The sequence below is a fragment of the Oryza sativa genome, chromosome 11, assembly GCF_034140825.1.
Source record: "Oryza sativa Japonica Group chromosome 11, ASM3414082v1".
NCBI lineage: Eukaryota > Viridiplantae > Streptophyta > Magnoliopsida > Poales > Poaceae > Oryza > Oryza sativa.
Genome location: NC_089045.1, coordinates 27,340,318 through 27,411,349, shown reverse-complemented (window position 1 = coordinate 27,411,349; position 71,032 = coordinate 27,340,318). Strand labels below are relative to the sequence as shown.

Below are 71,032 nucleotides of genomic sequence, written 5' to 3'. Positions count from 1 at the left end.
GATTGGTTAATTAATTAATGTGCCAACTAAAACCTGATAATGGTGGGTTGTGAGCACATGGTTTTGATGGTCGTGCTCATGACAATTAAGGACCGGTTCACGAGTTTCGGTTGTGAAACATTTATCGTGCCAACCACAAGCCAGCATGGGCAACGGCTTTATCTTTTGTATAGCGTGGTTCATTGCGGGGCACCAGACTGAGAAGTGGCGGAGATAAGCCCACGGGGGTCGCTGGGGAGTCCATGCCTTGTTTATAAGGGGGTGATTATGATCCAGGAAGGTGCGCTGCAATGGATTGTGTTATGCGAGGGGTATTGTCACAACTCCTTTCCGAGATATCGTGGTGGTATTGAGGCACATGGTGACATGATGTGGGGTTGTGTCTTGTGGGTACAGTGGTACACCTCTGATCAGAGTAAAACTATTCGAATAGCCGTGCCCGCGGTTATGGGCGGGTCGAACAATGTCTTTCGTGATTAGTTTCACACTTCTCACCATAGTAAATGATGCTATAATTGGTAATAATTTGATTAGCTCCTGGTTTGGAATGGAATGGTACATTCCTGGTTTGGAGATAGAACTGTGCAGCCGGGATGGTTGTTCAGAATGGTTGGGCCTATACAACAGGGTATGTTGTATAGTGTTGGTTTAATATTGTTTAATTATTACTTAACTGTTTTATTAAATTCTGAAATGTTTGCTAAATGCTGCTTTTGCAAATGGAACCCTATTATGCCATCCTTTGTTATCCTGTGCACTTGCATATTTGCTGCGTGGCTTGCTGAGTATGTCATATACTCACCTTGCAATCATTCATCAGAGGAAGAGTTCTTCAATGAGGCTGATGGTGTGGAGGAGTAGGTGTAGCCTTGGTCAAGCTGCCTGTGGAGTGGAGTCGTCTGCGCCGTTTATTTTATTTTCCGCTGCTTAGATCTTTTTTGATTGAGAGGAACTATCTACCTCTGTAATGACATTTTATTCGCTTATTAATTAGAGTAATAATTGTACTCTATTACCAATTTGTTGTTGTGTGCCTCGGCTGATTCCTGGACGAGGGTTCACACACATGTAAGCGTTTGGAATTTTGGATAGAAATTCCGGGCGTGACAAGTTGGTATCAGAGCCCCTTGACCCTAGGTTATGCCAAATGGTTACCCATAGAAGCCCTCTAAAAATATTGGAAAAGTAGAACTGTTCTCCTCCCTTTCTCTTTTAATTAAACCAAACTAATGGCACATGCACTTCATAATCCCTTTTAATGGCTCTCACTCAAAATTTATTCCAGTGTTATTAGTACTGTACATCTATTACTGTACTAATGGCTCATTTATCAGCAAAAGTTTTCAATATTGTTTTATTTAGTCTTGCTGCAATATAATAAATTTAGCATGATGATTTTATAACTTGATTTTATTTCTTTTGAAACCTGTTATTCAAAAGTACAAAACTTGTGACCTCGTTTTCAACTATTTCAACTCATCTTGCAAGCTTGGTTTATTTTATTTACTTACCTTTTACTTGGATTTTCTAAACTTTATTCAAATTAATCCAAAAACTTGTGCTATTAATTGGATAAATGTCTTAACTCCCTCCTTTCACTTGTCTTTAGATGCCGCGCTACAAGCCTGAGTATCTGTTTGGTGTTGAGGGTTTTGTCCAGGAGTTGCGTACGATGTCCTTTGTCATTGGATTTGGGACTGCCCCTTTTTATGCCCAGATTCGTCATGATCGTCATGAAGAGAAGTGCCGAGTCAAAGTCACCTTGAACAGTAATAGTGAAGATATTCCCTCAGTGATGTTCGAAGCTGGAGGAAGAAACTACATCCATGCATGTCAGGAGGTGGCAAGGATCGCCATAGGAGAGCTCCGTGATCGCTACAGTGATCAGTTGGCAGACACTGAGTATCGCTACCATCCTCGCCAACCCCAGGGAAGTGACCGTGGCAGCTATCTTGAGACTGAAGGAATTGAGAATGATGCTACCACAAGGCATTTGGTTGAGATGCTGTGGGCTATGGATGAAAGTCGTGCGGAGACTGTGTTAGCAGCTCAAGATCGTGAAGATCGGAATCGTGGTAAGATTTGCAAGCTAGAAGACAAGGTGGATCGTTTGGAGAAGGAACTAGCCGCATTAAAGGGAGAAGCACCACCGCAGAAGGCCAGGATTCGTCTTACCGCAAGGAAGAGAGCTCTATTTGTCCCTCGCTATCAATTGGCGCCAAAGGTTCGTGTGGTGGAGAAAGAAGTTGCCCCAGCAGATCCTCCAGTCATCATCATAAGTAGTGATGAAGAAGAAGAATCCGAGCGCAACCATTCCAAGATTGAGTGGGTAGCAACCCAAGATGATGAAGACGAGCCGAATGAGCCTTCAATCGACCTCCGATGCTTGGAAGAACTAGAGTGACTTGTTAAGTCGTTGTCTTAGATCGTTGTGTTAGTTTGCTTGCTTTAAGTTTGGTTGTGTGTGTGGGTCTTGCATGTGATTTACATCAGTGGTGGGATGTAAGTGCATGCGTTTGCTTGCTTTTGAGTGTTAGGAAGTTGGTGAGTTTAGTGGTGTGAGAGTCTTCAGTTTGTTATAATAAAACTCAGTTAAGATCAATAAAAGTTAAAGTAATTCTCTGTCCTAAGTAGTTTCCCCCGGTTTCTCTTCTTATCCTGTCCATGCCAGATGGTGAACACTCGCAGCAACGGGAATGGTCCCAACAACCCCAATAACAATAACAATGGAGAGAATCCCACTCTTGCTCAAGTTCTTGCTCAACAGACACAGCTAATGAACATGATGATGCAGCAACTTCAGAACCAGCAGAACCAAGGAAATAACCATGTACCTCCTCAGAATAAGTTAGCAGAATTTCTTCATGTAAGGCCGCCTGTTTTCTCTAGTACCACTAATCCTGTTGAAGCTGGTGATTGGTTGCATGCCATAGAGAAGAAGTTGGATTTGCTTCAGTGCACTGATCAGGAGAAGGTCTCATTTGCATCGCATCAGTTGCATGGCCCTGCCTCTGAATGGTGGGATCATTTCCGCCTTAATAGGACTACTGCTGAACCTATCACTTGGCTTGAGTTCACCGCTGCTTTCCGGAAGACGCATATACCATCGGGAGTGGTGTCTCTCAAGAAGAAGGAGTTCAGGTCGCTTACGCAGGGATCTCGCTCTGTTACGGAGTATCTGCACGAGTTCAATCGTCTTGCTCGTTATGCTCCGGAAGATGTGCGCAATGATGAAGAGCGTCAAGAGAAGTTCTTGGAAGGACTTAATGATGAGCTTTCTTACCCACTCATGACTGGAGATTATTCTGATTTCCAGAAGTTAGTGGATAAGGCTATTCGTCAGGAGGACAAGTATAATCGCATGGAACAGAAGAAATGCCGGATTGCTCACTTCAAGGCACAACAGGGGAATAATCAGAAGCCGCGTCTTACTTTAGGATCCCAGTCTATGCCACAGGGAGGTTCTTCGTCTGTTGTTCGTCCGCAGCGTCAGTTCTTCAACAACAATGCTGGCAACAACATCCGCAATCAAGCTCCACGTCCTGTTGCAGCTCCAGCACAGCAACAACCTGTCAAGAGGGAGCAAGGCAGCAAGCCCGTGGTGTGTTTCAACTGTGGAGACCCAGGACATTACGCTGACAAGTGTCCGAAGCCCCGACGCGTGAAGGTTGTCCCTGCCCAGAGCAACTCTACCGCACCAGCATCAAAGGCCCGTGTCAATCATGTTGCTGCTGCAGAAGCTCAAGATGCTCCAGATGTGATTTTGGGTACGTTCCCTGTTAACTTAGTTCCTGCAACAGTACTTTTCGATTCTGGTGCTACACATTCATTCTTATCTATGAGTTTTGCGGGAAATCATGGGATGGAAGTAGAAGATCTTAGACGTCCTTTGATGGTTAGTACCCCAAGTAATCAAGCACTCTCTTTGCAACGTAGCCCCTCTGTCAGAATAGAAATTAAAGGAGTACCATTTCTGGCCAATCTTATCTTGTTAGAATCCAAAGACCTTGATGTCATCCTAGGGATGGACTGGTTAGCCAGACATAAAGGTGTGATAGACTGTGCCAACAGAAAAGTAACTCTCACCAGCAATGATGGTCAAGTTGTAACTGTTCATGCACTGTCATCTGAGTCTTTAAGGTCAAGACTGAACCAGATAACTTTGGAAGAGATTCCTATAGTCCGGGAGTATTCCGATGTGTTCCCAGATGATTTACCTGGTATGCCGCCTAAAAGGGATATAGAGTTCAGAATAGATTTGGTACCTGGAACAACTCCGATCCATAAGAGACCTTATAGAATGGCAGCCAATGAGTTGGCAGAAGTTAAGAGGCAAGTAGACGATTTGCTTCAGAAAGGATACATCAGACCGAGTTCATCACCATGGGGAGCTCCGGTTATTTTTGTGGAAAAGAAAGATCATACCCAGAGGATGTGTGTGGACTATCGTGCATTAAATGATGTGACTATCAAGAATAAGTATCCACTACCCAGAATTGATGATTTGTTTGATCAGCTTAAAGGTGCCACTGTTTTCTCCAAGATAGATCTTCGATCAGGATATCACCAGTTGAGAATCAAAGAGGAAGATATACCTAAGACAGCTTTTACCACTAGGTATGGATTGTTCGAATGTACTGTTATGTCTTTTGGACTTACCAATGCCCCTGCTTTCTTCATGAACTTGATGAATAAGGTGTTTATGGAATACCTAGACAAGTTTGTGGTGGTCTTTATTGATGATATTCTTATCTACTCTCGAACCAAAGAAGAGCATGAAGAACATCTTCGCCTTGCATTGGAGAAGCTACGAGAACATCAACTGTATGCTAAGTTTAGCAAGTGTGAATTTTGGTTGTCTGAAGTGAAGTTCCTTGGTCACGTCATCTCTGCAGGAGGAGTTGCCGTCGATCCTAGTAATGTGGAATCCGTAACCAATTGGAAACAACCGAAGACAGTTTCAGAGATCCGCAGTTTTCTAGGCCTTGCAGGATATTATCGGAGATTTATAGAGAATTTTTCCAAGATTGCTAAGCCCATGACACGACTGCTTCAGAAAGATGTGAAGTACAAGTGGTCAGAAGAATGTGAGCAGAGTTTTCAAGAGTTGAAAAGTCGCTTAGTATCAGCTCCTATTTTGATTTTGCCTAATCCAAAGAAGGGTTTCCAGGTGTATTGCGATGCATCCAAACTTGGGTTAGGTTGTGTTCTGATGCAAGATGGGAAGGTGGTTGCCTATGCATCTCGTCAGTTACGTCCGCATGAGAAGAACTACCCTACTCATGATCTTGAGTTAGCTGCAGTAGTTCATGCGTTGAAAATTTGGCGTCATTATCTTTTCGGTACTCGTACAGAGGTATACACCGATCACAAGAGTTTAAAGTATATCTTTACTCAGCCGGATCTGAATATGAGACAACGGAGATGGTTGGAATTAATTAAGGATTATGACATGGGAATTCATTATCACCCGGGAAAGGCTAATGTTGTAGCAGACGCTCTTAGTAGAAAAGGCTATTGCAATGCTACGGAAGGACGACAGTTGCCACTGGAATTATGCAAGGAATTTGAAAGATTAAATTTAGGAATTGTCAGTAGAGGTTTCGTTGCAGCCTTAGAAGCGAAGCCCACTCTAATTGATCAAGTTAGAGAAGCCCAAATTAATGATCCTGATATTCAAGAAATCAAGAAGAATATGAGAAGAGGAAAAGCTATCGGTTTCTTGGAGGATGAGCAAGGAACTGTATGGCTGGGCGAGAGAATCTGTGTTCCCGACAACAAAGATTTAAAAGATGCAATTCTGAAAGAAGCTCATGATACTTTATACTCCATTCACCCTGGTAGTACTAAGATGTACCAGGATCTCAAGGAAAGATTTTGGTGGGCAAGTATGAAGCGTGAAATCGCAGAATACGTAGCAGTATGTGATGTTTGTCAGCGAGTCAAGGCAGAACATCAGAAACCTGCCGGTTTGTTGCAGCCTTTGAAGATTCCTGAATGGAAGTGGGAAGAAATCGGTATGGATTTTATCACTGGTTTACCCAGAACGTCATCAGGCCATGACTCTATTTGGGTAATAGTCGACAGACTTACCAAAGTGGCTCATTTCATTCCGGTAAAAACAACCTATTCCGGAAGTCGCTTAGCAGAATTGTATATGGCAAGGATTGTGTGTTTGCATGGCGTCCCTAAGAAAATAGTGTCTGATCGAGGCAGTCAGTTTACTTCAAATTTTTGGAAGAAACTTCAGGAAGAGATGGGTTCTAAGTTGAACTTTAGCATTGCTTATCATCCGCAGACAGACGGACAAACCGAAAGGGTGAATCAGATTTTGGAAGACATGTTGAGAGCTTGTGCTTTAGATTTCGGTGGAAGTTGGGATAAGAATCTACCTTATGCAGAATTTTCATACAACAACAGTTATCAAGCTAGTCTTCAGATGGCTCCGTACGAAGCACTGTATGGTCGGAAGTGCCGCACTCCGCTTTTGTGGGATCAAACGGGAGAACGTCAGGTTTTCGGGACGGATATCCTAAGGGAAGCAGAAGAAAAGGTAAAGGTCATTCAAGAAAGATTGCGAGTGGCTCAGTCTCGTCATAAGAGTTATGCCGACAATCGCCGTAGAGATTTGAGTTTTGAAGAAGGAGAGTATGTGTATCTTCGTGTCACGCCTCTTCGAGGGGTTCATCGTTTTCACACCAAAGGAAAATTGGCACCGCGTTTTGTGGGACCTTATAAGATTGTCAGTAGAAGAGGAGAGGTTGCTTATCAGTTGGAGTTACCTCAATCTTTGGCAGGAGTCCATAATGTGTTCCATGTTTCGCAATTGAAAAAGTGTTTAAGGGTACCTACCGAAGAAGCTAATATTGAACAGATAGAAGTCCAAGAGGATCTGACCTATGTGGAGAAACCAATCCGTATCTTGGAAACAAATGAGAGAAGAACCAGGAATCGAGTTATCCGTTTTTGCAAAGTTCAATGGAGTAATCACTCGGAAGAAGAATCAACTTGGGAACGAGAAGATGAATTGAAGTCAGCTCATCCGCTTTTGTTCGCCAGTTCTTCCGAATCTCGAGGACGAGATTCTGTTTAAGGGGGGTAGGTTTGTCACACCCTGAAAATTCAAAATATATAAATTGTTGTTTAAATGGAATTTCTAGAATTTATTTTAAAAGTCTTGAAAAGAAAATCTAAGTTTAATTAATAAATTCCAATATAAAATGGGGCCAGATAAAATTTCATTAAATACTTTGCTTAATTCTATAATTCCTAGATTTTTCTAGGATTTATTTGAGCTAAGAAAGTGTTTTTAATAAATCGAATTGCATTTAAGAAATAATTTAAATTGAAAAAGTTTTAAAAAGTCTTCTTTTGGCTTTGGGCCGAAAGTCGGCCCAAAATCTCTTTTCTCTCTCCTCGGCCCAGCCGGCCCAGTCCGCAGCTGCGCGCGCGCGTCGGTCGCTGACAGGTGGGTCCCACCTGTCAGGTTCTTCGTCCTCCTTCGGCCGCCACCGCCGAAAACCCTAGTTCGCGCCGCCGCCGTTTCCCTTCCAAATCCGGCCGTCCCTTTCCTTCTCCGGCCGAATCAAAAGAGGGGAAACAATCTCCGGGATCTCCTCTACCTTTTCTCCTTTGGAATCATCGGCTAAAACGTTTTGGAAGCTCGTGGAATCGAGTTCGATTCGGATCGGTTTCTTTCTCTCCAAGCCCGAGGTTTCCTTCGCCGTCGCCGGTCGCCGTGGGCCTTCGTCGCCGCCTCCGAGCCCCTTTAAAAGGACCCCCGGAGTCTCCTCTACCCGTCGCCACCTTCGCCTTTGCCTCTCGTCGCCGGAAGAGCTCTAGCGCCGTGTGCCCTAGCTTTGCCGTCGTCGCCGCCGCTCCAGCCGTGCGCCGCCGCCGTTCCAGACGTCGCCGTCGCTCGGGAAGGACGTCATCGTGGTCGCCGTCGCGTCGCCGTCCTCGTTCGCCCCTTCGCCGTCGCCGGAGATCACCGGAGCAGCGTCGCCGTCGACAACCCGAAGGTTTCCGCCGCTTCCTTCTCGTCGCCGTCGTCGTCTGTTGTTCGTCCGCCGCCGTTTTGGTCACCGGTGTGTTCGCCGCGTCGTCCTCTACGTGCTGGTGCCCTCCGTTTGCGTCCTAGTGCCGCCGTTCGCCGGCGAGCGTGCGCCGCCCGAGCCGTCCGCTCCGCCGAGCCGCCGCCGCTGTCGGTGACGTCACCGCTGACGTCATCGGGGTCGTCCGCCGTGAGCCGGTCGTGGACCGTTCGATCTCGGCCGTCCGTTTTGGATTGGATCGATCTCGGCCGTCCGTTCGCGTGAACCGCCGCCCGTGCGCCCGGTCCACCAAAACCCTAGCCCGCTGACGCAATAAATCCCTTTTTCCTTTTCAAAAATAATTCATTATTGCGTCATAATTCAAATTAAACCGATTTAAGTGTTTTAATCCGATTTAATCTTTAAAAATTCATAACTAATTCATCTTAGCTCCGATTTAGTTGGTTCAAGTCTCTAAATTTTTCTAAAATTGAGATCTACATATTAAAAATATCCACATGTACTGTTCATGCTTGTTTATGTGCTGTTTTGGTGATTTTGCTCTTTTCTGCTTAGATTCCGTCGTTTCCGGAGAGTTCGTTTTCGCCGGAGAAGAGTTTGAAGAGTTCCAAGGCCAGCAAGGCAAGTCACACAGATCCCAAACAACCCTTTGAGCATATTGATCCTATTTAAAGCTATTATTTCTATTCAACTATTGCATTTATTTTCGAATGTCATTGGGTGGAATTAACCTATTGTTTGTTATAGCCCTTTTGTTCTTGTTTACCTTATTCCTTGATACCTTGGGTTATTATAATTTGACTAGTTGAGCTTTATATATTGGTTCAACTAGATATTAGGTATAATTGCTTAGCCCTGCTTAGAAACATTAGCTCACTATTGGGATAACTTATGATTCACTATTATTTAATGATGGCTTAATGATAGTTCACGATGGTCAATCGTGATTGGTTAATTAATTAATGTGCCAACTAAAACCTGATAATGGTGGGTTGTGAGCACATGGTTTTGATGGTCGTGCTCATGACAATTAAGGACCGGTTCACGAGTTTCGGTTGTGAAACATTTATCGTGCCAACCACAAGCCAGCATGGGCAACGGCTTTATCTTTTGTATAGCGTGGTTCATTGCGGGGCACCAGACTGAGAAGTGGCGGAGATAAGCCCACGGGGGTCGCTGGGAGTCCATGCCTTGTTTATAAGGGGGTGATTATGATCCAGGAAGGTGCGCTGCAATGGATTGTGTTATGCGAGGGGTATTGTCACAACTCCTTTCCGAGATATCGTGGTGGTATTGAGGCACATGGTGACATGATGTGGGGTTGTGTCTTGTGGGTACAGTGGTACACCTCTGATCAGAGTAAAACTATTCGAATAGCCGTGCCCGCGGTTATGGGCGGGTCGAACAATGTCTTTCGTGATTAGTTTCACACTTCTCACCATAGTAAATGATGCTATAATTGGTAACAATTTGATTAGCTCCTGGTTTGGAATGGAATGGTACATTCCTGGTTTGGAGATAGAACTGTGCAGCCGGGATGGTTGTTCAGAATGGTTGGGCCTATACAACAGGGTATGTTGTATAGTGTTGGTTTAATATTGTTTAATTATTACTTAACTGTTTTATTAAATTCTGAAATGTTTGCTAAATGCTGCTTTTGCAAATGGAACCCTATTATGCCATCCTTTGTTATCCTGTGCACTTGCATATTTGCTGCGTGGCTTGCTGAGTATGTCATATACTCACCTTGCAATCATTCATCAGAGGAAGAGTTCTTCAATGAGGCTGATGGTGTGGAGGAGTAGGTGTAGCCTTGGTCAAGCTGCCTGTGGAGTGGAGTCGTCTGCGCCGTTTATTTTATTTTCCGCTGCTTAGATCTTTTTTGATTGAGAGGAACTATCTACCTCTGTAATGACATTTTATTCGCTTATTAATTAGAGTAATAATTGTACTCTATTATCAATTTGTTGTTGTGTGCCTCGGCTGACTCCTGGACGAGGGTTCACACACATGTAAGCGTTTGGAATTTTGGATAGAAATTCCGGGCGTGACAAGCTCAGACAGCCCGAGAATACAACCGACGACGCGGACGAGGAAACACCAACAGCAGCAGCAGCAGCGGAACCAACGGTCTAACACCCAACACCACAGGCGACGGCTGGGAACCAGGACGAAACCCTAATCTTCACTTTACTTTATCTTCTCTTCAGGGCGGAGGAACTATATATATATATTTATATAGAGCAAGGGTGAGTACTTTCGTACTCAACAAGTCACGGGAACTTAGGTGTTTAATGCAAGCTTGGAAGAGAGGCAAGGTTGTTTTGCAAATCTTTTATTTGAAGACATTTTGAAATCACTAAGTGATTTATTTCTTTCTAAGTTTGGGCCGAAAAGAGACTTGCGTCTCGATTCGACTTTAGGAGATGCTTTTCAACAGCTCATTTAGTAATGTACCGACCTCCCGGGTCAGATCATTACTTCTCGGCTCCCAGAGCCATTCCACTTGATTAATCGGCTCCCAGAGCCTTTTTCATTTTCTCGGACTCCCAGAGTCCAGCTGCCCAGCAGCACAACAATCCGCTTCCACTCGGGAAGCCTAGTCTATGATGCCCGCAGACATCCCGAATCACACAGATTTGTTTCTGACCACTCAGGTCATCCATCTGCCACATAGGCTGATTCTGGTTACGATTCCCACACCACAACAACTTTTCACAAAGCACAGGCAAACAAATCTACGCAACGGGAACCACCTCACATCCGCCCATGACCGTGGGCACGGCTGTTCGAACAGTTAGTTAACCTCTGCAGAGGGGTACACTTTACCCACAAGATACGAACTTATTCCGAACACCCGTCGGTATCGGAGGTTCGCAACAAAGCCTTTCCCCAGCCGACCCAGGGTTACCTCATGCCACATAGAAGGATCAAATCCTCACATAAACATAGGCCATTTTAGGCGTGCACAAATCAAACTCCAACCACCTTGATCGGTAAGTGAGCAAGCTTCTCGTCCTTGCCTTACCAGGAACCCGGTTTGTCCGACCCCGCCCCGGCGTTCCCAACTATTGGCATGCGAGGTTTCCCTGAACCGTCTAGTTACTTAGCCAGGGTGTCCCATTCCACCTTGTGGTTGCACTTTGGTTATGTTCGATGAGTTTCCCACAGGAATCGGTCCTTATATGCGAATACGGGACAGTGCCACATAGGCACAACCCCCGCATCGCGAGTTTTCACAATTCATTTTATTTTCAAACACACCGACACCACATGTCGGGTTTTGAAGGCTTCACAAACCCATTTCCCAAGTTTTCGACAAACAACGGTGTATGTGGGATATTTGGTATACGCGCTCAGAGAGCACGAATACCGAGGTACCACAAGGGTGGAGCGACAAGGAATCAGGGTAGTACGACCTACGGAAATTAGTGCGACTACTGGGTAGGTCCGTCGATTTGGCATGCAAACCGAGGCCAAGCAAGTTAAGTGTGTGATTCTAATAATGCAAGTTGCAAACAAAATAATAATGACTTTTCAATTATAGGAGCAATTGATCAAAGGGTGACTTGCCTTGCTCAAGGTCTTCACGAAGCTTCACGAATCTTCGAGAAAACCCGCGATCGACGAAAATCCGATAACCGCAACTATACGCAAACAATCGAAAACCTAAACAAAAGACCAAAAGAAAGATCCTATTTAGACTAATTAGTAGTGCCATTAAATAGATCTCAATTTTACGGAATTACTGGAAGTGGAACGGAGTCAATCGGATGAGCGGTTGAGAAGATATGAATTTTGGAAGTTTAATTGGAGTTTCTGGAATAGGAGAAATGGTTTATGGAATTTTATAGAAATAATATTCTCAAGAATATTATTGACAGTCACTGACGCGCGGGACCAAAGGAAATGATTTGTGGAATTTTGGAATAAGGAATTGATTTATGGGACAAAGGAAAAAGGATTTATTAAATCCCTGGAAAAAGAAAAGGATGGAGGGATGTCAATCAGACTTGTCTCGGGTGGCATTGGCGCGGCCCGAGGGACTTGCGCAGCTCGGGCGAGCCTAATGGGCCGGCACGGCCGCGAGGAGGGCGGCCCAAGGGGCGCGCGGGGAGAGAAGGTGGCCCGTCGGGGTGGGCGCGGTCCACCGCGCGGGACCCACATGGCAGTGGTTGGGTTCACGGTGGGGAGGGTGCACGCGGAGGTGGGCGCTAGGGTTTCGGATGCACGCGGTTCAGGCGTGGCGCGCCGGGTGGACGGATGGCGGCGGGCCCACGTGCAGCCGCACGGCTTGCCGTGGACAGCGCGCACGGGAGGGAAGACGGAGAGAGGAGGCTGACTGGGCGCGACTTGACCCAGTCAAGCGGGCCCGGGACTGAGGTGGCGTCCACGTGGAAGTCACGTCAGATGGGGAGGCAGAGGAGGCCGGGCAGGCTGATCCGACGGCTCACGGCATGCGGCGGGATCCGGCGAACGGCGGCGAGCCGGAAGGGGCGGCTAGCACTGGCGGCAGGAGGAGGAGAAGGGGAACTCATTCCACGGCTCGGATCAGGAAGAGGACGCGCGACGACGGCCGGCGGCGGCGGCCAATCTCGCCGGCATGCCGACGTGGCCGCGCGCGAGGAGAGCGAAGGGTGCGCGGGCTCGGGTTTAGCCGAACCGGTATGGTGTTGCGTCGCGCACGCGGTGACGCGGGACCCGATGGTCACCGGCGGCGCACGCACGGCGGCGTTATGCGGCGGCGGAAGCGGCGACACGGCGCGGAGACAAAGGAGAAGGCCGACGGCCTTGGGGCAGCCAGGGGGAGGTCAAGGGGATCCCCGGGGGCGTGGCGGCGAGAGGAATCGACGCGAGAGAAGCCGACGATGGCGGATTGCGGCGGCGGCAATCACCGGAGAGCAAAAAGGGGAAAACACGACGAGACGACGAGGGTTCGATTCAAAGGGATGGGAGCATCTCCGGGGTTCAAGGAATCCGTTCCCGGCGTCGGATTGGACGGAGCGGCACCGAGGTTGGCTGGCGACGAGAGACGGCCTCCGGGACAGAGCATGGCGACCGGCGAGCTAGCGTGCGGTGCAAGGGCGACGAGCGGCGGTTTGGCGGCGAGACCTGGGGCAGTGTCCATGCGTGTTCGGGGGGGCTAGCCGAGCTACCACACGAGCTAGGGAGGGAGTGGACGAGCAAGAAGGGAGAACGGAGGGTGGCATTACCAAGCCGAGATGGGCGCAGTGACGAGCGGCCGACGGCTCGGGAGCGAGCTCTCCGGCCTCGGGCCGAGGAAGGGGAGGAAGGAGGGTGCCCAGAGTCCCGCGTCACGCGTCCTCGCACGCACCGGTCTCCCGGTGCTCGGCGGCGGACGGCGACGGCGAGAGCAGAGGAAGGGCGACAATGGCGCGGTGGAGTAGGAGTGTGAAGTGGGAGGGATTGAGATGGGAAGGGGAGCTCGGCTTTGGGTTTTATAGGCGCGGGGTGAGGCGATGTCGGTTTGGGGGGGGGGGGGAGAACCGACCTTGGCGGTCAAGCGCTCGGCTAGCGGCAGCTGCGGTTTCGTGGGCGATGCGAAAGCGGCGACGGCGTGGATGCTTTGGGCGGCGAAGGCGGTGGATCGGACGGCCGATTTCGAACCACGGGAGCGCAGGCTGGCGCGGTCAAGGTGGGGCACAGGCGCGGCAGGACGTTGTCGGCGTCCTCTGCCTCCGCGCGCAAGAAGACAAGGGCGAGAGGAGAGAGGCCGGGTTTAGAAGGGAAAAGTGAGGGAGGACGGTGGAAAGGGAAGCCTTTCCCTTCCGTTTTGGGCGGCGGGCAGGCGAGGCGCGCGCGGGAGGGGCGGCCGGCGAATTCAAACGGCGGCGGCGGGAATCGGCGCCGAGGTGAGGAGTTCGACGAGAGAGAGAGAGGAAAAAGACGAGAGAGCGAGAGAAACAGAGAGAGAGTGAGCGCACACGCGCAATGCACGTGCGAGGGGGAGGAGGAGGAGCGGCTGAGAGGAGATGGGCCGAGGAGAAAACGGCCCACAAAAGTCCGAGGGAGGCAAAATAGACTTTTTCGGAGGAGATTGATCTGGAGAGAAGTGGAGAGATTTAGGGTTTGGATTCGAATTCAAATTTGATATTCAAACTCGAGGGTTTAGGGATGAATCAAGGGAGACTCAAGGAAATGATTCGAGATGGGGATTTGATATTTTCGGAAATGTGGATAGGTATTTGGCGGGGATTCAAGGGATGTGATTGAATTTCGGAGACTTGAGTCGGAATTGGAATCTTGAGGTGGACGATTTTGATGGCGATGGGAGGGAACAACGGGATTTGAATTGAGATCCTTGGCACAACTTAGACTCGCACACAAAGAACGAAAATTTTCGCAATAAGGATTTTGCCGAAATAGTTTTTAACGACTCACGAAAAGCGGAGCGTTACATTTGTTTTTCATATTATCCAAATAGTAATGACTTTTTAGAGGAAGTTTGATAAGATTTATCAATATGTACTACAACATAAACATGCAATTTAAATTCAGTTCAATAATATATTACCATATATAATACACATTTCAGTTTATTATTTTTAATATTTTGTAGAGGCTGGATTTAAACTTTTATTTTTAAGCGTTGTATCACATTGATTTTTCTTGTCAAATGCTTTTAATTTTTTTTGTTATTTAGGAGACGTGTAAAAAAGCGAGGGGCATCCCCTTCAGAATCAAACTAAATTAGTTATTATATAAAATTGTTTTGAACAGAACTACAAAAGGCTTTCAGTATCAGTATGCGTGAATACGTATGTGTCTTGACCGGACAAGTTCGGGGATAAACGGAAAAATTCCTTTTTCCAGCCTATCCTGATAAATGAGCTCGAACACAAAAGCAACTTTGGTGGTTGATATTCCTCTATTAAATTATGTCTTGTCCTGCTACAGGATTTTGGCCAGCTTATATAGCCCACAGCCGTACATGTGATATTACAATTTTGCCCTATGGGTCCTTATGAGTTTACAATTATACCCTTGCCATGTCAGTAACCTTAGGGGTATTTTTTTTTGAGAATTACACAGTACAACACAGACACTCACAACGCACGCGCACTCACCCCTATGAACGCACGTACGCAAACCCTACCCCTATGAGCATCTTTGAAGACTAGGCCGGCAAATCCTGGAGAGATTGACGAAGTCACCACATTTTGGTATATTTTGGAGGTCATTATGGTCTTTTGGTACCAGCTGGGAGGAGTGGTTGAGAGTGGTCCCCATGGAATCTTTTGCCATCTTTCTTGTTCGAGTAGTGTTTTCCCCTTGAGTCATTAGGTTGAGTGTCTTTTCCATCTTGAGTTGTCTTTTTTATCTTGGGTTGTCTTTTCCATATTGAGAGTTTGAATACTCCTTCTCATCTGCCTGGCTCTCGGAACTTACCTATCACTAATCAGAAACCTACTCAAACGAGACGAGTTGCTTCAGTAGCACAAAACCACTCGAATAGAACGTTAATTCCACTCGAATAATGTTTTACCTTTCGAGTAGTATTTTACCATTTAAACACTTAGAAATCTCAAGACCTCCTTCTCTTTAGTGTTTTGACCGAATAGGGAGTATGGTGTTAGCCCCCTGCTACAACAATATGAACAATTTTGAGACCAATATTAGGCATATATAGCCGGGCACTTAGATAATATATTTATTTCCATGGTCATAATATAACTTATAGTCAGGGTTCAAAATTTCGGTTTATCCCTTTTACCGGCGCAGATAGAACCGGAATTTCAAAATTGCAGAATTTCATAATATTCTGGTCCGAAATAATTTGAATTAACAAATTTCGATAAAAATGTGAATAAACCGTGCTAAATTCAAAGCACATGAACAATTCTGGAAATTTTAGACGAAACAGTTTCGTATCGTGGTCCGAAACCCTATTCGTAATATATTTGCCACGCACGAATCTCATAGCATAATTTTGACGGGACAGATATAAGGTGAAAAACAAAAGGAACGGGTGATATCTGGTATGATACCAAACCGACACGTCCACGAAGTCCTGAATAAAGCCACCGATCGTTTACTCGTTCCATCGTCTAATAGCCAGATCGCATCGCATAGCCTCGCCGGCGCGCGCCCACGACGAGATGGCCGCCGGCGGCGAGGACGACCGCCTGTCCGACCTCCCCGACGACCTCCTCCGCCGCATCCTCCACTTCGTCCCCTTCAGGGAGGCCGCGTCGACCAGCCTGCTCTCCCGGCGGTGGGGCTCGCTCTGGCGTTCCTCCGGCGCCGTCAACCTCGTCGAACACGTCGAGGACGAGGAGGAGGAGGACGTCAACCTCGTCGAACACGTCGAGGATGAGGAGGACTTCGACTTAGGCGACGAGGAGGACGACGACGAGGTCACGGCGGAGGAACCTTCGGCCCGCCGCCGCGACGCCTTCCTCCGCGCCGCCGGCGCGGCGCTCACGGCCGCCGACGGCGACATCTCATGCGACCACGTCACGAGGCTGAGCGTCGACGTGGACGGCCCCGACGGCTACTGTATCACGAATTTCCTGGACTGCGACGAGTCGGCGGCGGCGTACGACATCTTCACGGGCATGGACGTGCTCCACACCGTGGTCTCCCACCCGGCGGCGCGCCTCGTCGAAGAGCTCTGCCTCCGCGTCGCCTCCGAGTCCGACAGCTATGGCGTCCACCGCCGCCGCCGCGACAAGGAGGAGGAGCCCAGTACCGACTTAGGTGTCTACGGCCTCAGCCTCGCATTCCTGCCGTTCGAGAAGCTCCGCGTGCTGGACATCGCCGGGTGCAACAACCTCTCCCTGCCGCCACCGCCCGCCGCCGCCGCCGCCGCCGCGGCGTTCCCGCGGCTGCAGACGCTGCGGCTGCGGCGGTGCGCCGCGAAGGTGACGCACCTGCAGCGCCTCATCGACGCCGCGCCGGGGCTCGCCACCGCGCACCTCGAGTCCGTCGTCTTCAACACCGACGACAACAACGACAACCAGAGCTACAACCACCGCGACACCGGCGCGTGCAGCAGCATCAGCCTCCGCTGCCCGGCGGCGACCTCGCTCGCGCTGGAATGGTGCGGCTCTACTGACTACAAGTTCTACTACGCACACAGCAGATACAGCGACGACGACGACAGCTGCGGCGGCAGCATCGCCATCGACGCGCCGAAGCTGCGCTCCTTCAGGTACAAAGGCCTCCCCCGGCCATTCCACCTCAAGTCGCCGGCGCCGGAGACGACGACGACGACGACGGCGGTGAGCCTCCACTTCAACTCCGACTATTATCTCAAGGAAGACACAGCACGTGTCCACTCCTGGCGTTTCATCGGCAACTTCACCAACGCCAAGACGCTCAAGCTGAAAGTGGATAACCTCGATCATCTCGCCGTCGCCGACAAGGCGAGCCGATCGAAGCTCCTCTGCGTGCTGCCGAACCTCGTCTCCGTCGAACTTGAAGCGGCGCAGCTGATGAACACCAAGATGAACACCAAGAAATCGGCGGTGGCGATCGCCAATCTCCTCCGTTGCTGCCCGGTTCTCAGTGAGTTCACCATGAAGCTCAACTCCGCCACAACGTGCACTGATAGATATTGGCCAAACCACCGTGGCAGATTCCAGCCAGATTTCTACGATTCCGTTGATCACTTCATGCGCCGCAAATCGAACACGACGACGGCGATTTCCTCGATCGATAGTAGAAAAGGAGATGGTGATCGCCATGTCGATGAGGTCCCTGATATCCCTGCATTGAGCCGACGATCGTTCACCTGCTTGCAGAGAAGTCTGAAAAAAGTTAGCCTGAAGTTTAAGTGGAGCGGGGACGATTGCTTTGGAGTCCAGCTTGTCAAATTCTTCGCTCAAAATGCAATGGTTCTTGAAGAAATGCGGATCGACAGTGGCGACAGAAAACTGTGCGACCATATGAATCTGAATGTTGAAAGATGGGTTGGGGCTGATTCCACCAAAATTTCTCTGAAACGCAAGAATTTTGCGAATAGTACATGGGAGTTTTCGAGAACTTGTCCAGATTCGACACCGGAGCTTGAGACGAGTACAACAAGCTTTATAGTCTTACCCCTTGAAAGGTGACAGAGGATGGATTATTTGTAATGCTTCTGAAAATAATGCATGATAGCTAAAGGGCTACAAATAATTGTATTTGTGCTTGTAAGATCAGAATTTTTATAAATAAACTATACGTGTTTGGTGATTTTATATGGTTTTTAAAGGAGATACCCCGTGCATTTTAGTGCAAACTTTTTTGATCTCATAGGAGTTACACAAAGTAACATTTAAAATTGTAGTACCTCACAATATATACCTTCTTAAATACCACAAAATTGTTCATGTGTTTGAGTTGGTATATGAAAATTGAAAATTCATTACAAGGTAATTAGTGCATTTCTGTTGTATATATTCAAGTAAGTAAGTCTTAAAAATTCTATAAATATCTAACAACATATATCATAGTACCATAAATATTTCTTCACATTATGGAATAGTAAATTCATAAGTGGCACATATAAGTTTATATAAGCGAGAACAAAAGGCACAAATTTGGTGATGAGCAGTAGCCGAATATATGTAATTACTAGAAAAAATGCCCGTGCGTTGCAACGGGTAAAAATATTTTTTTATCCTACGCACTATACTCCCTTTAATGCCCGTGCGTTTTGGACCAAATGAACGCACATTCCTTCCGTCCTTTTCAGCTCTAGTCCTAGTACAGTCCTCTATCTCCCTCTGCTCGGTCTACCTCTCTTTGGCTCAGTCCACAAATGGAGTTGTAGGCCTAAGTCGAACAGTATCGTGTCCGTACCATTACAAAGCCGATCCTCCCATCAAATCCAGTAATCCACTCGAGCTCCCATAGTCTTATACCATGACGGAGCCGATCCTCCCATCAAATACGGTAATCCGCTCGAGCTCACATAGTTCCGTACCCGTACGATGACTAACGAAGCCGATCCTCTCCATCAAATTTGGTCGAATCTTTCTCCATATCCAAAATTATTGAGGGATTTTTATCCACTTGATCTCCCTTTTCCCTTTTTTTATCAAAATTAAAGCAATCAGCAAAACTCGGGATAAAAAATGACGACGATTAAATGGTTCATCAAAATCAAAGCAATCTGCAAAACTTGGGATAAAAAATAACCATGATTAAAAGGAGATTCAATCTGGTAAATTAAAGCTGAATCGAAAGGGGAATTCATGGGGAAAAATAATGAGAGAGTAGTGGAGAATCGGTTATTGCAGTAAATAGGAGGAGGAAGCATATGAGGAGGAAAATCAACGTGGCGGCGGCACTGGGTTTGTTCCGATGAAAAAACCGCAAAAAAATATAGCGTTAAAAGAAATAAATAGAAAAATTGGTGAAAGAAAAAACGGCGAAAAGAAAATACGCAAAAAGGAGGAAAAGAAAACGGACAAAGAAAACCGGAAAAAAGGTGAAAGAAAAAAAAGAAACAGGAAAAGAAAATAAAACGGAAAAAAACAGAAAAAAAAGAAAACGAACAAAATTAGATGGGAATCGGATACGGTAGTTTTTTTTATTTTCGCCACTTTCTTATGGGGAATCGGACTTTTTTATTTTAGGTTTTTTCTTCTATTTTTTTATTTAGACGGACGATGGAAGCACCTCTTATTTTTTTTAAATAGTATATATATATATATATATATATCTACTACTACTTAAAAAATAAGAGGTGCTTCCATCGTCCGTCAAAAAAACCGGGTGAAAAAAACCGGAACGAATCCGATTCATCAACGCGGTAAAAGAATATGTCCGATTCCACAAAAATAGGAAACAAACTCCCATCTGTTTTCGTTTGAGCTGATTAGGACTTTGTTTTTGTTTGGGCGAATAGGACTTGGTTTGAATTATACCAAGTCCTATTCGGTTAGCATCACAAGGAGAACAAGTGCATATATACATACATAGTATAAAAAATCATAGCACATAACAAAGAATCACATGCAGCCTTATAGCACTTTGCAAAAAAACAAAAAATTAGATCGAAGGGGGTCGCCGCCAGCACACATATATCCAAATAAAAACAAAAAATTAGATCGAAGGGGGTCGCCGCCGCTGCCGCCGTCGCCGTCGCCGTCGTTGCCGAACCGCCGCCGTCGCCGTCGCTGTGGATCCGGTGGAGGGGAGAGCACCGCCGCCGCCGCCTCCCCTCCCGCTAGATCCGCCAGCGGCGGCGGCAGAGGGCACTCTCCGGTGGTTGGGGAGAGCGCCGCCGCCACCGTCGGTGGTGGGGGAGGACTCCACCGCCGCCGCCGCTCGCGGGAGGAGGGGCGCCGTCGCCGCCGCTCGCGGGGCGCCTCCCCACCCGCTAGATCCGCCGCCGGTGGTGGGGGAGGGTGCTGCCGCCGCCGCTCGCGGGAGGAGGGGCGCCGTCGCCGTCGCCGCCGCTCGCGGGGCGCCTCCCCTCCCGCTAGATCCGCCGCCGGTGGTGGGGGAGGATGCCGCCGACGCCGCCGTGGGTGGTGGGGGTGCCGCCGCCGCCGCCATCGGTGGTGGGGGAGGGGCGCCGTCGTCGCCGCCGCCGCTCGGGGGCGCGGAGGAGAGGGCGGCGAAGTGAGATGGGAGGGGGGGAAATGGGCTAGGGTTCCGCGGCTGAGAGGGAGTGGGTTTTGTTTCCCCACTATTGACGCTCGGTCGTCCGATCAAAACCCTAGAGATCGGACGGCCGGTGTCGTCCGGGCCGAAATCGGCCCAAGAGGGATCGAGAGTGAGGCCTCTTTTCCGGCCCAAGCCCAGGTTGCGGCCTGGGGGAGGAAAAGTGCGCCCGCGCATGCGCAAAAGGCCGTGGGCCGACCGGCATAGGTCGGAAATAAGTCTATTGTTGGTCCCTCGAGCCGAAAAAAAGAGAATAAGTACATTTTTAGTGCTCATTTTTTCAGAAGCATTACAATTATAGTTCTATTGAATATGTTTATTTCGAAGCAAACCTATAAGAAAGTATTTTCTTTCTTTTTCCAATTAAATAATTGTTAAATGATGTTTGTATTAATAAAATTAGCAATTAAGCTCTGAAAATTCCAATAAAATTCCAAAGAGCGTAACTAATTATGGAGAATTTAATAAAATTAAATTTAACCATGTCATTTTATTTAACCATGGAGAATGGAGAATTTTACTTGTAAATTTATTTAATTATACACATACCTACTTAAAAATACCAAATATTTCAGCGAATTTGTATTTTAATTAATTGCATATTTTTCTGATCTGTAAACTTCCCGGTGCAACGCACGGGCACTTTTGCTAAACCAAACAACACTTTTGGTCAATATACACACTCTGTAATCACCCGGTGCAACGCACGGGCACTTTTGCTATATATATATATATATATATATAAAGAGAGAGAGAGAGAGAGAGAGTAGAAGTAGATTTTGTTGATGTCATAGTGTAAATCTACATCGGAATCGAAATTTTACGAGATGATATATGATCATTGTATCAATATTGTCAATTTAGTTTATAATTTCTAATAAATATTAGTTTGATATTTGTGGTGTGTAGCAAACAGGTCAGATACACAAGTGATCACACACTTGGGTTGAAAAAAAAACTATTCTAGAAGGGGGAAAAGCATGCATCAGTTCTTATACAGATTTAGGGACAGCTAGATATTGATATTATGAAATTATTTAATAAACTTATATTTTTTTCCTGAAATTTCAATTTGTGGATTTGAATTTGTTTTTTTCCCTGGCAATGTCCATGGCCATCCATCTGGCCTGTTGCGTTGTGTAATTAAATCTTTGCTTTCTCCTAACATATCGACGTGCAATTTGTTTGCGTGTTCACATATAAAAGAAGAACGTATCCGTGAAAAAAGAATTTGGAAATTTGTAAGAGATCTTATAGACGACGGTGAAGTACCAGTAGAAATTTGTAAGAGATCTTGTAGACGACGGTGAAGTCCAATTCTCATACGTATAAGGCCATTAAGCCCAAACTAATGACGATTGACGGTTCGTTAATCCCATAGCTTAGAACAGATCGACACCAATTGCTACCTAAACTAATTACGATGGCCGCCGACGACCGCCTGTCCGTCCTCTCCGACGACCTCCTCCGCCGCATCCTCCACTTCGTCCCCTCCAGGGAGGCCGCGTCCACCAGCTTGCTCTCGCGGCGGTGGGGCTCGCTCTGGCGCTCCACCGGCACCGTCAACCTCGCCGTGCGCGTCGTCTACGACGATGTCTCCGGCGACGACGAGGCCTTCTCATCCCGCCGCGACGCCTTCGTCCGCGCCTCCCAGGCGGCGCTTGCGGCCGCCGCCGCCGGCGCCGGCGTCACCAGGCTCACCCTCAACGTGGCGGGACGCTGCCTCTCCGGGGTAGACAAGTTCCTGAACTACGGCGGCGGCGGCGGCGGCGAGGAGATCGGCATTGTCGACGCCGTGGTCTCCCACCCGGCGGCGCGCCATGTCGAGGAGCTCCGCGTAGGCGTCGCGGGTCCCATGTACCGCACCGACGGCGCCGAGCAGCGCCCCTGGCAGGAGGCCAGACGATGGAGGAGCGACGACATCTACACCTACACCCTCAGCTTCGCCTCCCTGCCGTCGGCGACACTCCGGGTGCTCGACATCACCGAGTGCAACTTCAGCGACAGCAAGCTCGCTCTGCCGGACGCTGGCGTCGCGTTCCCGCGTCTCGACACGCTGCGCCTGCGGCTCTGCGCCGTGAGGTTGGCGCACCTGCAGCGCCTCATCGACGCCGCGCCGGCGCTCGCCACCGTGCACCTCGAGTCCGTCTACTTCGAGTTCAACATATACCTCGACTACTACGGGGTCTACGGCGGCCTCGTCGCCGTAGAATCGCGCCTCCTCCTCCGCTGCCCGGCGGCCACCGAGCTCGCCATGGAATTCTGCGGCTCTAGTAGCTACATCAACTCCCACCTCGACGGCGGCATCGGCATCGACGCCCCGAAGCTGCGCTCCTTCAGGTACACGGGGCATCCCCGGCGATTCTACCTCGAGTCGCCGGCGCCGGAGATGACGGCGGTGAACATTCACTTCATCGACGGCGACCACAGATTCGCCGACAGACTTTGGCGATTCTTGGGCAACTTCACCAACGTCAAGATCCTCAAGTTGACGGTGCAGGAGCTCGGCCACCTCGCCGTCGCCGGCAAGGCGAGGCGAGCCGAGCTCCTCTGCAAGTTCGGCAACCTCGAGCGCCTCGAGCTGGAAGCAGTGAGGAAGCCGACGAAGACGAAGGCGCCGGCGCCGCCGCCGGCGGTGGCGATCGCCAACCTACTCCATTGCTGCCCTGCTCTGGTCGACCTCAGTCTGAAGCTCAAGATGCTCAACTACGCATGGTCGAAGAATAATAGTATGTACTTGAGTTCATTTCATGCGAAATTCAAGCCAGATTTCGACAAATCCGTTGGTCTGTTCATGCGTCACAAATCGAAGATGACAGCGGTTTCATCATCCTTGATCGATGAACACCATGATGATAAGTTTTCTAACATCTCTGGATTGAGTGGAAAATCATTCGCCTGCTTGAATAGAAGTCTCAGAAGAGTAAATCTGCAGTTTCAGTTGGGTTCGGCCTCCAACTGTTTTGGAGTCCGGCTTATCAGATTCTTCGCTCAAAATGCGATGGTTTTGGAAGAAATGTGCATCGACAGTGGTAACAGAAAACTCTGTGAGCACATGAATCTCAATGTTGAAAGATGGGTTGGAGTTGATTCGTCCAAGATTCGTTTGAAAGACAAGAATTTAACAGGGAGTTCATGGGAGTTTTCAAGAATTCATCCAGATTCGGCACCAGAGTTCGAGAGGAATGCAACAAGCTTTAAGGTGTTACCCCTTGAAAGACGATGATGATCGTGCAATTGTTACCCATTGATGGTAGTAACGATGAATATAAGATTTGCATCTGATAAATAGTGCAATCAGTTAATTCAATTACTAGAGGACTATGATATTTTGAAGTTTGTATTATTTGCAAGGGAGTTTTTAATAAATACTCCCTCCATTTCATGTTATAAAATGCTAGTCAAACTTTATTAAGTTTGATTAAGTTTATAGAAAAATTTAACAACATCTAAAATATAAAATTAGTATAATTAAATTTAACATTTAATATATTTTCATAATATGTTTATTTTGTGTTGGAAATACTAATATATTTTTCTATAAATTTGGTTAAATTAAAGAAGTTTGACAAGAAAAAAAAATCAAACAAAAAACGGAGGGAGTACATAACAAGATGCAGATGATCAAGTTGTGCTTTTCGTGACCTTGGCCTGAAGCTGATGACCACATGGCCTGGACCGGCTTGTGCACGCTGGAATTTAACATGTACGTCTTAACTAATGCAATACAAGAATAAAATGCCCCAAAGGCAATGCCATTATCTAGTGAATACTGGCAAAGAGGAGGAAGGTCCTTGCCATAGTTGTTAGGATAAGTTGTTTCAAGAGGCATCACATCTCTTGAACTCCGGCGGCGGTGGAGGCAGGCTCGTCTCCGGTGTTGGCCCATCCTCCACGATGAACGCCGTCGCCATGCCCATAATGATGTGGAACTCAAAGTGACAGTGCAAGTACCACATCCCTGTTAACAAGAACAAAACAAACAATGACACATCAGCCACTCTTTTCACCCAATTCTTATACCTACCAACTTAAAACGACAAAATAATATCATGTTATATAACATAATAGTGAATTCCTTATATGCCATTGAACGTTTACCTGGATTGTCTGTGATGAAGCGGACGGCGGCCCAACCACCGCGGGGAACCAATATGGTGTTCCTGAGCTGAGGGTTGTGGTAGTTGAACTTCCTGATGTCCCTCTTGGCGTTGAAGCTGCCAAGCCCCTGCGCAAGGAGGAAGACGTCATAGCCATGGAGGTGCATGGGGTTGGAGTCACTCATCAACAACGTGCTGCTTTGGAAGATGATCTCCACTGATGTGTTATACTTGAACCGTTTCAGCTTGGTCGCCTTGAATGTTGGCTCCAGCACCTCTTCGAGAGGGCCAGGAGGGATGAGAGCAGGGTTGGTGTAGTTGTATGGCCGTGGTGGCCGAACGGGGAAGTCCTCCGTGTAAACGCCTTCTGGAGTGCCGTCGTAGTAGCGCTCGAGGAGCGCAGTGGTGTTTGGGTGGGTGAAGGAGACATTGTTCATGGTGGCCACCTCGATGGTCTCCAGGCTGCGCTGCCGCTTGCAGGTGGTGTTCCGACCACGACAGATGGTACCAAGCCCAAGGATGATGAAGATACGCTCGTCGACGTGCATGGGCACACGACGATGCTTCGGATGCATGAGGCCAGTAAGATTGGCATGGAAGTAGTAGGATGGCATGGTGTTGTGTTGGTTAGGCATGATCGGCATTGGGACCGGTAGGCCATTGTTGTTGGCATCGACACCGGTGTAGCGGACGAGGCCACGAGAGATGTACTTCGGGATCTGTGGGTCTGGCTCCGGTGGTTGGTTAGCCAACGCGATCATGTGATAGTGGGCTGGTGGGGCGTCGGCGACCATGAGCACGTCAATGGCCTCGCCGGGGGCAACGGTGACCATGTCTGTCTTGAACGGCGTCAGGTAGTTGCCATCAGCGCCAACCACCGTGAACGTGTGGCCGGCGACCTTGAAATAGTATTCGGAGAAGAATGCAGTGTTGATGACCCGGAGAAGGTAGCTCTCCCCATGCTTCACGTTGAGAACAAAGCTCTCCTCCACTATGCCGGAGCAGTTGCTAAGGTCGCCAAGCTTCCCGTTGATCGTAGCCGACAACGGGTTGTCGTCGAAGTTGCCATCCCTCATCCTCCTGTCCAGCTCAACGAGGTCGAGCTCCCACCATTCACCTACAATAACATGGTATTCCTTAGTCAGTAGGTTCACAAAGTTGTGCCATCCATCCAACCAAACAGGTTTGATCAATCAACTTTCAAGATTGACCGATGCATACTTCAACGGTCAATCAGGACTGTCCGTTACCTATGATGATCGGTACATCCTTGACGGGTGTCGGGAAGGGGTACTTCCCATCGCGGGGACGGATGATGAATGCGCCGTTGATGGTGGAGCGGAGGCAGGTGACGTGGGCGTGCCACCACAGCGTGCCGACTTGGTCGGTAACATTGAAGCGGTAGGTGCGCTCACTGCCAGGCGGGATGGGGCACTCGGTGATGAAGCCTGCCCCATCGGCCCAGCAGCTCCTCAATTGGCGAACACCGTGCCAGTGGATGGTAAGCCCATGTGGTATTTTGTTGACGACGTGGATGACCACTGTGTCACCCTCTGTCACGTCCACCGTCGGGCCCGGTAACTGCCCATTCACCACAAAGATCTTGGTCGTGTTGCACAAGTGCGTCACGTTCATCTCGTGCACCACGAAGGTGTGCTCCACCACCCCCGCCTCGCCGCCGACCGCTGCCACGGCGAGAACCGCAACGGCGACGGTGCAAAGGAGAGAGGCCACCATGGTGGTCTGATCAGCTATTAGCTGTTAGAACCAAGCTCAATTATCTTCATGGATTTTCTGATGAAGCCATGCTTCTTTGAGGACAGGTTTTGGGGCCATATTTATAGACACAACTAGGCCACTGTATTCCTGGTGGGTGAATAGTCACTGTGATGGCAGTGGATCCCATGATGGCGCTCCTGACCTGTCGTGACCCATTTTCTTGTTGCAATGCAAAACAACCAAGCCCATATATATGCATCCGATTGATTAGTAAGGTTGGGAAGGGGAATTCTAGTGCAGGTACGTGTCATGAATGCGTCCGTATTGTGGTGCGTCGCTGATTCAGGAGTGCGATAGGCAGAGGCAGGTCCACATAGGCAGTCATGGCGAGCCGGAGCGATCGAGCGGAAGAGCCATGGTTCCTCGAGGGATCAAAATAGTTTCCTGAAATCACGGCTCCTAGAGTCGATTGAGCTGGTCATTATTTGATTAGTCTGTTGTCCACATGTTGGTCATCTGGAAGGGGGCTGCTCAGTAGGCGGACTGTACCTAGTCTCCATCAATTATTTTTTTCAGCTTGATATGCGTGTGAAGTGGGGTGTGCTATATAATTATAAAATGAACATCAATAAGCATCATTACTTGATTTCGTTGAATTTTCTCGGAATATATAGCCCGTGCTGAAATTCTGCTGCGTGGGTACTCGATTATATAGGATATATCATAATTCTATGTTCCTAGAATTTTCAGTTTTCTAGTAATTTAAATAGCATATAAGATGAAATCGCTGTAATATTCATGTTTAGGTAGGTCACATAATCCAACAGAGGGACCAATTGCGGACAGTTGGGCCTGGTGATAAAATTGTGGCCCACTTAAGCTAATTTAGCTGCAACTGATCCCTTCAAACCCTCGTCCTTAAATCCATAAACCAGGAGCATATATGTGAGCTTATTGATCCAGTAACGGCAAATTGGGATGCAGAGATGGTTAGGAAAATTAACCTTCCAAACGGCTGATGCTAATTTAATCCTCTCTATTGTATTCCCCTGTGCGATAATATATATGGATGACAGTGTAGCCTGGCAGGCATTTTGGCGTGTGTTTGGTTTGGGGACAAAGTGGGATGGGTTAGACCTATCCCAGTTTTTTAGGATGGGATAGTTCCAGTTGTCTGTTTGGTTTGTGGTATGGGATGGTTATAGTTTTTTGTTTGGTAGAAGGGATTGAGGTGGGATGGGATGGAGAACTTTCACGGACCGTTAGGGCCGTCTGGCTCCCAGCGGCTACCTCGCAGACGAGCGGCGGCGGTCGTTCACGGAGGCGGAGGAGGTTGCAGACGAGGCGGCGGCTGGACGCGGAGGCGCGCGCGGCGGCGGTCGCGGACGAGGCGGCGGCTGCGCACGGAGGCGGAGGCGGTCGCGGAGGCGAGGCGAGGCCCAGACGAGCGGCGGCGGTCGGTCGCGGAGGCGGAGGCGGAGGCGGTTGAGGACGAGGCGGCGGCCGGACGCGGAGGTGGCGGCGGTCGCGGACGAGGCGGCAGCCGCTCACGGAGGCGGAGGCGAGGAGAGGCGCGGATGAGCGGCGGCAGTCGGCCGCGGAGGCGGAGGCGGTTGCGGACGAGGCGGCGTCGGACGTGGAGGCGGCGGCGGCCGCGCACGGAGGCGGAGGCCAGGAGAGGCGCGGACGAGCGGCGGCAGTCGGTCGCGGAGGCGGAGGCGGTCGCGGACGAGGCGGCGGCCGGACGCGGAGGCGGCGGCGGTCGCGGATGAGGCGGAGGCCGCGCACGGAGGCAGATGCGAGGAGAGGCGCAGACGAGCGGCGGCAGTCGGTCGTGGAGGCGGAGGCGGTTGCAGACGAGGCGGCGGCCGGTCGCGGAGACGGAGGCGGTCGCAGACGAAGCGGCGGCTGGTCCTGGAGGCGGCGGCGGTCGTGGGGGCAAGGCGGCGGCGGGCGCGGATGAGGCGGCGTCGGTCGCAGACGAGTGGCGGCAGTCGCGGATGAGCTGACGCCGTGCGCTCGTCCCAGGTGGGACGAGTTCGTCCGGCTCTTTTTCCCGGATCGATTGGTCCCGGATCTGAGAGGAATATTCCTCTCCAGGGACCAATCCATCCTACCCACCCCTCAACCAAACACCCCTAAAAGTGGGTTCGTCCCATCCCATCCCATCTCATCCCAGCAACCAAACACTACCTTGATTAATTTGAAAAGGGATGTCAGTGTCAAATCATGTAAGGTTTGCATCGATGATGGAAGCAGTGATTACGGGATAGATTCAGGTTCAACTGTTCATTGCCCGAAAACAGGGACCTCTTTCCTGTGGAAAAAGAAATAGTTCATATTATATGAATCTCAATAATTTAAACACATTACAAAAATAACAAAGGAAGCCCAATTACTAAGAAAAAAGAAACATGAGAAGAAAGTATTAGACACAACAGAGTATGTACATAAGCAACATACTATATTTTATTTTAAAATGTATGATACTGTTGACTTTTTCATAATGTTTGACCATTCATTTTATTCTTAAATTTAGTATAAATACTTTAAGGCTGTAGTTTCTTATATGATAAAACATGTCGTCATATATTTTGATATGGAGAGAGTACTATATATAAATTTTCTTTTTAAAAAAATGATATGGGGTACGCCCCTATCATCGGATGGCGTTAGCAACACTGTTATCAAGGTAATAAATAGCGTTCGTAGCGCCCGCAATAGCGGTAGCGGACTGAAGATAGCATGTTGTAACTTAGCGCCCGATATAGCACTTCGTTACCGCTATAGCAGCCCGTTATAGCGCTTCGCGATCGCTATTGACTTTATTGGACCGTTATAACGCTTAAATGTTGTTCTTCATATATGGATATATGAATTGTAAAACTTTACATTGTTTATTTTATTTATCTTATATATCTATATGTTATTTCATATTTTTATGTTATGAAATATATGAGTAATTAAAAATGTATTATAAATTCTAATATTTAAGTGAAATTGATGATAATATTGATATATTTATGGTTATTTTCTTATATTTGCTATTGGAACTTAGCGTCCGCAATAGCGCCCACTATCCGCAATCCGCTGCACGGACACTAATCCGCTAACAACCCGCTATACGCTATTTATTACCTACTGCATCCCCGAAGGTCATGATTTCTTCACATATGGGAGATATCAATCAGGGCCAGCCATGCCTGTTGGCGAATTTGCAGATTTTGGGATGGATGTTGGTACGGTTTCTCCATCACCCCTTGCTAATGTTGGTGGCAGTCAACCTAGATGGAAGAAACCGGGAGAGGGATACCTGAAGATAAATGTTGATGGAGCCTTTTCAGGAATAGCACAGAATCTGGTGGCTGGGGCTTCATCATCAGAGATAGCCATCGCAGTCTCAGCGGGGTCGGGCAACCTGCAAAATGTTTCTGAACCGTCTCAGGCAGAGGCAGAGGCAGAGACCTGCCTCCAGGCCTTCAAGTTTGCTTCAGATGCTGGTATATATGGGGAGAAATACTGAATTGGAGACTGACGCAAGTATGTTGTGTTTCGATTTTGCTATAAATTATACTAAGTTTTCTCCCAAAAAATGTTAAATGTAAATACAATATAATTGTTGCGTTGCATATAACTACAATTTAATTTGAATATAACTTTTCATACAGTTCTAAACCATTAGATTTAATTTAAGATTCGTGCATGTTGGAAAGAAAAAGATCATACACAGTGCGAGCGGGTGAGGAAATTTGGTCTCGCGACTTTCGCTTCATGCAAATAACGTGTTGTTGTAGGACTTTTGAAAGTTATACACAAAATACATTGTAGCTACATGCAGGTTACACTATAACTACATTATAATTATTTTACATTTACATCTGATAATTTTTTTCCGAGTAAATTTGTCGATAAATATATATAGCTAGTCCCGTGTGCTTAGCCCTGAACCGTGCCAACTTTGACGGAGCACAGAAGAATGGTGTTCTCTTCCTGGAGATCAAATTCGGAATGCTCCTCCACTGAACATCCGTTTCGAATCTCCTGCCCTGCACGTCATGAACTGCGCCAAAGACCACCCATGTCCCATGTCAACCGCTCGCCGGCGCCGGCACCGCCACCGCCTCCTTCCGGCGGTTGGAGACAATCACAGGCGACACGCGCGGCGAGCAAACACGCACGCGTCGCGAAGGCGTTCGATCTGGCAGCTCATCCACAAAGTTCAGCAACGCGAGAAGGCACATCGACGCTAGCTGAGGCTTGACCACCGGCTCAACGCCATCGCCGGCGAGAAGAGCCTCGGCGCGGCGGCTCTCGTCAACCTCGAGCTGGACTGGACCTACGGCACAAGGGTTCCAGCCACCGCCAGGTTTAGCCGATTTGATTGGACCTCACCAATTCGGTCCGAAATTTCCAAAATTTTAAACAAAATTTAGTTGAATTTAAACAAATATTACCAAAATTAAAAAAAAATTCGGCCGAAATAATATTGTATCGGAGAGGTCTAAAATGACCGAAATTTCAGAAATTTCGTTCCGAAATTTACAGCCCTGGCCCTAACCAGCGCAGTGCAGCGGCGATGACGAGAGCCTGCTCGATTGGTGCACTTCGGTTCGTCACCCCCTATCAAGTTGACCTGCGTAAGGGATTTTGCAATTTCCGAATTAGGAAATTTTTCGCCCCCCACCAACGAGCACATATCTCGTCCAATTTTTTTTTAATTTTTTTAATTTTTCTGAATTTAGTCAAAATTTAATTAAATTTATTAAAATTTTTCAATAATTTCGTCGAAAAAAGTTCCAAAATTCCTGAAATTTTGGTGGCAATCGAAATTCTGAAATTTTGTTGAAAAACAAAAGTGTAAAAATAACGCAAAGGCTACCAAGCAATTCATGAGCGCAGGTCCGTCGCTGGGCCTGTGAGACTGCAACTTGCATTGGGTTTGTCGTCGGTAGCTAGGTGGGCCTCATTCTGCATTGTCGCATCCCATGCAGCCCAGCTACATAATGAGCCCAGCCCAGATGACAACTTGCCATCACGCCTCCGCCGGCCGCCGCCGCCGCCGCGATGGATGCCGGCGACGGACGAGGGGACGGCGTCGACCGTCTCAGCGATCTCAGTGGCTTCCACGGAGGCGGGCCGCGCTCTCGACGCGGTGGCGCGACGTGTTCGCCAGCGTCCACACCGTCTCGATGACGAGCGTTCGTCGGCATGGGCGTCGGCGCAACACACATATCCTGCCCGGACAACGGCAGCGACGACGATCGATGACGACGACGACAACGACCTCACCACCATGTCCTCCGAATCCGAAGACGACGGAGATCGCAGGATCTCTCGTCTCCGTCTTCCTCCTGTTACCGCAAGGGTCGCCCCGCAACCCGGCGGCGCCAAGGGCGCCATGCCGCGCCATGGGCGTCCGTCTCTCCGTCTCCGCTGCCCGGCGTCGGTGACCAAGCTCGCCATGGCGAACTGCCGCTGGAAGATGAAGAACGCCCGGCGTCGGCGTGACGGCTCCGAGCCCTGGACCTCGACGCGCCGGCGCTACGACACTTCGTCTACAGGGCTTCGTCCTCCACCTCTCGCTGCGATCGTGAGCTCCGGACATGGCGGCGCGAGGTAGACCTGCGCCTCGTCGACAATCGGAGCCGACGCGTCGCGACGGCGTTCTGGCAGCTCACCCACAACGCCATCGCAATCGCCGGCGAGGAGAGCCTCGGCGCGGCGGCGGTGGCGGCTCTCGTCAACCTCGATCGCCTCGAGCTGGACCTACGGCACAATGCACCGTGTTCCAGAAAGCGCAGCGCCGTGGCGATGGCAAACCTGTACAAGAGAGACTACTCATCACGATCTCTTCTACTACAATTCAGATATAAACTCGATTTCGACAAGTCCGTCGATCTCTTCGTGCACCGGAGTTCGAAGCCGAAGCTTTCTTTGGATGACGATGATGAAGAAGAAGAAGAGGTTTCTGACATTGCTGTCTTGAGTGGCCAATCGTTCGAGTGCTTGCAGAGCACTCTGAAACGAGTGAGCTTGCAATTCCGAATGGAGATCGAAGACCAACTGCTTTGGATCGCAGCTTGCCAACTTCTTCGCCGAAAACGCCATGGTTCTTGAAGAGATTAACGTTGATGATGGGAATCAGTAAATGTGCAAGCACATGAATCGCAGGGTTGGAAGATGGGTTGCCGATTCACGCCAAAAGGAGAAAAATTCAGAGAGATTTCACAAGTTCAGAGTCTTAGGCTGTGTTTAGTTCCACGCCAAAATTAGAAGTTTGAAGAAATTGAAACGATGTGATGGAAAAATTAAAAGTTTATATGTGTAGGAAAGTTCGATGTGACAGAAAAGTCGGAAGTTTGAAAAAAAAAAGTTGGAATCTAAACATGGCCTTAAACTCTGAAGTCTGAAAGTTCAGAGTTAACTCTGACCTCTGAAGTACCCCAGAATTGACAGGTGACTTTCTTCATAAATAATTGTTCTCTTCTTCATAAATTAAATCCAAATGGATTTACTTACACTTTGCCACCTTACAACAATGAATACCAAAAAAGAATAGTAAATCTCTTTTACAGTAAGAATAATCATCACCAATACAATGCATACTACAAATCCATGCATTTTTTATTTTTTATTACTCGTAGCAGTAAAAAATTTGGACTTTCTCTTCAAAACCCTCATGGTTGACTCAGACCATTGTTGCCACATCTCTTGAACTCCGGTGGTGGTGGAGGCAGGCTCGTCTCTGGTGTCGGCCCATCCTCCACGATGAACGCCGTCGCCATGCCCATAATGATGTGGAACTCAAAGTGACAGTGTAGGTACCACATCCCTGCAAACAAGAACACAACCAACAATGACACATCAACCTCTCTTTTCACCCAATTTTAATGCCTACCAACATAGAACAACAAAAAATAATATCATATCTTATAACGCGGTCATAAATTCCTTATATGCCACCGAAAATTTACCTGGATTGTCTGTGACGAAGCGAATGGCGGCCCACCCGCCACGTGGAACCTGCACGGTGTTCCTAAGCTGCGGGTTGTGGTAGTTGAACTTCCTGACATCCCTCTTGGCGTTAAAGTTGCCGAGCCCCTGTGCAAGGAGGAAGACATCATAGCCATGGAGGTGCATGGGGTTGGAGTCGCTCTGCATCAGCGTGGTGCTCTGGAAGATGATCTCCACCGATGTGTTGTACTTGAACCGCTTCAGCTTGGTCGCCTTGAACGTCGGCTCCAACGCCTCCTCGAGCGGGCCGGGAGGGATGAGATCACGGTTGGTGTAGTTGAAAGGCCGCGGCGGCCGGATGGGGAAGTCCTCCGTGTACACGCCCTTCGATGTGCCGTCGTAGTAGCGCTCGAGGAGCGCGGTGGTTTTCGGGTGGGCGAAGGAGACGTTGTTCATGGTGGCCACCACGATGGTCTCCGGGCTGCGCCGCCGCTTGCAGGTGGTGTTCTGGCCACGGCATATGGAGCCGAGCCCCAAGGTGACGAAGAGGCGCTCGTCGACATGCATAGGGACACGATGGCGCTCTGGGTGGGCAAGGCCGGTGAGGTTGGCGTGGAAGTAGTAGGACGGCATGGTGTTGTGTTGGTTGGGCATGATCGGCATCGGTACCGGGAGGCCGTTGTTGTTGGCGGTGGTGCCGGCGTAGCGGACAAGGCCACGAGAGGTGAACACCGGGATCTGCGGGTCCGGCTCCGGAGGTTGGTTAGCCAGCGCGATCATGTGGTAGTGCGCCGGTGGCGCGTCGGCGACCATGATCACGTCGATGGCCTCGCCAGGGGCGACGGTGACCATGTCCGTCTTAAATGGCGTCAGGTAGTTGCCATCGGCGCCGACCACCGTGAACGTGTGGCCGGCGACCCTGAAGTAGTATTCAGAGAAGAGTGCAGTGTTGATGACCCGGAGAAGGTAGCTCTCCCCGTGCTTAACGTCGAGGATGAAGCTTTCCTCCACCATGCGAGAGCAGTTGCTGAGGTCGCCGAGCTTCCCATTGATCGTCGCAGACAACGGGTTGTCGTCGAAGTTGCCATCCATCATCCTTCTATCTAGCTCGATGAGGTCAAGCTCCCACCATTCTCCTACAAATGGGATGATACATATTTCTTAAGTAAGTGGATTCGTAAGTACCGAAATTATTCCAACCAAACAAATTCAATTAATCAACGGTCAAGATCAACCGGTGCATAGGTCAACGATCGATCTGGACCGTTCATTACCTATGATGATCGGCACGTCCTTGGCCGGTGTCGGGAAGGGGTACTTCCCATCACGAGGGCGAACGATGAAGGCACCATTGATGGTGGCCCGGAGGCAGGTGACGTGGGCGTGCCACCACAGCGTGCCGACCTGGCCGGTGACGTTGAAGCGGTAGGTGTGCTCGTTTCCGGGTGGGATAGGACACTCGGTGACAAAACCAGCCCCATCAGCCCAGCAGCTCCTCATCTGGCGGACACCATGCCAATGGATGGTAAGCCCAAATGGCAGCTTGTTGATGACATGGACAACCACCGTGTCGCCCTCCGTCACGTCCACCGTGGGGCCCGGGAACTGTCCGTTCACCACGTAGATCTTGGTCGTGTTGCACAGGTGCGTCGCGTTCATCTCGTGCACCACGAAGGTGTGCTCCACCACAGCCGCCTCGCCGCTGACCACCGCCACGGCGAGAACCGCGACAGTGATGGCGCAGAGGAGAGAGGTCACCATGGAGAGCTTCTCCATGGTGATCTTACCAGCTCCTACCTATAGAACCAAGCTGAAATGCTGAATTAGCTTGGTAGGTTTTGTGATGAAGTGATGCTTCTTCCAGGACAGTTTTGGGGTCATATTTATAGATAGAAGCAAGGTGGCTGATGATGCAGCCATACGCATATAGTTGGCACAGAAGTACATTTGCTGAACCGGATGGCCGTTTGCAATGGTTGACCAAGCCAATCGCTGCAGACCAGATGACAAAATGGACGGTAGAGATCAGCACAATGGAAAAAAGGGTAAAACGAGGAACACTAGATAGAAAAAATTAGGCTGCATTTGCACTGCATTGCTAATTTGCTATACTTTTCCAACACAACAAAGGCACGCAACCCAGTTGCCTCGCAGACGCAAGCTAAAATAGCTAGCTAGCTAGCTACTTCATGGAAAGATCAAAGATCAGACAATATATCATAGCAGAGTAACTGGAGATTAATATTATATCATTGGCAGAGATAACTTTTGTCTTGGAGTAGTAACCAATTAGGTTGGTCAACCCCAGCTTAATCCTGGGGTTGATTGACTTGTTAACCCTGAAGAGGTTGACATGTAGTAGTAATATACTCCCTCCGTATTTTAATGTATAACGTCGTTGACTTTTTAGTAATATTTGACCATTCGTTTTATTCAATTTTTTTTTGAAAATATGAAAATGTTTATGTTATGCTTAAAGAATATTTGATAATGAATCAAGTCACAATAAAATAAATGATAATTACATAAATTTTTTGAATAAGACGAACGGTCAAACGTTGGATAAAAAGTCAACGGTGTCATACATTAAAATATGGAAGTAATTAATTAGGATTAAGTCATATTAATTCTAGTTAGATAGAAGCAAAGACTTCTTCGTCTCACCAACCCCTACCAACCCAGCATTAGTCTGACTCTGATTCTCTTGGCTACGTTTGTAAGTCTTTCCATACGACAGATAGTACCGTACAGTAGAGGTTGTCTGAAACTCTGAATAATACGCTCGTGATAGCTAATACTCGTCCGGATTGGTAATACTTATTATTTTAAACAAGAACACGATCTTAAAAAAAATAACTTTACCATTATTTTTTATTATAATATATATATCAAACATATGATTTTATTAAAGTACTTTTAAGACTAATCTATATACGTAGTCACCATATTTGAAAGACAAATATTTTAAAAATAAAAAATAACTTTGACCATTATTTTTTATTATAATATGTATATCAAATATATGATTTTATTAAAGTACTTTTAAGACTAATCTATATACGTAGTCACCATATTTGAAAGACAAATATTTTAAAAATAATTCATAATCAAAGATTCTAAAGTTTGACCTCACCCTTATCTAAAACGATAAGTATTATCAGCCTGGAGGGAGAAGCAAAAATTTTCTTCGACATGGACGTGTAGATCATATCGATGTCGCGTGTTGTTAGGAAGATTTTAATACATTCAGATGAGTACAATTGGGAGATTTTATAAGATCAGCTGCTTTGACTTGTGGTTCAATTTTAGTTGTTCTTGCTGCAGCAGTGAAGCTGGGGAAGTCCAAATGGATATTCATGTATACTACAGTAATTTTTTTTGACCCTTCTTTCAGTCTTCTCAGAATTTATGCAGTAGAATCTAGCCACATAGTGAGAGTTCAGACTTCAGATTGGTCACATGTATATACATTTTGGTTGATTATTTGAAGGGAGAATAGATCAGACACATATAATATGCATGCAGCTGGTAGATTTTGACATTTACATTGGTAAGATATTTCTTTCTGAATCTTGCTGGCCTTGCATATCAAGCATAAAAAGGCAGAGGTAATTTTGACATGCAATTTTGACATGCTATCTCTGCATGCATGATTCCCTTTACAACTGAAAGTTCAATTCAGAAAAATAAATGAATTGCATGGTCTACCATTCTGGTTTCCCTTTATAACTGAAAGTTGTATGGTTTGGTTTTGGGAAAAAAAACATGCATTGCATGGCACTATTCAACAGAGTGGCAGACGGATGCAAAGACCAGGCACTAGCAATTGACCAGCACTAAACAAATGATAAAAATTATCACACGGGAGATAAGGAAATGTGGAATTTGATGCATTTTGACATGTCTCATATATGTCTGAGGCTGATATTATCGAGTCGGCCATGAGATGGGACTTCTTCTTGGAAAACTAGTTTCAACCCAATGACATATCTTGGACTATCAAGAACTGAAGAACATTTATTTTTGTCCTATTGTAGCCGACAGTCAAAACCATATGCAGTAATTAATAAGCTGTTGATAACATCTAAATAAATCTATATATATGCAAAAATATCTACCAAGTATGGTCTTTTTTCATCATATACTACTGCATAAAAAGTAAGAGTAAAATTCACTTTGTACCATATATATTTTATTTCCTATGTTTCACTTTAGATCACCTTCTAACCAATCTTTTCATTTTGAATTGGGTAATCTTACATTTATTTCACTCTGGACCACTCGACTCTCTTCTAAAAGCATATGAATGATCTCGAGTATGTCGGCTCCTACTTGTCAAATAGCTCTTATAGCTATATGTATGTAAGATCATTTATTTGACATATAACAAGTTGGATATAGATAGATAAAAGAATCGAGGGTGGTCCAAAGTGTCTCAAAGGTAAAAATACCTGGTCCAAAGTAAAAATTGGTTAAAGGATAGTCCAAAGTAAAACATCGGAAATTTACTCTAAAAGTATATACATATATCAAGTATATAAATATTGTGACATTGTAGTGGTTTCTTTCCGAAAGATATTTTGGTTCGCCACAGAAATGATCAAGTAGTTCTTCTCTGTGAATGACATCAATGTTTTAATTACCACAAAATTATGAACTATACGAGACTTCACAAATTAAATCCCTTCATTCGTACATGCGTAGTTAATTAATTTAGCTAAACGGATTAGATCAATAGGTCACATCGCTGAATATATACTCCTTCCGTTTCTAATATTTGACACCGTTAACTTTTAACACACGTTTGACCGTTCATTTTATTCAAAAACTTTTGTGAAATATGTAAAAATATATGTATACATATAAGTATATTTAACAATGAATCAAATGATAGAAAAATAATTAATAATTACTTAATTTTTTTAATAAGATAAATGGTCAAACATATTTAAAAAAGTTAGTGGCGTTAAATATTTAGAAACGAAGGTAGTAGGACGCATTCGTAGCAGAAAATACGACCAGAAACTCTTTAGTTACAAGCACAAACTGTATGTTGAACGATCGACTACGTGATTGATACAATTAATTAGATATTTATTGCTATAACTCGATCTAAGCTAGCGGCGGCAGCACAAATCAAACGTGAGAAGTAAAAATCGGTCAAAGTCGATGTTGTCTACGTAATCACCTAATTACTTTGGTCAAAATAATTAACCTTTACCTTTTCCCAATATCGCTAGTTCTTGCTGCGCAAGCACCTCCGCATATATTACGCATCTATGGAATTGGTAATTAACAGCAGCTACTAATTAAGACAATTTTTTTTAAAAAAAATATGGAAGTATAGCTTTTGGCCTCTGCACTAAAAAATATGTGCACGTTATATCATGGACATCAAGGTTTAAACAGAGCACACCAAAATTAAGAGGAAATTTTGGCTTCAAACCATTCAGATGGTGGTGAAATTTGTTGCATATGACAAAATTTTGTCTGAACGTCAAAGCAATCAGTCTTAATCTGCACATGGTTCTACTGTAATTACAGTGAAGAGAGTACACCAGTATCTACAATTCCATACATCCTCTTGTCCCTAATTGACTTTGATAATGTATTTGTGACAACTGAGACAATGAGACTAGTAGTATTATTTAGAGGACAGCATGCAAGAACAAAGGAGTAAACTTCCTTCTGTCTATATAATATGCAACAAGTACGCAGTAATGATCTTTCTAATGCCGATTTGGTCAAGGAAATATATCATTGACAGCTTCCTTTCTGGGAAGATGCCTTCTAGTTGGTGTAATTTTTTCAAAGAAAAACACTCGGAGAGGACAAACTTTTTGTGATCATTATTGTCTGTAACACTGTATGTAACTGAATAGTTCAATCAGCTAGCAAAGCCCGGGCTACTCACGGCGTCTACCTTGAGATAAACTCAGAATTAACAGTAAGATCAATGTGTGTTTTGATTCTTATTCTGTGATGAATAATTAGCATCTGTGATTATTGGTTTTTGATATTTGGAATTTATTCACGAAGTGGTTTTGGAGATAATTAATTTTCAGGTGATGAACAGAGTTTGTTGTTTTGTCGGGACCAGTCAGACTAGGCGGAGGTTGCCGGTCAGACCGGCTTGTGTTGAGCGGTCAGACCAGCCGGCCCGTGGTCTGACCGGCCGACGCTGTGTCGGTTTCGGTTTCGGGTTGTTTCTTTGGATATCCGTGATTGTTTCATGGTTATGGCTTCTAGATGGATACTATACGTATGTAATACTATTGTTTGCTACTAATGAGTCAAGTTGGGGATAGCTTGGTCTCGGAATATGGTTTCTTTGTTTGTTTCATGTGTAGGTGACTCGATACATCGGGAGAGTATTTGCGGTGATGGACCGGGAGTCGGTTTGGTGGTAAGACGATGTCCGTGGTGGTCAGATATCATGCGGGATACTAAGGCTAGAGTTGATGCACGTGGTTGGTGAAGATTCCATATGGCATACGATGGAGGTATTGTGTGCGTATGGGATGCGGAGTCGAATTTGGAAGGAGTCCAAATTTGATACGATTGGTTATGTAAAGTTTGTGTCTTGTACTAGAGGGTTTCCTAAGGTATTTAGGACTCTTAGTATGAGTTTGGTTCGTGGCTTTAGGCTGCCTACCTTATGTATAAATAGAGGGGGAGCGTGAGGCTTCCCGGTATCGCTTTTGAGAGCAATTGAGTTGCTAGTTTAGTTAGGGTTTCGAGTTTAGTCGAGATTTTTGTAAGGAGTATTGTTGGTGCACTTTGTAAACACAGAGAGAAGCAATAAAGTTGTCATCTACTTTAAGAGTTCTTCGATTTGTGTTTCATCGGGTTCGGCAGTCTAACCGGCGACATACCGGCGGTCAGAGCGGCGGCAGGCAGCGGTCAGACCAACGGAGGAAAGGCGGTCAGACCGGCGGTGACTTCACACGCAGCAAGCAATCTTCAGGCGGTTGGACCGGCGGATCAACACCGGTCAGACCGGCGGCACGAGCTCGGTCAGACCGGCGGATCAACCTCGGTCAGACTGATCTACATCGAATTTGAGAGTAACTTTTATTTCCGCTAAAAGTTTGGGTTTTGGGGTATATCAACCATTCACCCCTCTCTGGTTGGCTTAGTTCTTATGATTCGATCCTATATTAACCTGTCCATGTTAATGTTGAATAATTCAAAACCCAGCTGGAACAATATCAAATGACAAATTCTATGCTTAATTGTTTAACACATACTAAACTTTCTAGCATTGTCCACATTCATATAGATGTTAGTGAATCTAGGCACATATAGACAATACTAGAAAGTCTTATAATATGAAACGGAGGAAATATTGGTTTGTTACAGATGCCGCCGACAAGTCCATAATTATCAAGAACATATGTACTGGAAAATTGACTGAATATAATGTTATTTTTATATATTAGTTAGACTTAGTAATGTTTAAGAGGTCGTATATTATTCCTGCGTAATTATATGTATGTGTTGAATTAATTAATTGAAGATGTGGAAGAGTATACGTACCATATGCAAGAATAATTGTCGAGGGGACACGAAATAGACAAGGAAAATTGCATGAACATTTGCCCCCAAAACATATTTGCTTGACCTTTGACTTCAATTTCATGGGCCCACCTGTCCGTGGAATGGCAGACAATTTCTACTGCATATCAAAATAACATCAGCTATAAAACAGTCTACTAGTAGTAACAGTCAAGGGGAACTCCAGTAAAGAATACTCGAATATTTCGTACCACGTGGTGCAAAGAATATACACTTAACTAAAAGCTAACTTCTAACCTCTAGAATTTATTTCAAAATATAACTTCTACTCTAATATTCTTCCACTCCAATTACCTCTAGAATTTATATATCTTCCCATTTTAACCTCAACCTCCTCACTCTCAACCATCTCTAAATTCATGAGGCCGGGGACATCTCAGTCCTTTCCTTTCCTATTAATTTATCTTTACAATGCTACAGCTTTAGCCTCTTTGGAACGGAGATAATAGTAAGTAATAATTGCATGGCAACACAATTTTCTTATTGATTAATGCTTCCACCGTTCTATATCATAAAATGTTTCTAATTTTTCTCCTTTTCAAATTTGATCAAGCAATAATTTATAGAAAAATGTACTACAGTTTCTAACAAAAAACAAATTACTTAGACTATAAATATATGTATTTAATGGTTAATTTAATGAAACTAATTTAGTATTGTACTTATTACACTATTTTTTATAAATTTAAAGAAGTTTAACTTATAATAAACGTAAACGTCTTATACAATAAAACAAAACAAAGTGAGTATACGCTATAAAACGACCCATGTTTGAAACAAGGATCAGTATTTAGATCCAACAAGCTAGTAGCCATCAACAAATTAACACCGGTGGAGAAACCATCTTTCGTCGGTCGGCCGATTTCCACAATAGTCCCGGATGCAATAAAAACCGGGGCTAAAGATGATCTTTAGTCCCAGTTCAAAAGGGTAACGGGCATATTTGATCTTTAGTCCCGGTTTGTGTTACCAACCGGGACTAAAGATCATCTTTAGTCCCGGTTCGAATGCTGTCAGGACCTGTCAGGCCCCCCCGGGATCTTTAGCCCGGGTTGGTGCTACCAACCGGGACTAAAGTCCCACCCCTATATATATGTCTTCTTCCTCCTCCAGCTGCCCGAGCAAGCTTCAAAATTACTTCAAAAAAGAGGGGAGGTCATGCCAAAATTTCTATTGAATTTATTTTGGTGATTACATACAAATCGGAGGTGCCTAAAAGGTTTGCAACTTCATCCTCCAATGTTTTTTTTTGTCATACTACATTTGCACCTATGTTTTGCACACTTTTTTTTGTCTCCAAAATTTAGTTGTAAGTTGATGAGAGAGAAAATGTGTGTGGGGAAGAAAGAATATATAGAAATTTAGTTCATTTGCTAAACAAGGTTTTATAAAATAGTTGAGAAGGAAAACTCTAGTGAAAGTTAATCTTAAATAATAGAAAACAAACTAAAATGAAAATTAAAAGAAGTAAAACACATTAAAATTAGTTTAAAACTTTACAACTAGTTTTTAAGAATTATTTGGTGTAATATTTTATGATTTTTGTATGAATAAAGATATCTTATAATTATTGTATGACTGTCATTATTGTAAGAATAATTATTTGTGTGCGGTTTTTTTGACTCATGTAGATGGATCGGTAATGGATGTACGCTGACCGGCGGTCCAAAGAGTTTATTGACGGCGTGCACTATTTTTTGAGAGTGGCCGAAGCTAACAGGCAAAGGGGTTTTATTTGTTGTCCATGCAATAAGTGTAAGAATCAGAAGGAGTATTCTGCATCCAGGACTATTCATTTCCACTTGTTTGAGTCAGGGTTCATGCCAAGCTATAATTGTTGGACATCCCACGGAGAGCAAGGTGTTGAAATGGAAGAAGATGAAGTGGAAGACGACAATATTCCGGACTTTGCTCAGTATGTTGGATTTGAAGGAAATCAAACGGGCGAGGAGGAAATAGCTGCTGATGGTAACGACGTTGCGGATGATCTTGGTCAGATGTTGCAGGACGCCAGGGAGGACTGCGAAAGTGAAAAGGAGGCCCATAAATTGGACAAGATGTTGGAGGACCACAGAACTTCGTTGTACCCAGGTTGCGAGCAGGGGCACAAAAAGTTGGATACCACTCTGGAGTTGTTGCAATGGAAGGCAAAAAATAGGGTTAGTGACAAGGCATTTGGCGATTTATTGAAACTCGTCGAGAACATTCTTCCGGGGGGAAACAAATTGCCCGAGACAACGTACGAGGCTAAGAAGATAGTCTGCCCGTTAGGACTGGAAGTTCATAAGATTCACGCATGTCCGAACGATTGTATCCTATATCGCGGTGAGGAGTATGAGAACCTAGAAGCATGCCCTGTTTGCAAAGCACTACGATACAAGATTAGACGGGACGATCCAGGAGAAGTTGACGGGCAGCTAACAAAGAAGAGAATTCCTGCTAAGGTGATGTGGTATTTCCCTATAATACCACGGCTAAGGCGTTTGTTCAGGAACAAGGGGAATGCTAGAATGTTGCGATGGCACGCTGAAGAGCGTCAACAGGACGGGATGCTGAGACACCCCGCCGATGGTTCGCAGTGGCGAAACATCGACAGAAAATTTAAAGAATTTGGAAATGACGCACGAAACATACGGTTTGGTTTGAGTACGGATGGCATGAATCCTTTTGGAGAGATGAGCAGCGGCCATAGCACTTGGCCCGTTACGATGTGTATCTACAACCTCCCCCCCTGGCTATGCATGAAGAGGAAGTACATAATGATGCCGATTATTATTCAAGGCCCCAAGCAACCTGGTAACGACATCGACGTGTACCTAAGACCACTGGTCGAAGATCTTAAACAGTTGTGGAAGAAGGAAGGTGTCCCCGTGTGGGACGAGGACAAACAGGAGGAGTTTAACCTACGAGCGCTGCTGTTCGTAACCATCAACGATTGGTCTGCACTTAGCAACCTATCCGGACAGTCCAACAAGGGGTACAAGGCTTGCACTCACTGTATGGATGAAACAGAAAGTACGTACCTTAAGCACTGTAGGAAGGTTGTATACATGGGTCATCGTCGATTCCTTGCAGCAAACCACCCGGTATGGAAGAAAGGCAAGCACTTCGAACATAAGGCCGACCACCGTACGAAGCCTAAACATCGCAGCGGGAAAACAGTGTTTGCTATGGTTAAAGATCTTAAAGTAGTGTTCGGAAAGGGGCCTGGAAGCCAGCATATAGAGAGCGAAGATGGTCACGCGGCGATGTGGAAAAAGAACTCTATATTTTGGGAGTTACCATATTGGGAATTCTTGGACGTACGCCACGCAATCGACGTGATGCACCTCACTAAGAACCTTTGCGTAAACCTTCTTGGCTTCCTAGGTGTATACGGAAAGTCGAAAGATACACTGGAAGCACGTAATGATCTGAAGCATATGGAACAACGCGGCGACCTTCACCCGGAACCAAAGGAGAAAGGAAGCCATTACTTGAGTCCAGCCAGCTACACTCTTAGCAAGGCAGAGAAGGAAAGTATGTTTGAATGCTTGGAGAGCATAAAGGTACCGTCTGGATACTCCACGAATATCAAGCGAATAATAAGCACGAAGGAGAAGAAGTTCACAAACCTAAAGTCTCATGACTGTCACGTGTTGATGACACAACTGCTACCAGTTGTAATAAGGGGTATCTTTCCAGACAATGTCCGGGCAACAATAACAAAGCTATGTGCATTCATGAACGCAATTTCGCAGAAGGTCATCGATCCGGATAGATTAGAAGCCCTTCAGAATGAAGTGGTGCAATGTCTCGTCAGTTTTGAGTTGATATTTCCACCTTCATTTTTCAATATAATGACGCATCTGCTTTGTCACCTTGTGAAAGAGATCCGTATTCTCGGGCCTATGTACCTACACAACATGTTTCCTTTCGAGAGGTACATGGGCGTTCTGAAGAAGTATGTTCGTAACCGTGCTCGTCCAGAGGCAAGCATCGCCAAGGGTTATGGAACAGAGGAGGTCATCGAATTTTGCGTAGAATTTATCGAAGACCTTCGCCCAATCGGGGTACCTGAATCACGCCATGAAGGGAGACTACGGGGAAAGGGAACTCTCGGAAGGAAAGCAATAACGACGGTAGACAACAATTTATTCCGTAAAGCCCATTTCACTGTTCTGCAACACTCTTCATTGGTAGCTCCTTACATCGAGGAGCACTTGGCTCTAGTTCGCGCCAGGAACATCGGTAAGTCCGATGCATGGATTACACGGCATCACATTGATACTTTCCCCGCGTGGCTACGACAACATCTCATGGGTAACGAGTCGATCAACCAACAACTTGCCTTCCTGGCGAGGGGACCGTCTGGGTCGATCGCGACATTCCAGGGATATGAGATCAATGGGTACACATTCTACACGAGAGCCCAAGACATGAAGAGCACGAACCAAAACAGCGCTGTTCGTGTCGATGCCATGGGACACGATGGAACAACTGCCACGTATTACGGTGCCATCGAGGACATATGGGAACTTGACTATGGTCCTCTCAAGGTTCCTCTGTTCCGGTGCCAATGGGTTAGGTTGACTGGTGGAGGCGTAATGATTGATGACAGTGGGATGACAACTGTTGACCTTAACAAGGTTGGATACTCGGACGAACCTTTTGTCCTTGCCAATGATGTAACGCAAGTCTTTTTCGTGAAGGACATGTCTAGCAAAGGAAAGAAGGGCAGAGGGCCTGATGAGCCTAAGCGTCAAGTGGTTCTCCCAGGCAAAAGAAAAATCATCGGAGTTGAGGACAAGACTGACGAGGATTACGATCAGTTGGATGGGCAACCCCCTTTCACGGTGACGATTGACCCTAGCATCCTCCTATCAAATGAAGACACCCCTTACTCACGCAGCGATCACAAGGAAGGAACAATAGTAAGGAGAAAGTACGTGCCGTAATTATTGTGTACACGATGTAAACTATTTTGGATGTATTGATTATCCATATAAATCAATTGATGTATGGCATATGTTAATTACGCACGATTATTAGAGGTTTCAACAAGTTTAAATCATGTATATGCTAGTTATATGTGATACTTACAATTTTTAAAAGTTTTAAATCACACAGGTGGCAATTTCATATGTATGTTAATTAGAGTTTTTAACATTTAATTTACTAGCATTCATATGCTAATTATAATTGACTAGAGGATTTTTAAAAGTTTTAAATCACGCAAGTGGCAATTTCATATGTTAATTAGAGTTTTTAACATTTAATTTACTATCATTCATATGCTAATTATAATTGACTGGAGAATTTTTAAAAGTATCAAATTTAATATATTTTTAAAACTATCATTCATATATTAGAGTTTTTCACAATTTAATTTACTATCTTTCATATGCTACTTATATATGACTATTCGAATTTTTAAAAGGTTAAAATCATGCATGTGGCATTTACATATGTTAATTAGAGTTTTTAGCATTTAATTTAATATAATTCCTACGCTAAGTACATATGATGATTACAATTTTTATTAATTTTAAATCATGCAGTATGTACATACATATCTTAATTAGAGTTTTTACCAATATAATAATATCATTCATATATATGCTAAGTATATATGATTATTGGAATTTTTATTAATTATATTTGCTTATTACGATTTATCCACTTAATTTATTACAGCCAAAAATAATTTTTCGAAGTAATTTTCATTAATCTTTGTACTTTAAATAATGTTAATGCATTAACTTCTATTTTATACACACATATGTAAGCGAAAATCATATGTAGTGCTATAATCTTTAGTCCCGGTTCTTAACCCTAACCGGGTTTAAAAAGAATTTCGAAATAGCGGGAAAAGATATTTAGTCCCGGTTGTTGAGAACAACTGGAAGTAAATATCTTTTCTTTACTCCCGGTTGTTCTCAACAACCGGGACTAAAGATATCAAGATATCTTTAGTCCCGGTTGTTCTCAACAACCGGGAGTAAAGATCTTTTCTTTACTCCCGGTTGTTCTCAACAACCGGGACTAAAGATATCTTTAGTCCCAGTTGTTGAGAACAACCGGGAGTAAAGATCCAGGGGTATATATATTCCCGGTGCGCCCTCGTCTTCTTCACCAACACTTAAACGTTTTCGGCCGATCGATCTCTCTCGGCCTCTCTCCTTCGCCGCCACTGCCTAGGGCAAATCCCCGCGCCGACGCCGCCGTATCTCGCCGTCGTCTCGAGCTCGTCGTCCTCGCCGCCGCCTCCGCCTCCTCCGCTGCCGCCGCATCTCTGGGGTGAGAGCCGCCGCCGCCAGATCTCCCTTCATGCATCTCGATCTCTCCGATCTCGATCTCTCTCCGTCGCGCCGCCCGCCACGAGACGCCGCGCCACGACGACGACGCGCCACGCCGCCGCCTTCGACGCCGCGCAACGCCGCCGCCGCATGCCAACGCCACGCCGCCGCCGCCGTCGCCACGCCGCCGCCGCCTTCGCCGCCGCGCGCGCAATGCCGCCGCCGCCACGCCACGCCGCCGCCGCCACGCCACGCCACGCCACCGCCGCCACGCCACGCCGCCGCCACCACGGCCCCACAACGCCACGCCGCCGCCGCCGTCGCCACGCCGCCGCGCCAACCGCCGCCCCGATGCCGCCACACCGCCGTTAACGAACGAGAACGAGAACGATCGAACGAACGAGAGCGAGAACGAACACGTCAACGTACGTTGCCGCGACAACGTGAACGAGAACGAGAACGATCGAACGAACGAGAGCGAGAACGAGAACGATCGAACGAAGACAAGCGAGAACGAGGGAACGAACGTGAATGAGAACAAGCGAACGAACGTGAATGAGAACGAGCGAACGAACGTGAACGAGCTAGGGAACGTGAACGAGCGAACGAACGAGGACGAACGTTAACGTGAAATGCAATATATATATATATATATATATATATATATATATATATATATATATATATATATATATATATATATATATATATGTATGTATATATATATATATGTATATATATGTATATATATGTATATATGTATATATATATATATATATGTTACTTCGCATTTATCCTAATACATTTTTTTGTATCTTGCAGAAAAGACGTGTTGTCGGAGTCGTCCGTCAAGCCTGAGTGGAAGAGCTAGCCCTAGAAGGAATTGGAGCAGGCAAGTGACGTAATAATATAAATGATTGTTATATTTGTAATGCAATTAATTAAGATTATTAGACCTGTAATTAGACTTATCATATAAGATTGTGTAGTGTTCTAATATTATTTGAGTTTTAATATAAGATTATTTTATTGCAAATTAGACTTAGTATGACATTATTGACTACGGAATTGGTGCGACTCCTAGCAATTGACTATTGTAGTCTTAATTAGACTTAGCATATACGCACGAAACACTTAGCATATACATGACTATTTTAGTCTTAGCATGTAATATTATTTGAGTTTTAATATAAGATTATTTTATTTGTAATTAGACTTAGTATATAATTATTTACTAGCTAGGGTTGTATAATATACGTCACCTAGACTTAGCTTATATCACGATTTGTAATTAGACTTAGCACGTAAGGTTGTGTAGGGTTCTAATGTACGACATTTACACTTAGCATACATGACTTAGATTGTTAAAACATAAATGTCTCGTGACTTAGCATATACGCACGAAACACTTAGCATATACATGACTATTTTAGTCTTAGCATGTAATATTATTTGAGTTTTAATATAAGATTATTTTATTTGTAATTAGATTTAGTATATAATTATTTACTAGCTAGGGTTGTATAATATACGTCACCTAGACTTAGCTTATATCACGATTTGTAATTAGACTTAGCACGTAAGGTTGTGTAGGGTTCTAATGTACGACATTTACACTTAGCATACATGACTTAGATTGTTAAAACATAAATGTCTCGTGACTTAGCATATACGCACGAAACACTTAGCATATACATGACTATTTTAGTCTTAGCATGTAATATTATTTGAGTTTTAATATAAGATTATTTTATTTGTAATTAGATTTAGTATATAATTATTTACTAGCTAGGGTTGTATAATATACGTCACCTAGACTTAGTTTATATCACGATTTGTAATTAGACTTAGCACGTAAGGTTGTGTAGGGTTCTAATGTACGACATTTACACTTAGCATACATGACTTAGATTGTTAAAACATAAATGTCTCGTGACTTAGCAGATGTTTCTTGTATCAACAGATGGCTGACCGCGATGAGGAACAGATATTGTACGATACAATCGCGGAGGGAAGCAGCCAGTACTGGAATGAAGAAGAGGGGAACGAGGATCCAAACCAGTACTTGAACGAGGAAGGGAACGTGGAGAGGGATGCGGAGGGGAACCAGCAGGGGCACGTGGAAAGGGATGTGGAGGGGAACCAGGAGGAGGAGGCTAGTGGTAGTCAACCCTCCGTTGGACAGAAGAGGGCACGCGGGCAACGAGGTGCAGCGAAGAAGCTTGAGGGTCGGCACATCATAACGGAAGTGGAAGAAGATGGACGTCCTAGTGCCCCGGCCGAAGCCGCCAAGAACTATGTACGTCACAGCGGTTGGGTTGTGCGGGATAACGTGCCTGTCAGTACGGTGTACTGGCGAAGAACAAGGGCACGCGGAGATCATGAGAGCTTTGTCCCAGATTCGGAGAAAGAGATGCTGTGGACCACAATGCTCGAGACATTCACCCTTCCTGCGGGTACAGAGGACAAAGTGAAAAGGTGGACTCTGAAGAAAATGGCAGAACAGTTTTAGAGCTTCAAGGGAGATCTGTACCAGAAGTATATACTGAAGGGGCAGACACCGAACTTCGACACATTCCCAAAGCTAAGGGATCACTGGGACGAGTTCGTTGCATATAAGACAGGTGAACAAGGGCAGGCGATGATGGAAAGAAACAAAGAAAATGCCGCCAAGAAGAAGTAACATCACCACTTGGGGTCAGGAGGCTATAGCGTCGCGATGCCGAAGTGGGAGCAGATGGAGGCTAGCTTGATTGAGAGGGGTATCGAACCGGCAACAGCCAATTGGCCGGAACGATCGAAGTTCTGGTACTATGCTCACGGTGGAACGCTCAACCCAGCTGATGGCTCACTGGTCTTCGGCTATCAGATACAAGAGGCTGCGCGACGACTAACAGATGCAGTGGAAGCCTCCTCTCAGGGCACGTTCCGACCAGACAGAGATAGGGACGAGCTGACACTCGCCCTGCAGACTCCAGAGCATCCAGGACGAACTCGAGGGAAAGGGGTGATTCCTTGGAAGATTGGTTTCAAGGAGGACATCCACACGTACAGGAGTCGGATGAGGAGCAAGAGAGATACCGAGGCGAAGATTGCAGACCTAGAGTTCCGGGTATCGAGCTACGAACTCAACATGCAAGAGGAGGTGGCAAGGAAGGTTGATGAACGCATGGCCGCACATCGGTCCCATGATCCCCAGCCGACCATTCCTCCTGCAATGGTGAGCCCGTCAGGAAACCGTAGCAGCTGCGCCTCAACGGGGCAGGTAGGATCACAGAGCATGGACGCCATGCAAACACAGGACGAATCGACCTGTCCCGTTGATGACATCACTCAGCGGACACCATGTGAGCTGCATATTCCTTTCAAGAACTTATCAATAAAGGTAAGATTTAGCCATTCCGCTAGTTGCTGCTTATATATGTTGATTACTAATAAATAATCTCTCACAACATGAAGGTGGCGTCGGGCATGGCCATCCCAACGGACCCTTCAGGTACTTACCACTGCAGGCCGATTCCAGCAGGATACTCCAAGGTCGAAGTTGAGTTGGTCGAAGGCGCGTACGAGGACCTCGAGCTGGATTACCCTGGAGGAGACGGTGAGACGCATCTACGAGACATATGCCATGCTATTATTCTATGGCGCAGGCGGTACATCATCCTCCCTGGGCGACAAGCGGCGTCTCGTGCACCATCTCCTCCGGCTCCGCCATCTCCTCCTCAGGATCCTGCACCGTCTCCTCCTCATGCTCCGCCAGCACCGTCTCCACCGCAGGCTCCAGCATCGACTCCTCCTCAGGATCCTGCACCGACTCCTCCTCGTGCTCCTACACCTACTCCCCCGCAAGCTCCTCTTCCGGCACCTTCAAAGTCAAGGGCCCCCCCAGCTCCACCGCTTGCCCACACAAGGGCAACAAAGAAGGCGAAAGTTGACGCCGACAAGAACAAGGACCCGGGGTACGATTGCACGCAAGAGGAGCTTGACGCTTACGTTGCATCAGAAGTCAAGAGACAATTCAAGCCTCGAAGTCCAGAAAAGAAGATTCCTATAGACCCCAGTGTCAGGAACTTCTTCAGGGGTATGTCTGCATCTGTCAAGGAGGCCATCAAGCTATCGGACTATGAGCGAACGCTGAAGAAAGCATCTTCTGGAAAGTCCAAACCAGTCCCTCAGCTTGGAGAGCAACCAAACCAGGAGATCGAGCCGTTGGTGACCGGTAAAGAAATGACGATAGAACAATTTATTACTGACACCGGTCTAACTACGGATCAATTGCTAGGAGTCGCACCAATCGAAAAGGCGGAAGTGAAATACATGTACGAACTCGGTAAACCACTTGTCAAGCCTGAGCTGCTGCAGTCCCTACCCACACAAATGTACAAGTTCCATCAGCTGTACATGGAGATGAGCGCCACCGGTAGAGAGATGATCGGAGCGAGGATCAGGGACACGGACTTCTTGCAAGGAGATGACATTCTCTGGATCAATTTCAGGGGAATCTACGAACTATACCAGCTGGACGCCCTCGACGTCTCTATTATGAGTTGCTGGATTTTGTAAGTATATCGTTCAGTTAGATTTCTTACTATACGTCTCCTTTAATTAATTAGGTCCTTGTATATAAGTAGACCATAGAAAATAATATACTCCCTTTTATCGTTGTAGAATGGAGATTCAAAGGGCCCGACGGCGGAGGGTTTTCGATACTGGATTCATCGACCCTCGGAAAGTAAACGTCGCAATGCTCGACCAATATCCACAAGAAACAGAGGACAATCTCGTCCATCTCCTGAAGGCGCAGCGTTACAAGACGTTCATACTGTTGCCATACAACACAGAGTTAGTTTAATTTTACTGTCTTCCTACATACCAAATTTCATTCCCGTACGAACTTGCTAAGTGTTTCATATGTAATGCATCCCACGCACATTGCAGATTCCACTGGGTGCTTTTACTCATCGACCTGGAGGCCTGCACCGTCAACGTATATGACTCAATGGATAAAAAAGAGTCTACGTTTGACAAGGTTTTCGAACTTATAGACAGGTACCGTCATAAGTTCCTTTGTTAATTAAGAAAATCTTGTTATGTTAATTGCTACTACGAATCATAGCTTTAAACTCCATGTAGGGCTTGGTATCGGTTCCGTCATTTGGTCCGCGGCAAATGGAGAGAAAGACTTAGGCGGAAGTTCAAATTTCCTGTGAGTACACATGCTCTACATTTATATTTCTCCGATTCAAATACATACAAGTGTATATTAATTAGATCTCTCGTTGTTTGTCATTTATTTGTAGTGCGCAAAGCAAAAGCAGGGAACTAACTTGTGCGGCTATTACGTGTGCGAGTATTGCCACTGCCTTGCAGACCAAATCATCACCACAAGAGAGCTCGATGTACGTATAAATAAATTCAAAATTTCATTACGTAGCGATTTCTTGTTTAATTACTAATCAATTTCATACATTCATATAGTTTATTCGCATGAGGGATAACCTGACCACACACAAGGAATTTATCGCGGCGGTTCAAGAACAACTCATGGGATTCATCAACGAAGAAATCCTTGATCCCAAGGGTGAATTCTACTACGACGGAAACACAATTCACCGGTCCTTAGCTTCTGAGCTAGCAGCGAGTACTACTACGTCGAAATCGTAGCTAGCTAGGACATATAATGGATTGTAATTAATACATGACTACATATGTTTCTATATGCATGTGTACACATTTTCTATAATGTAAATATATTTTGTTCATATATATATCTATATACATATGCATTTGCATAACATATATATGTATAAATACATATATATTATGCATGTATATACATATAATATAATATAATATATATATATATATATACATATATATATGTATGCATATATATGTATTGAAACATATATATGCATGGTTTATATATATATATATACTAGCAATAATGCCCGTGCGTTGCAACGGGTGAAGGTAATTTTAATCATGCATACTGGTGGGAAAAAAGATAAAGGAATCATAATCATAATAATAATATTAATGAAATAAAATTGCAGTGACCTTTGGTCAAAAAGATAAAAATATATAATTGATTTTCCGTTAATTCCATTAGCTAAAAATAATATAATATGAAGTAGGAAAAGTTATTCTTGAATTTTAGCAATTTTCAAAAAGCTTAAATAGAACAAACTAATTATGTAAATAAAAACAATTTTAATCACCTAAATAAAACAATTAGAACTGTAATTGAAAAATCTGTTGCCAGCTTGTTTAAACATGAGCCGGCGGGTGCGTGTGGCATATATTTCTCACTCGTACATCGTGGTAAATTTTTTACATAGAAAAAATGACTGTGCGTTGCAATTATAACAAATATAAAAATATTATATGATTAAGGTTTAGTTTTACATGATATGAGCTCTTTAAGAAAATATATTCATAATGAAATAAAAAAAAGTTCAGCTGAAGGGACCTAAAGTGAACTTATTCCACACAGAGCGTACACGCGGTCCATGAGGTGGCCCAATAGTGTGGGCGGCATGGGAATAGAATCGGGGAGGAACAACTTAAGCGACCTAAAGTGAACTTATTCCATGTGGGCGACCTGGGAATGGCGTTCAGCCTAACGTGGGAGAAGCTGAAGCTGTCCGATGTGATAGATGGTCCTGATTGATCCCGACCTATATAAAAGTTCAACATCCCAAACCCTAACCCTAAAATCATTTCTCCTCCCCCCCTCTCTCTCAAAACAACATGGCGGCGGCCCGGCATACCTACATCCCTGCGACGGCGATGGCTGTTCGGCAGCGACGGCAACACCCTCCCCTTCCACGCGTCAGTGTTTTCTTAGTATTGTTGAATCTGATCTTGTATTCTTGTAGTAGTGTTTTCTCTAGAATTTAGGTCCAAATTTTGATGCGGCCTCTCATTATTTTTTTTCTTTCTTTTCTTTTTTTTTTTGGCCATCGGAGAGGGATTAAAGCGGGATTGATCGCACGTGCGATGGAATTTTTTTTTGATGGACGAAAACTATAACCTGGAAGCCATACAAATTTTTTAATTAGGTATATATAGAATCGGACTTTCTTTTTTTCATGTTTTTTCGCCCTTTTTTTGGTTACTACGGACGTCGGAAATGTCTTTAATTTTTTTTACCGCGTCATATATAATCGGATTCGATTTTTTTTCGCCCGATTTCTTTTTCACGCTTTTTTTCACGGACGGACGACGGAAACACTTTTATTTTTTTATTTTTTATATATAAGTAGTAGAGAAGAGATAGAGATAGAGAAAGAGAAACGAAAAATATTTTTTCGCAACTTTTCTTTTTGGAATCGGACAGAAAAAAATGTTCACGCTTTTTTTTGACGGACGACGAGATTTTTTTTAATCGGACAAAAATATTTTTTTCACTATTATTCTACTTTTTTAGGAAGACGGAAACCGTTTTGTCGCACCTTTTTTTATCGGACAGAACAAAATTTTCGCACTTTTATTCGCGCTTGATTTTTTTCCATACAGAAATCTTTCTTTCCTTTTTTTTAGGGAATTTCCAAGGGAGTCGGACTTCTTTTTTTTTGTTTGTTTTTTTCTCGGCATTTTTTTTTCTCACGGACGAAGGAAGCAGGTTTTACTTTTTAAGTAGTTCTAGATCTAGATATATATATATATATATAAACCATGCAGCAACAGGGGCATGCAAAAAAAAAGGTCAGCTCGATCTTTAGTCCCGGTTGGTGTTACCAACCGGGACTAAAGATCGATCTTTACTCCCGGTTATTTCACCCGGGACTAAAGATAGCGATCTTTAGTCCCGGATTGGTACTCCCGGTTTGGAAACCGGGACTAAAGGGGGGTTACGAACCGGGACTACAAAGGGTTTCTCCACCAGTGTAAAGATCTTAGTACCACATTGACTCTTAAAAGTCATAACACGCCGATGACTAATTAATATCGTCTATTTCTATGCAAAACAGTAAACAAAGATCGTCGACGATGGATTTGCGTGTCGATCAGTCATCACGCATGCATGCACCGAATGGTCCTAAATAAAACTTGACAAAGTAGTACCTTTGACACAGATGTTTTTAAATACATGTGAAAGATTAAGAGGACGCTTCTGATATGGACACGTCATATGTTAATTGTGCAATGTACGGGACAAAATAATTAAAAGAGAAAATCAAGAAGAGTGTCACGTTTGCCAATAACATTTGACGACGCCGTCGACGTTGTTGATCGATCCATCGCCGCCAGCGGTTCTCCGCGTACTGAAATATGGAAAATCCTTTGCGTCGGGTGCCCGATGCGCGCCAATATAAGTCGGGCACCCGCGCGTCCGCCGCCAACATGCCGCCACCACGCGCACCCGCGCTCACCACGTGTCTCCACCACAGTGTGCCCCGTTGCAACGGTTACCCGGATATAACAGAAACGTTCTATAATTAAGGGGAATCTGTTTCATTTTTTTTTCTACCAATAATATTTCAGCTAGTGTACTCGTGATATTTAACTATGTATGAATCAAATGTTGCAGTGAGTTTTGATACTGTTTAATAATTTCATCTTGATAGATACGTGGGTTGTTGATGTACACAGGGTTTAAGTGTTGCAATAGCTTCAAATCTTTTGTTGCATATATTGAACCAAATTATTTCATCTAGCAATTTGATCGTCTTTCACTTTTTTTAAAGAATTGAAACATTCTTTCGCTATTTGCTGAAATATTGTTTTATATAGGATGAACAACGTCTGATTTTTTTTCGAAACCGCTGTTTCATACATTGTAGCAAAATGTTTCATAAGGTGATTTGATTATGTTTCAGCTTTTTAAAAGACTGAAATATTTTCGATATATTTAGTGAAACATGTTCAATCTACTTGGTGAAATAGCGCCCGATTGCGCCCAATTTGTAGGTGCCTAGTTGAAATATTGGTGCCAGACATGAAGGTCCAAGAGAGTGGGTTGCACTTGCTGTGGCTCATGTTCGGTTTCCATATTTGATAACTGATGTGATATCGTTGTGTTAGAGCATCACCAACAGTCTACCAATAATCTATCCCTAAAATTTACAGTCCCACTCCGGTGCTTTCTACTCGGAGTAGAAAGTAATCTGGACCCTCGATCATATTTAATTGTAGGGTTAAGATCTAGTTCTACTCCCACCAGAATTAGTGGAAGTAGAAATGTGGAGAGGTGTTTTCGTCTAGGAAAAATAATTCGCGTAGGGGTATTATCATTTTACAATCCATAGATCGAACACCATGTCATCCTCGTCGGAGTTGGTCGTGCAAGATCTTAATTGATCCATATAATCCATGAAACAACGCAGTGATCGGAACGGCAAGAAGACGAATGAGCCGACACGATGCCGCCACGCAAATGACGTTGCGTGCGTGCGTGACGCCGCCGCCGCCGAAGCCCACGTCGGAATTTTTACTACCGCCAGAACTCCTGCTCAAGATCCTCGCTCGGACGCCGCCACACTCGTCCGCTCCCATATGGACGATGCGACTGAGGAGGCGGACAAGGCGGCGACGGCGGGAGATACGGACGGCGACGGTGGGGGCGGACAAGGCGGCGAGGCCGGGGGAGGAATAGCGAGGTGACTGCGTGTGATGGAGTCCGGACCTAATGCGATGCGAACCGAAGAAAACATCCCATGACAAAATTACCCCTAAATGATATTAGGAGATTACTTACCCGCCCTTCAAAATAAAAGGTCAAGATTAATTCTACTTGGAGTAGAATACTGCAAGTAGATTGCACCGGAGCATTACTCTAAAATTTAATTTTTGTGTTTCCTAAACTGAAAATAGGTGGTGAAAAAACCCATTCCTCCAAGAGATAGCCTAAATTCAATCACAAAAACTAAAAGTGGGCCCTTCTGTTAAACTACCAACAGAAAATCTAGTTTTTTTCCTTTCCCGTGCGCAGAAGGAGATCGCCCCGACGCAGGAAGGAGAGGTGAAATGTGGAAGGAGGGGATTGGGAGTCGTTCTCTCGCCCTCAAATACACGTACCGAGAAAATTGGAGATGGAAACTCCAAAACGTCCGGAGTTCTTTTGGGAATCTGTTGGATCAGTTTTTTTTAACCAAAATCCAAAAAAAATAGGATTAGGAATGGAATAGATAGACTGTTGGTGATGCTCTTAGTGGTCTGAGTTATTGATCGAAAACTGCGAAATTTTGATGTTTCAGTATGGGATGAATGAAAGTATATTCCAAGTAAATTTTAGTATATCTTTTCCGAATTCAAATTTAAAACAATAAATTTAACTAAAATTTGATAAGCATTTATGCAAATTTGGCAAAAACAGTCGTATTGCCGGTGGTCGCTCAATCAGAAAGGTGAACCTTGGATTATTTATTTTATTTTTGAAACTTTAATTTAAAATTTCAAAATATTTTTTTCCTTTATAAGAAAACATGTTCTCTCTGTACAATTTATTTTTTTTACAAACAAATCTTTTGTCCATGCATGGTATATGTAAACGGACATTAGCACGGTAACTCAAGGCAAGTTACTACTGTCTGCTAGCACCTCTGCTTACAGCATGACAAGTTAAAAAAAAGTTTCAAAAGGTTTTTTAAGAAATTATCATACCCACCTGTATTTTTAACAAAGCTTTATATTTGGATTTTTCAACAAAATATTTTTTTTTGTGGGGAACTAAGTTCCAATCTTGTGGGTTGCTTGAATTTGTGTGAGAAGCTGCTAGCACGTGATGGTGATTTTTTTTTCTGATTACAATCTTTCAATGTTATAATATTTTTTTGGTACTGTATTAACATATAGGAAATTCCACGTCTTGTGTGGGTCGTTAAAATAAATCCAGGAACGACAAGCAATATATTGAGGCAAAAGAAAAACATAGAGCAAAAGGTATATAACAACGGTATAAATTTTATATTTTTTTTCACAATAACGAATTTAATTTCATGATCAAGCAAGCCCCTTGGACAGAAGTAAAGAACGAACAATCGATTATCCAAATTAATTAATTAACCAACACGCGCGCGCACACAAGCACTTCACGCTAGCTGACACGTCACACGTGCACATGCATCCTTCACTTCTCCGGCTTGCCGCCGGCGCCGGCACCGCCGCCGCCGAAGCTCTTCTTGCGCTCCTCTATGAAGCTCGACGACTTCTCGTTGATGTTGGACGGCACCCTCAGGATCGACGGCATCCTCGGCCGGAGCCCCGGCCGCCTCGCCGGCGGCTTCGTCTGCTGGCCGCCGTCGTGATCCCCTCCGAGCTGGCTCGACGACGCCTGCCTCTTCTTGGACAGCAACCTCTTCACCGCCGACGACGCCGACCCCGCCGCCGCCGCCGCGCCGGATTCCTCCTTGATCGCCACCGTCTTCTTCACCTTCTTCTCCTCCTTCACCGGCGCCGCCTCCGCCACCGTCGCAGCTTCTGCAGCCACCGGAGGATCATTACGACGGCCACCTTCTTCGTCCTCCTTCTGCACACTTGCTCCTCCATTGCTCGTCGCCACTTCAGTGCTTTTCTCTTCAAGAATGGTGGCCGTGATGCTCTTGTGGTCGTCGTCGTCGTCTTTCTCGTCGACTAGCAACACCTCGGCCTTCTCGATCTCAATGGTGAACTCGTCGTCGTCTTCTTCTCCTCTTTCCTCTTCATGGCCGCCATTGTTGTTGCTGCTGTCATTTCTTGGGCCATCGGTGATGGTCTTCTGCCGGTTCATGGACAGGTTCTTGGCGAGGAACGTCAAGAGACGGTCACACATGCCAATGCCACCTACAGTGCCTTTCTCCATTGGAAGCTGCCTATTTGCGCTTTTTTAGCGGCGCATTCGTGGGTGTGTGAGTGTTTTTCGTGGTTCGATTCTCGGTGTAGAAATGGAGGATGATGAACTTTTATAGATGCTTCAACTTGATGTTTTTGGGTTGGAGTGGATAAGGTATCTCAAGAAGAAGAAGAAAGACAGTAGCGTAGGAAGGAAGCAGAGGGTATGCAGGAGCAAAGAATTCATTCGTTTCTTGAAGCTGAGAAAACATGAATCAGATGCTAAAAGGTGCTTTGCATGATCAGAAGCAAAAAAAAAAAAAAAAGATCCTTGTTTGATGAGGGGATACCAAGCGATTCCAGATGCCGGAGGAGGCAACCTGCTTAGAATGTTGCAGGTTAAAGCAATCCCAAATGTGACAATCAGTCTCATCTTCTAATACACTTAAAGAATGAGTAAAAAAATCATGCTCTACTTTAGAGTGACAGGCAGGACAACAAGGTTAAGTAATGCAAATGTACATTTGTTCATATAATTGAACTTGCGACAATTCATTCACTTGAGTTTGACTGAACCCTGTTTATTTGGTTCATAATTTTTATATCATAGTAACATACATAGAACACCATTTTATTTGCAGTTAATACAACCTTTTTTTCAGCTAAACAAGCTATGGCACAGGGTGCAGCAACTCATGAGCACGATTTCTGACCAACAACAGAGTTGTTAAAACACAGATTTTTTTTTCCATTTTCAGGTTAAAGCCCGGTGCAGAGGAACGACAAGACTGATCCTGCTCTGCGCCGCGTCCTCTCGCTCACCTTCCACTCCTCAACGAGGAGCTTCTTCAACTTGGGGCAGCCCGAGACGATAGTCGCTATTCCTGTGCTGCTCACTCGCCTGCAGTACACCATCTGGCATGACTGCAGCGGCAGGCAGCCCCTGACAAGGTGGCCTAGACCAACATCAGTGACCTCTGGACAGTGGGACAGCGCGATATCTTTAAGCTGCGAGCAACCTTCACCGATCTCCGCAAGCGCCATGTCTCCTATGGACTGTTGGTTGAAGAGAACAAGGCATCAGAAAATAAGGTAAAATAATCACACTGCTCTCGCATAATGACAGATGGGTATATAAGAGGATTGTCTAAGAAATAGCTGTAAATCCTGTAAAGTAAACATCATTTATCGATTGTTGGAGCAGAGTCTGTGACAAGCACACGCGCCACACAAGCACTAAGCAAATTTTGTCTGGAGCCATAAATTTTGAACACATATATGTACCGCAATACTCCTGGTACCTTATGTATAAGGCACCAGACAACTAAACAAAGGAATAATTTGAGTGCTGGTTAATGGAGAAGATATCATGACGAACTTCATATTAGTGCAGATAAAAACTTATTCATAGGCCTGTTATTTGCTGTATCTTACAGAGATAATCCTTTTTGTTCGTCTTCTTTATGACCATCTATTTCTAGTATTAACTCTTTGATCTACAACTACTAAAACACAGACTATTCAAATTATAAAATTTTGAAGTTCTCTGCATACCAAAACCTACAGCTGTATCTAGTATTGTATCATCATATGTTCTTTACGTGTTCCTTGGTTGAAATGAGCTGATTTTAGTCCTGAATCCTAACTGCGCGGACCATAGTAAGCCTTATTCATTGATACCACAATTTTCAGATAATTTTTCATAAAAGAAATTCAGTGTGACAAGTGATGTACCCGGAGAACACTTATATCCAAGTAGACCAGATCAGGGCATCCTCTTGCAATTGCAGTGAGCCCATTATCAGTGATTAGTTGGCATCCACACAAGTTTAACTTTCGAAGAGGACAGCCTTCAGCAATTGCAGTCAGCCCTGCATCAGATACCCTGGAAAGGAAGTTGCAACAAAATTTAGAAACTGATATGTCTAGTGATGCATTCAGAACATACAATCCCCCAAGGGTGCTAGTTCGAACAGCATGCATAGGATGGAGCTGTAGAAATGCTGTCGAATATTTGATACTGTAGAGGCCAGTCCTTATCCCAACTATCAAATGTTAGGTTGTCTTGCATAACAACGTGGTCAATGTCACTCCTAATAGGCTAAGATATGATTAATCAATCTATGAATCTAAGTTGTTTCCTAATACCAATCATTCAACAAAGTGTAACAAGAATTATAATGAGCTTCGGTAAGGGGATGATGTGCATGGAGTAATGGACAAGATAGATAAATTGGATGGTTAAATGCATGATAATATTTACCTCTCACAAAATTGGAGTGTTAACTCTCTAAGCGATTTACAGTTCTCAGCAAAAGATATCAATGCTTTGTCTCCTATCTGCATACAAAATGAACTTCAATCAACTAAAGATATTTGAATTTTTTTCTCATTGCTGCATATGGTAAAAGAATAAAGATGGTAATAACCAAATCATGTCATTCCATCTAACACTTTAATTCTAAAACATGTCAAATCTTATATTTGACATATTTCACCATGTATGCTAGTTGCAGAATATCTATGCAAATGTCAAAAGTACCTCATAACCACGCCGAATAGAAAGTTCAGTCAAGTTCTTGCAACCTTGAGCTATGTAGCACAAGGCATCATCACTTATTCTGGAACAGTCGACCAAATAAAGAGACCTGAGAAGGGAGCAACCTCTACCAACCTCCAGAAATGCACTGTCCTGGATCCTTGGACAATAAATTAGAGATAATTCCAAAAGACCCCTGTTTTGACAGAAAGCAAATCATCTACTGTTAGTGCAACAAAATATCAATATGACATAGCTCTAAAAATGCAGGTAAGATAATTAAATAACAATGCCAGAGTGCAACAACTACTTTTTTTTTTCTGAAGTAAAAGGTAGGGTAACCCACACTCTTGCCAATGTGCCAATGTAATCAGAAACCATATTGTAGTTTATTTATGGATCAAGCATCTAAAACCTTTTCTTGAATTACCCTTCATTCTAAAATACTGCTCACTTATGTGAACTATAGAGAAATAAATTAAAACAGGAAAGGCAATATATAGATTTTAAGTGAAGAAAGGAACTTTTAATATATTGAGTTGTCAGCAAGAAACATACGGGCACCAACGTCCAATGTGCTCCAGTGCAGCAGTTTCCATATTCTGACAACCATTGATCTTCAGGCGTGCTAATTTTTTGCAGCTACGAGCTACAAATTCAAGGCTTCTATCAGTTAGTAAATGGCAGTCATTGAGAATAAGATCTGTGAGATTCTTGCACCCTTTTGCAATAGAAGAAAGGCTCCTGCAATTCCAAAGGAAAATGTAAGTGAATAATTGAATGAACTTAAAAGTTAATGAAGCAGCACAAGGTGGAAGCAGTAAGAATTAATGTGTGACAAACACCTACAGTACAAGAGAAATGATTCAACAGAAAACAGGTATGGATTTGTAATGTACTAATGTCCTGATGAAGTTCAGCAATTCCAAGAATGTAATGTACAGCAAAGGAGAATTATGTCAAGATAAAGGAATATCTATACTCTGGAAATTGTCAAACTAGTAGATTCGAAACTTATCTTAAAGGCAAATTAATTCCTAAGTTGGTGCAGCAACAAAAACATCACAACTGCAAACAATGGATGTTAGTTAATGGGCTAGTGTGTTTAATCAGTCAACAGTCCAGTTAGTTGATAAATGTTCCCATGTTATTGAACATAGTTAAGAGTGTTGGACCAACAGACCTCCCACCTTAGGATAAGCACCTAACTTTTAGCATTCCAGCAGGGCAGCAGGCTGGTGCAATAACTAGTCCAACATTTTGTATCCTATATCTAATTCCATATAACTTGGTAGTACCCTTCCTTTCTGGCCAGCACATAATGATTTGACAGAACTATGCAAAACAAGAATGTGAAACAAAGTCGGATAATATGCCTCTATAAAATATTGTGGCATTGATTTACAATTCTACTTAGTACCTGTCCGTGAATTTTTCGAAGTTGTTGAGTGACAGACTCTCTAAGAATGAACAAAATAAACCAATAGCGTCTAGGGCCTCATCACCAGCACCCATGCATTGCAGCTTCAAAGTTTTCAACAAGCGGCATCCTTTAGCAACGGATACTACTCCCTCATTTTTAATATGATCTGATTCCAGTGACAGGAATTCCAGGTTAGGGCAGTGTGATCCAACAGCATGCAAGGATGCATCAGTCATCCAAGCACAAGTGGCAACGCCAAGAGAGACAAGTGATTGTCCACAGTTCTTTATTAGTCCAATCAAGCCTTCATCTGAAGTGCCTTCAACAAAACGCAAGTTCAAATTACGAAGTAACTTGCAGCCTTCACCAATAGCAATAAGTCCTGGATCTCCAATATAGCAAGCCTGCAGAAAAAAAATTGTGATTTAGACAGGTCAAAAATTTGTGTGCATAATTAGTCTCTACATTAACAGCATATTTGGCATGCAGATACACCATTTCCTCATAATTAGAGAAGACTGCTGCTAATCACCAGGAATAATGCTTGTTCCAAGTATTGTGAGGTTTCATATACCGTATTACAAGTAAATATTACATTGGACACTCACAGTTAATACAGAGGCATAGAAGTCTTCAAGAAAAAAAAAACATGAAAGAATTCAGAGATGATGAAGTAAATAACTGAGAAAAAAGCAAAGGAACGGGTAGCATGACATTACCTGAAGATCCAACGAACTCAAGTTCTTACAATTCTCTGATATTCTTACTAAGCCTGTCGAAGTTATGGAAGAACACCATACCAGACTTAGTTTTTCGAGCCCTTTGCAACCCCTGGCAAGACTAGTTAATCCAACATCAGTCAAGCAAGTGCGCTCTGTCTCATTATCACTGCCCGGCTGGTCCAATGGAAATGGGGACATGTGCGCTCCGAAATTTGAGCTGCGGGACATCCTCCTACGGCGCCCAGAAGGACTAACATCATACATCTGTATCGCATCAGTGCATCAGTACAAGGCTATGTTAATCTACTGCAAGGAGAAAGTTTTCATTAAAGAATCTAACTGCATGTAATAGGACAACATCCGAGCACATCAGTTCATATATATTGCCGTATAATAATCATTAATCACTACTAAGCTGGTGGACACATAGCAATGGTTTTTCAAACTGATCATATGCAAAACTCACACATTACTTATTTGCATGCAGCTGTTGTACAAGTCATGGAAATGCAGATCTCATACAACTATGTACAAATGGATACCACAACTCAATCCCCAGGAGAATTATCAGTTATCACGATTCTGCATCCAACCAAGAGAAATGCGGATTTGTAAGGTCCAAATCGATCAAACTACCTTCAAAACAGGATAAGAAATCGATAGTTTGCCCCCAATTCCCCTACAAAACCTTCGACAGATGCGAACCTTCTCCCAAAATTCTAAATCTCCTCATAATCCCGATTCGGAAAACATCTCTACGATCCTCTACATTTCCTGCAATTCGCGTACGGAGCCACAAAAGCAAGGATAGGGATGGAGGGAACCCACCGGGCGGCGGCGCGATCTAGCGGCGGCACAGGAGGGCCCGGCCGCGGCGGCCTCGACGCTGATGCGCTCGTCCACCGACACCTCGACGAGCGCCGGGAACCGCTCGGCGACGAGGCGGAGCACCTCGTCGGCGCGGGCCCCGGACGCGGCGAGCTTGGCGGAGCGGCGGGTGGCGCGGTCGTGGCGGCGCCAGCGGCGGCAGACGAGGGCGCACGCGTCGAGGTCCCGCTTGGCCCCGGACACGGCCACGCGGCGGAGCACCTCGTCGAGGATCTCGTCCGGGAGGAGGAGGTTGATCAGGTCGGCCCCCCGCATCTCTCCCCCGCCGCCGGAGACGGCGAGGAGATCGCCGGAGATAAGGTGGGGAAGGGGAGGGGGGCGAGTCGTGAATTGGGAGGAATTGGAGGGGGCGAGATGTAAGAAATGCCGCGAAAGTGAGCTGCGCTTTGCGTGCTCGCGCGGTTTTATACTTTTATGCTGCGGCGCTTTTTGTCATTTCATCCTTGTACTATTTACTTTTTGAAGAAAATGATTAGGAGACTTCTTTTTTGGGGTTCGGTAATAAGATTTGGTTGGTAAATGATGGAGGTTTCAGATTTCGGATTAAGGCACTGTTCAATTCCCACGAAAATTTTTTTTTACCATGTCACATTGAATGATTGGACAATATATAAAATATTAAATATAGAAAAAAACTAATTATATAGATTACATGTAAATTGTGAGACGAATCTTTTAAGCTTAATTGCTACATGATTTGATAATGTGGTGCTACAGTAAACATTTGCTAATGACGGATTCTTTAGACTTAATAAATTCGTCTTGCAGTTTACAAGCGGAATATGTAATTTGTTTTGTTATTAATCTACGTTTAATACTTTAAATATGTGTCCGTATATCCGATGTGACACGCCGAAACTTTTCACCACTAGATCTAAACACGTCTTAAGAAACTGAGGTGTACTCCCTTGTCCCATAAAAAACCAATCTCAGACGAGATATGATGTTAAAAGAACAATATAAACGAGATGCGGTGTTCTAAATTTATTGTACTAGAAAATATCATATCATATTCTAGATTTGTTTTTTTATGGCCACGGAGAGAGTAGTTGTTCAGTGATATAATTATTTATTTTTATTGTAGAAATAATAGTTTTTCTTTGCACTATGAGATGTATATATAAGATATGTTCATTTCATTTCAGGTACACAATATGTCTATACGACTATATCATATTAATTTGGTACTTTCTAGGTCCCTTTACGTTCACCAGAAAAATTTAGCTATCGGTTACATAGATCATCTTATCTGTACTATGTATCATATTAAAGTTTGTATTAATATAAGGGTTTGTTGGAACCATGCCACCCTATATTTACAAAATTTAAGATATGCCACACGTATCTCAATGTCATGTAGAATCCACATGAGTCAATGACATATGGATCAGGGTGGCATATCATAAATTTTGTAAAATTTTACAAATTTTGTGTGGCATGGTTTAAATTGTCCTATATAATATATAATTGTAATAATGCCATGGACTCTTTCTTTGTTCGACTTCACGTGCTTAATAAAGTGGAAGACCGGAAGTAGCTGGTCCAACTTCTTGTGATTTGAGACGGGATAAGCGCTTTAAGTTCAGGATTCAGGAGTGCTTCAAACTAACACTAGAAGGGATACCATCATCTCAATTGGACGGTAAACCCCATCTTAATCGGGCACGGCGTCCGTCACAGGCTAGAAGTCACAGATGTGAAGAGTTATCTCAATCGGGCAAACGGCCGTCACGGATAAATCTATCTCAATCAGGTCCTAATTAAAGCCCGTCACCGATAGCTTTGACCCAGACGACCAGTCAAATTATAGCCCGTCACAGATGACCTATCTCAATCAGGCCACAACTAGCGCCCGTCACAGATGACCCTTATCTGTAACGGGCATTACCCGTCACAGATGACCATCATCTCAATCGGGCCTAAGTTAATGCCCGTCACATATGAGTATAATTAAAAAAATAAATTTTATTTTTTGGCTAGTCTCAGGCCTCCTAGGCTAGTCTTTTTTTGTCCTCACTTGAAGTTCAAACTTCCCGGTCGGTCACTGTGAAATTGCTCCAAGCCAAGCACGCTTAACATCAAGTTTCTTTGGAGATTGGCTTCCGGAAAAATAGTTGTAACTTGTTGGTATGATTATTCTATTAATCTTATTAAGCCCTAAGCCAGGATGTCAAATTGGGGTTATTAAATGATTTCAAATGAAAAAGTTACCAAAACCAAAGTTGTAGAACTCATCGAGGTGCAAAATTTTTATTTTGGTCATTTCTCCATATGACTCTATTTAAACAATTTGAAATTTGAAATTCAAAGTTTGAAAAGTTTAAATAGAATTTTAGATCAGTGAACGACTTCAACTGAAAAATTCATCAACAACAAAGTTGTATAACTCATCAAGATCTATAACTTTTATTTTGGTCATTGTTCTATATAACATTTTTTGAACCGTTTAAATTTGAATTTAAAAATATGGCAACTTCAAACAACATTTTCAAATATTAATTATATCAACTGAAAAAGTCATCAACAACAAAGTTGAATAACTCATCAAGATCTAAAACTTTTATTTTGGTCATTTCTTCATACGACAAAGTGATAGTAACATTGTTCACAAAATTGACATATCTCTTATCTGGTTTTATAAAACTATAACACATATATGTAAAATTTGTGAATAATATTACTAACATTTCGTCGGATGAAGAAATAACAAAAATAAAAGTTTTAGATCTTGATGAGTTATTCAACTTTGTTGTTGATGACTTTTTCAATTGAAATCGTTTAGTATTTGAAAATGTTGTTGAATTTGTTATATTTTCAAATTCAAATTCAAAGTGTTCAAAAAAAATTTTATATAGAAAAATGACGAAACTAAAAGTTGTAAATCTTGATAAGTTATACAACTTTGTTGTTGACATTTTTTCCATTTGAAATCATTTACTACCCGTAAAATTATTTTGACTCATAAAATGAATTATTATACTGCATTTAATTATTTTGCTATAGTTCAACTTACAAATATAAACATTTCATATGAAAAATGAAAAAAATAGTCATCGGTGACGGGCTTTAGTTAATACCCGATAGAGATTAAGTATATAGCCCGTCACTGATGAGTCATCTGTGACGGGCCTAGTTGCTATCTCAAACGGGCCTCAAGTTGGTGCACGTCACGGATGATGGTCATCTGTGACGGGCCACAACTTGAGGCCCGTTTAAGATATACAATGTTATCTCAATCGGGCCTAAAGTTGGTGCCCGTCACAGTTGATGGTCATCTTGACGGGCCGCAACTTTAGGCCCGTTTGAGAAATGAAATGTTATCTCAATCGGGCCTAAACTACGGCCCGTCACTGATAGGTGTCATCCGTGACGGGATTAAGTTTTATGCCCATCTAATTTGTCTGTGTGACTATATCTCAATCGGGCACTTTTTGGCCCGATTGAGATGACTTCCTTGTGATGGCCCGCTATTTCTAGGCATATTAGAGCCCGTCACAGATAGAAGTATCTGTACTAGTGTAAACAACTAGGAGTATAAGTTATAGCATGAAGATGAGAAAAAGGCCATGATAACCATTATTGATGATGGTTCTATCCAAAATCTTAGCTTTGATACGTCCAAGATGTCTACAATTGCCTATAGTAGTCTAAGGGGGTATTTAGATTTAGGGGTGTAAAGTTTTGGTGTGTCGCATCGGGTATTATATAGGGTGTTGCATGGGGTGTTCGGACCCTTATAAAAAAAACTAAACCGCAGGACGAATTTATTAAGCCTAATTATCTATCATTAGTATATATTTACTGTAGCACCATATTATCAAATCATGGAGCAATTAGGCTTAAAAGATTTCTCACAAAGTGTTGATGTAAAACACGAGGCCTGGGAGATCTTCTTAACTCTAGTGCAGGTCCAAAACTCGCCTTCAGGTATGCTAGCGTGCCAGTTGATTTGATCCTGCAATCAACAAGAAACAAAGACAAAGAAACTGCGATTAAATCAATAAACGATAGCCGATCGGCTAAGTGCCGATGACATATCATTTATCTTTGAGCCGATGTCATATCTACATCGATCGACAGTCATTATTAAATATGAACGAACTAAATCTACTCGATCGGCTGTAGATATTAACAATATATAATCCCTATATCGATATATACTTAAATCAAGTGATTGGGATAGATCGATCGTCATGCCGAGACAGTATAAATCACTTAGATCGAAATATATATTAATAACGAGGCTATACACGTTCATAGCATAGCCGATCAGATAGATCTAGCATGTATCGGCTAATACTCCGATACCACTCTATACTAAGATGTTAAAGCAAGTAGAATATACTAAACAAAAGCCTAATATACTTAATTGCGGCAAGATCTTAGCATAAAGGGCAGATTTTAACGTGTCAATCAAGCATATGAAATAAATATGGTTAAATCAGGTAAGATCGGCTGAAACTCCGACGCTACCCTAATCGGCAACCAAAAGGCAGACTAGAGATTGAGATTCTAATTACGACTCATAAGATCAAACTCAACTGATGCAGCTATAAGTATGAAAAGGGTGGCGATCCGCCGAGATTGTATTGAACGTGTGTTAGTTTGATTACATGAGGTTCGGGTCTATTTATACCCGAGGATTACAAGATATGTCCATATCGGACACGACTATTATCTCTAAAAAACTCTAAATACCATAAGTCTTTGCGGCAGACTTTTGCCCACACTTATCTCTAAGGAAATTACATAAAATATCTTAATTAATAGATACAATTGCCTTCTTAGGACTCAATCCATGTGTGGCAATCCACGTGAAGCACATTAACTCAACCCGATGATATATACCGAGTCATATTGTCGGAATCGGCTGTATCGGCTTATCCAGTCTGACTCGAACTCAACCGACCCTGGTCGTAGCCGATTTGGACTCCAGCCGATTCTTACTCTGTTTCTGAAACGATCTTCATCTTCGATTCCGCTTCGATCTAATCTTCATCCCCGATACTGATATTACCAAATTTGGTCATTAACACAAAGTAATCGCAATCTGTGCAATCAGTTATTTTTTAAAACCTATATTTAATACTTCATGCAAGTGTTCAAACGTTTGATGTGACAGGGTGTAAAATTTTAGGGTGGGATCTAAACAGGCCCCAAGTCATATAAGCTATGAAATGGTCAAATGAACACCTCCGTCAAAAAAAAAAGCTACCTAGTACTAGCTTGTGACAATGAATCTGGACATCCTATTACTAAGTTGTCTTTTTTGGACAGAGTAGGTTGTCTTATTTTGGGATGGAGGGAGTAGAGTTCTAAGTGGCACATGTATTATTTTCTATTGGTGATTACAAACATGACAAGGCATGTGATGTGGCAAATACGTCACATGTAGGATGCATGTCATATTCTTGAGTCAACGGTTATGTAACTTTTTGTCAATTTTGGATGGAGGCTCACAAACAGAATTCAATAATTGTGTACTCTTTATTTGGGGTTAACAGTCTTTAGTTTGTTTCTTCTTGATGGTTGGTTTCGTCTTTTAAATTTCTTTATGTTGAAACAAGATTTCGGCAATACTAAAAGAGGGTGGCTATCAAGCTAGAAAAGTGGATGGGTTTGGAGACAAGGAATTTTATACAGGTTCAGGCCTTCTTAATCAAGAAGTAATACCCTACTCCTGTCCGGGGATTGATCCGCCGAGTGTATTATTGATCGTATGATCTGGGAGAAAATCGTGTCCCCAGAGGGACCCGGACCCCTCCTTATATAGGGGAAGGGGTCCGTATTACAAAATACAGTCCATATCCCTAACGGAATATGTGATTACAGATAAAATACAATCGTAACCGACTAGGATCCCGGATATTTCCTTGACATACAAGTTTAGAACCTAACCCGAGTCCTCTTAAAGATATTCTATTTATATCTGGTACCCCGTACCCAGTCGGACTATATATGCCGTATAGATATGGGGTATCCATAATCCCCACACTTTAAACTCCTCTCATTTTGAGTGCGAGATTGTAATAATTTACTGTAACTCTTTGAGCAAAGGTCAGGATGTTCTATTCCATTATAAAAAAAACGCGTCACATGTTGCTAGGAAGATAATGTATATGATCGTGGTTCTATATATATGATTAGATAAATAATCAACCGTAATATTCATGTACTCTTCAAAGCAAGACATATATGTTACTTCCAACATCTCTATAATTTCTTTTAAAAAAATCTTGCACTTATAAATACATTGAAAATGACAGAGGGCCATAAAAATAATCCAAACTCTTAATTAGATCATATGCTATTACAAATATACCATATTGAAAAATTCATTATATTTCGTGTTATCGGCTGGATGCCACTAAAATTTTTTAAAATTGAAATCATGCCACTCCC

General features: G+C 44.4%; 6 protein-coding genes across 9 annotated transcripts; 2 read left to right on the top strand and 4 right to left on the bottom strand.

The window, feature by feature from the left end:
- Positions 1-16,126: 16,126 nt before the first annotated feature.
- On the top strand, positions 16,127-18,253 carry LOC136354026 (uncharacterized). The gene has a single exon (XM_066305601.1). The coding sequence runs from the start codon at positions 16,175-16,177 to the stop codon at positions 18,131-18,133; it is 1,959 nt and encodes a 652-aa protein (XP_066161698.1). The 5' UTR covers positions 16,127-16,174; the 3' UTR covers positions 18,134-18,253.
- Positions 18,254-22,005: 3,752 nt separating this feature from the next.
- Positions 22,006-24,064, top strand: LOC136354115 (uncharacterized). Its single transcript, XM_066305769.1, has one exon. The coding sequence runs from the start codon at positions 22,099-22,101 to the stop codon at positions 23,899-23,901; it is 1,803 nt and encodes a 600-aa protein (XP_066161866.1). The 5' UTR covers positions 22,006-22,098; the 3' UTR covers positions 23,902-24,064.
- Positions 24,065-24,130: 66 nt separating this feature from the next.
- LOC4351006 (laccase-20-like) lies at positions 24,131-26,584 on the bottom strand. Of its 4 annotated transcripts, XM_066305064.1 has the most exons (5): positions 26,026-26,584; positions 25,007-25,892; positions 24,777-24,903; positions 24,474-24,636; positions 24,256-24,367 (listed from the first exon to the last, which is right to left on the bottom strand). In XM_066305064.1, exons 1-5 carry the CDS (start codon positions 26,510-26,512, stop codon positions 24,300-24,302), a joined length of 1,731 nt encoding a protein of 576 aa, XP_066161161.1. In that variant the 5' UTR covers positions 26,513-26,584; the 3' UTR covers positions 24,256-24,299. The 4 variants fall into 4 exon arrangements, with proteins under 4 accessions (XP_025876946.1, NP_001410154.1, XP_066161161.1 ...); XM_026021161.2 differs by having other exon boundaries at positions 24,131-24,636; XM_066305063.1 differs by having other exon boundaries at positions 24,777-25,892.
- Positions 26,585-32,792: 6,208 nt separating this feature from the next.
- On the bottom strand, positions 32,793-35,306 carry LOC4351005 (laccase-19-like). Its single transcript, NM_001423223.1, has 3 exons — positions 34,723-35,306; positions 33,469-34,584; positions 32,793-33,326 (listed from the first exon to the last, which is right to left on the bottom strand). Exons 1-3 carry the CDS (start codon positions 35,222-35,224, stop codon positions 33,172-33,174), a joined length of 1,773 nt encoding a protein of 590 aa, NP_001410152.1. The 5' UTR covers positions 35,225-35,306; the 3' UTR covers positions 32,793-33,171.
- A 22,888-nt stretch (positions 35,307-58,194) lies between these two features.
- On the bottom strand, positions 58,195-59,184 carry LOC4351004 (uncharacterized). Its single transcript, XM_015760548.3, has one exon. It carries the CDS (start codon positions 59,087-59,089, stop codon positions 58,379-58,381), a length of 711 nt encoding a protein of 236 aa, XP_015616034.1. The 5' UTR covers positions 59,090-59,184; the 3' UTR covers positions 58,195-58,378.
- Positions 59,185-59,561: 377 nt separating this feature from the next.
- On the bottom strand, positions 59,562-65,006 carry LOC4351003 (F-box/LRR-repeat protein 4). The gene is made up of 8 exons (XM_015762431.3): positions 64,571-65,006; positions 63,740-64,006; positions 63,018-63,424; positions 62,156-62,341; positions 61,601-61,793; positions 61,322-61,398; positions 60,793-60,943; positions 59,562-60,114 (listed from the first exon to the last, which is right to left on the bottom strand). Exons 1-8 carry the CDS (start codon positions 64,883-64,885, stop codon positions 59,818-59,820), a joined length of 1,893 nt encoding a protein of 630 aa, XP_015617917.1. The 5' UTR covers positions 64,886-65,006; the 3' UTR covers positions 59,562-59,817.
- Positions 65,007-71,032: the final 6,026 nt, after the last annotated feature.

Excerpts from the sequence above, each read along its gene's own strand:
- LOC136354026 (XM_066305601.1), top strand. The coding sequence starts at position 16,175 with ATGGCCGCCGGCGGCGAGGACGACCGCCTGTCCGACCTCCCCGACGAC.
- LOC136354115 (XM_066305769.1), top strand. The coding sequence starts at position 22,099 with ATGGCCGCCGACGACCGCCTGTCCGTCCTCTCCGACGACCTCCTCCGC.
- LOC4351006 (XM_026021161.2), bottom strand. The coding sequence starts at position 26,512 with ATGGTGGCCTCTCTCCTTTGCACCGTCGCCGTTGCGGTTCTCGCCGTG. Across the intron at positions 25,893-26,025 it reads GGATGTACCGATCATCATAG|GTGAATGGTGGGAGCTCGAC; the intron begins GTAACGGACAGT and ends ATGTTATTGTAG. Across the intron at positions 24,904-25,006 it reads ACCAAGCTGAAACGGTTCAA|GGGCTTGGCAGCTTCAACGC; the intron begins GTATAACACATC and ends CTCCTTGCGCAG.
- LOC4351005 (NM_001423223.1), bottom strand. The coding sequence starts at position 35,224 with ATGGAGAAGCTCTCCATGGTGACCTCTCTCCTCTGCGCCATCACTGTC. Across the intron at positions 34,585-34,722 it reads GGACGTGCCGATCATCATAG|GAGAATGGTGGGAGCTTGAC; the intron begins GTAATGAACGGT and ends TCCCATTTGTAG. Across the intron at positions 33,327-33,468 it reads CTTCGTCACAGACAATCCAG|GGATGTGGTACCTACACTGT; the intron begins GTAAATTTTCGG and ends TCTTGTTTGCAG.
- LOC4351004 (XM_015760548.3), bottom strand. The coding sequence starts at position 59,089 with ATGGAGAAAGGCACTGTAGGTGGCATTGGCATGTGTGACCGTCTCTTG.
- LOC4351003 (XM_015762431.3), bottom strand. The coding sequence starts at position 64,885 with ATGCGGGGGGCCGACCTGATCAACCTCCTCCTCCCGGACGAGATCCTC. Across the intron at positions 63,425-63,739 it reads TGAGTTCGTTGGATCTTCAG|GCTTGCTATATTGGAGATCC; the intron begins GTAATGTCATGC and ends TTTTTTCTGCAG. Across the intron at positions 61,399-61,600 it reads CTATTCGGCGTGGTTATGAG|ATAGGAGACAAAGCATTGAT; the intron begins GTACTTTTGACA and ends TTTTGTATGCAG.